Below are 72089 nucleotides of genomic sequence, written 5' to 3'. Positions count from 1 at the left end.
TGTCCTTACCGTAGCATTAGAATGGTACGATAGAGAATATAGCAGGTGACAGTACATTAGAACAGTGCCACAATGTAGCCTAACAAATGGTAAAGTATTGAAAGTATAACTAGTACTTGCGTTGAATTTCTTTGACATTGGCTACTACTACAAGAAATAGTACAGAAGGTGAAGGACACAGCAGCGTAATAATTTGCCAAGTCTAGGAGGAGGATGTTCTAATCTTGATGACCTATCAATTTGATGGCGCACATGAAAATCTGCTTTCCTTTGCCAATAGTGACTGAGTGTCAAGCTGAGTAAGAATAGAATATATCCTCGGATTCCTTCACCAGCCTGTTGCTATGACCTTATCCTCCCCAGCAAGTGTGTGGAATTTTTGCTTTCATTTAGTCACATATCAATCAAAACCACACAGCCCGGGGGAAGAGGGTTAGGGTTTTGAAAAGGGATGGGAATGAGGGATTTTGGGAAAGTTTTGTTGAGAGAAGAAAAAAAAAAAGCACAGCATGGACAAACAATAATTGAAGATAAAGAAATCTTTGGGTACAAAGCTAACCATAAATCTTTTAAGTGACATAAAGGAAGTGCATGCACTACTGCATGCATGATTACTGAAAAGTAAGTAGTACTTTCAACAACCGTGAAATCAGAATGCAACAGTACAGGGCTGCAGCGTTTTAACTTGCCTATCTCTGCACTCAGAGAAACACTTCTTACATTAAATTAGGTTTAAAAAATAGCAGAAGTAAAACCTATAGAATGGCTGTAGGGATGAATTTAAAAATAAAGATCCAAGAAATGCAGACTCACAGTCATAGAAGTTCACAGCAATAACATTACTTTAAAGATAATTAGAAAAGAAAGGATACTGTATCTGTATGTTGTTGTAGTTGTCCTGTAGAATTTGGTAAGTTGCATGCATCAAACCATTCCTCTTATTACCGGGACTCCTCCATTCCAGCTGACGCTCCGTCCATCAATGTTGGTAACCAGAAGACACCTTGGCCACTGCCTGCCTGGCGGATGCTAAATTGCGTCTCGCTAATGTGAAGCCTGACTTCATCCTTTTTTTCCCATTGCACAGACTGAAACCCAGCCTGTAATTATTGATGGAAAAACAGGAACTGAGATTAGAACACCACTGACAAATAAATATAAGGTATGTACGCTGTGTAGTGCAAAAAGTCACACTTTGAGTTTCCTAATAGACAGTACAATATTTTTGAAAGTGCGTACTCTGTCTGAGTCTCCTTTTGAAGCATAAATAAGTATGGGCAAATTAATTTAGCGGATCTTTCCTCTCAAGCTAGGTGTACTGTAAGATGTCTATTTAGTGGGGGATACCAACCTATTGTGGGCGCACTACCATAACTTCAGGGTACAAAATTATAATTATTAACAATAATCAAAAGGTGCTTCTAGAGGAGTGATGCGTATCCTACATCAATGGCTTCATATGAAGCGGCAATATGTACACCCACAGTTCACTCATACAATTCGAACGTATATATGGCAAGCAACTCCAATCCTCAGGAGTCGGATCAATGAATATAGTTTCCAAGGTCAATGCACAAAAGAGTCCACTTTCTGTATATGAAGTCCTTGTAATTTATTTCCAATGTTGATTACACCAGCCAACACGTGTTTCGTCGTGCATTAAATAATACCTCGACTTCTTCAGGGCTGTAATCAAGCAAAACATTTCCCATGATCAGTATAAATATTTTTCATATAACTAGATATAGATGTGGGATAGTACCAACCACCATCTAGTAAGATAAAAGCCTGCAGAGTGAAGAGTTTGAAATAAGAAAATAAATAGTCGAAAAAACCATTCCAGTCCGAATATCCACCCTGTGTGTGATAAAAAGAAGAAGAACCCTACCACCAAGATATATAAACAAGGTAGGGGTAAATTATCACCTCTGTATCTGTCAGTATTCTCTCATTCTAATATGGTCCTCACAGCGTAAACTACTAATCAATCTGAAAAAACAGAGGCATATCAGAATAATGTATACCTTGAGTGCTGTCACTAATATCAAAAAGTAACTGAATATCCCACAGTGGGATCCTAACAGAAATTATTTGCTAGCTAAAAGTTTAGCGTTCACCCCCTATGTTACTAATAGATTGGGTTTACCTTCGTATTCTCATCACAATTCATCCAGCAATTTGCCAACAATGTTTATCTCTCCATTCACCTATAATTTCCACTGGAGTCAAAATAAATATATTACAATCAGAATTTACTGCTGGTTAGAATTAATACAAAACGTGTATCCTATAACACTCACCCAGTAAATGTCGTCTGGTGTGTTCTAATAAATAATCTCTTTGACTTCACTTGTCCTCTGTATTCTAAACAACAAAATTAGCACATATCACTCCCCAATTTACGGTCCATGTACCATAACTAATATAGTTAACCATCGGGTGAGTATAAGAGTCTAACTCAGTACATACTCCTAATCAAAACTGGAAGTACAAATGAAAATATTTTACATAATTATATACATAAGGTTCCCCTTATCTTCTACACTGCTATTATAAAAATCGCCTCTATTGGTAAGCGGAAAATGTCCTCTTGTCTGTAAATAAGCAAAAAGTAGGAAGGCTAATCATATACGCACTCCCGAAGTTAATCCTGTGAGACTACATATACTCACCAACGGTAAGTATTCAGATATATTGTACACAGGGTCGTTGTCTTCTCTTGGTTCAGTATACGGCTATCTGTGTCAAAATAATGGAGAGGTTAACAATGATCAATGGCAGTTACTTTTTGATATTAGTAACAGCACTCAAGGTATACATTATTCTGATATGCCTCTGTTTTTTCAGATTGATTAGTAGTTTACGCTGTGAGGACCATATTAGAATGAGAGAATACTGACAGATACAGAGGTGATAATTTACCCCTACCTTGTTTATATATCTTGGTGGTAGGGTTCTTCTTCTTTTTATCACACACAGGGTGGATATTCGGACTGGAATGGTTTTTTCGACTATTTATTTTCTTATTCCAAACTCTTCACTCTGCAGGCTTTTATCTTACTAGATGGTGGTTGGTACTATCCCACATCTATATCTAGTTATATGAAAAATATTTATACTGATCATGGGAAATGTTTTGCTTGATTACAGCCCTGAAGAAGTCGAGGTATTATTTAATGCACGACGAAACACGTGTTGGCTGGTGTAATCAACATTGGAAATAAATTACAAGGACTTCATATACAGAAAATGGACTCTTTTGTGCATTGACCTTGGAAACTATATTCATTGATCCGACTCCTGAGGATTGGAGTTGCTTGCCATATATACGTTCGAATTGTATGAGTGAACTGTGGGTGTGCTCAGAGGTCATTGTACATGTATGTACTGTAAGATGTGTTTTAGAAAAAATTAGACCTTCCTAGCAGTGCTCCCACCCAGACCCTTACTAAAGCCAGTCGCAAAAATGTGGAAGACCCCCAATCAGATCTCAAAAAATGAGGCCTAGTAGAAAACTGGTGACAAAACGTACTATGAAAGTAAAAGTAGGCCCAAATCCCCTTACCCACCGTGGATTGTATTCAAACCACTTGCAAGCAAGCAAAAGTATCCATACCCAGCTTCGCTCCAAGACTCGCAAACCCCCCCCACAAACAGCCTCCCGCCCAAACACATGCAATACAAAAACTGCTAACCCTAACGAGCCCTAAGTTAAGAATAGTGGCAAACACTTTCTTTAACTATGCTAAATCCCCCCTTTCCCACCATGGATTTACTTCAAATCACTTGCAACCAAAATTACACTTTCCCACGAGTGATCTAAGACCCCAGAAATCAGTTGCAAAAATCTAGAACACCCTAAAACACATGCAATCCTGCTGCTAGTGCTAACCCTAACGAACCCAAAGTTACAAAAAGTGCCAAAAGGCTTTTCCGCATGGATTTTCTCAAAACCAGTTTTATCCAGTATTAGACCTTCCCAGCAATGCCCCAAGACCCGCCAACCCACCCGCAAAAAAGCACAACACCCCATTACAGCCAAAAAGCAAAAATGGAAAATCTCATACTTACAATATTTTTCGGCCTTCTTTCAATTCTGTCCAAACGCGCTGTGCAGCTAGGCCATAACTCCCGTTATCCACCATGGATTTCCTGAAAAGCAAATGCAATCAGAATTAGACTGTGCCAGCAGTGCTCCCAGACCCCAAAACCCACCCACAAACAACCGGAACCCCCCCAAAGAGCACCTCAAACACAAGCAAGTCAGCAAAAACGCAAAAAAAATGTTGCCTCTGATTTGGTCCAAACCAGTTTTATCCGGTATTAGACCTTCCCAGCAATGGCCACAGAGCCGTCAACCCAGGCAAAAACAAGTAGAAGATTCCCAAACAGCCAAAAAGCAAAAGTACAAAAATGGGGACTTAGTCATTTCCAGGGCAATTTCCAAAATCACTCCGCGCGCGCTCTGCAGCTAGGCCCTAACTCCCCTCTGCCACCATGGATTTGCTTCAAACCTCTTGCAATCAAAAGTATCCATACCCAGCAGTGCTCCCTGACCCTGAAACCCACCCACAAACACCAGGAATCCCCCAAAACAAGCCCCCGAAAAAATGATAGTGAGCAAAAAGGCAAAAACGTTTTCATGTCTGATTTTGTCTAAACCAGTTTTATCCGGTATTAGACCTTCCCAGCAATGCCCCAGACCCACCAACCCACCCGCAAAAAAGCACAACACCCCCAAACAGCCAAAAAGCAAAAATGGAAAAACTCATACTTAAAATATTTTTCGGCCTTCTGTCCAAACGCGCTGTGCAGCTAGGTGTTGCATTTTGTTAATTTCTTGGTCAATCGCCATATTAGTCTTAAATAAAAAGTCATCCAAGGTCCCACTAGGTCCACCAAGTCCCCTTGCGGTTTTACTTCATGTGGTTCGTGTGCACATGATGGTCAGTGGGGGGCTTGTCGTAGAATAAAGGAAACAGACTCACGTGCAATGGCTATTCGTGGGACCAAATAACGTGGCCCAGCCCAGGCCTCTCAGGCCTCGAACGGCCTAAAACGGTCCCGCCCTTGTCCCGGGCTTCTCCCGGCGCCCTCCCGCGCGCTCCCGCGCCGCGGGAGAACTGGCCTCCAGTTATGGTAATCACTGACTAGGGGGGGGAGGGGTCGGGGAGAGCAGCCCAGGTGGTCACAATCAGGCAGGCGGGTGCTCCTGGGAAACAGAGTCCCAGCACCCGCGCTCGCTGCCCCGCCTCGCTCAGTCCACTCCGCCTTGCACGTCCCTCAGCAGTGGCCCCCGGTGATGGTCAAACTCCCCTTGCGATGCGGGACCCGCGGAGCGGGTACCGCGAGGGGTGGAGGAGAAAGGTGATCCACAAGAAAGGTAATCAGCAAGGTCCCAAATGCAGCGTCCGTTCTGCAGTGCGTCCCGCTGGGCAGTCCAGGCACAAGAGTTTAAAAAGGCTCGAGGGCAGGGGGGAGGGGTCGGGGAGAGCAGCCCAGGTGGTCACAATCAGGCAGGCGGGTGCTCCTGGGAAACAGAGTCCCAGCACCCGCGCTCGCAGCCCCGCCTCGCTCAGTCCACTCCGCCTTGCACGTCCCTCAGCAGTGGCCCCCGGTGATGGTCAAACTCCCCTTGCGATGCGGGACCCGCGGAGCGGGTACCGCGAGGGGTGGAGGAGAAAGGTGATCCACAAGAAAGGTAATCAGCAAGGTCCCAAATGCAGCGTCCGTTCTGCAGTGCGTCCCAGCTAGGTCATAACTCCCGTTTTCCACCATGGATTTCCTGAAAAGCAAATGCAATCAAAATTAGACTGTGCCAGCAGTGCTCCCAGACCCCAAAACCCACCCACAAACACCCGGAACCCCCCCAAAGAGCACCTCAAAGACAAGCAAGTCAGCAAAAATACAAAAAAAATTTGCCTCCGATTTGGTCCAAACCAGTTTTATCCGGTATTAGACCTTCCCAGTAATGCCCCAAGACCCGCCAACCCACCCGCAAAAAAGCACAACACCCCCAAACAGCCAAAAAGCAAAAATGGAAAATCTCATACTTACAATATTTTTCGGCCTTCTGTCCAAACGCGCTGTGCAGCTAGGCATGACTCCACTTTTCCACCATGGATGTCCTAGAAAACAAATGCAATCAACATTAGACTGTGCCAGCAGTCCTCCCAGACCCCGAACCCCACCCACAAACACCAGGAAGCCCCCCAAATAGGCCCCAGAATACATGATAGTGAGCAAAAAGGCAAAAACTTTTTCAAGTCTGATTTTGTCCGAACCAGTTTTATCCGGTATTAGACCTTCCCAGCAATGCCCCAAGACCCGCCACTCACCCTCAAAGAAGTAGAACACCCCCACAAGTGCAGAGTCTTTCTTCATTGGGCTTAATCCAGCCCTCTGCTTTGAGGGAAATAGGAGTCTGGAGGAGGAGGATAGAGGAGCATGTTCTTGTGAACTTGTGAACCTGAGGAATGCAGACTGCGGCACCTTCAAATGGATAAGCAAATAAGTGAAGACAGTTCTGCTGATGGGCTTGTTTTTGTGATTAGGTGATTAAAGTTTAATTATATTAACTGTGCAAAACAAAGAAAGACAGACACACAGGAATAAAAGTGAATAAGGACGAAAAAGAAAGTTATTGATTCATTGGCTCATTTTCAGGGCTCGGTGTCAGGGAATAAGAGTTCGTCCTCATACTCTGCGAATTCAGTCGGGAGTAGGTCACCTAACAGAGAAGAAATTCCCTCATCTAAGTTGCTGTCCTCCTCGTCTTCTTCCGGCGTGTATTCTCGTACTTTGTAATCTGGTGGTATGAGGTGCTGATTCATCTTGATCATTGTTACCTCTCCACATTTTTGGGCGAGAGGCAGGTCCTTTTGCAAGTTACAATGCCACCAGCAGCACTGAAAACACGCTCATAAGACACGCTTGCGAGTGGGCAAGACAAGTAGTTTATAGCCAGGTTGGAGATCTCTGGCCACAATTCTTTTTTCCCATGCCAATATGCCAATGGGTCAGCATTAACATAGACCTCTGTTGCATCATTCAGATAGTCCTGCACCATCGACTGAAGGTTGTCCACGGTTCCTCCACTTTGCTTACTTTTTGCTGGGACCTTTTGAGAAGCAAACCCAAGCTTAGTTAGCCACTCCTCTTCTTCGCCCAATGTTACTGTTGTGTCTGGTGCAGATGATCCGGTTGCCGGTGTCTTTAATGGCTGAAAGGTCACTTCTGCCACAGCCACAGGTGCAGAAGTGGATTCTTTTGACTGGGGATGGCCTGCTGATGCTGATGTACTGCCTTTTTCTTCAATTTTCTGCCGTTCTCTTTCAAACCTCATGGCTGACACAGCTAGCCAATGTTTGTACTTTGTAACATCTGCGTCACCAAAAGCAAAGAATGCTCTGCCTGCCAGTGCCTTTTTGTAGCGTGGATCCAGAATAGTAGCACAAATGTAATGCTGTTCTGAGTGGATCATTTGAAGACGTTCATCACCAAGTAGGCGCTGTAATAATTTCTCTGCCAAAACAAAAGCTTCTTGCTTTTCTTCATCTTTTTGAAACATAGAAGACACTGCCTTCAGTTGGTGCTCCAGCATGTGCAACAATGGGATAGCTTTTCCCACATTACAGCCCTCCCTGCTGACTGCACACGTTAAGACCTTAAAAGGACGAAGCATGCCTGTCAGGCTTTTAACTAGCTCCCATTGCGCCGCATCTAGCCTCAGGTCCTTCCGAGCTGTACCCAGTGTTAAAAAATACTGATTGAGTACCGTAAACTGCTCATACAGACGCTCACGCATGTAGAAGGTTAAAAAAAAACAACCAAGACATCCGTGGCCAATAGGCCCATTGGATGCCCTCGAGTGGCGGTGCTTCAACACCAATTATATTTTTAGTTAAACATTAATGCTGAGCTTACTATTCTCCTTGGCACTGCTCCAAAAACTCATCCACCTCCTCAGTACTCCAAAATGTAAACATTTTATTCTGCCACATAACTTTCAGGAAAGCTGGAAACTTCAATTGAACTGTAGCCCCTAGTGCTCTGAGTGGTTCCATACATTTTCCCAGCTCCCATTGTCTGTTTGCTGTAGCAGGAGATAGGTCTGATCTGATATCTACAGAGATTCCATCTATTGTTATACTCTTCCTTTTTAGAGCCAATGCTAAGATCTTTTCCTTCAAGTTGTAGGTCAAAAAATTTACCAAGATCTTCCTAGGTTTGAAGCGGTTCGGGTTCAACCGGAAGGGATCTCGGTAAATCCTCTGTATGTCTTTAAGTAGAATTTCTTCTGACTCTTCCAGCTCTAACTCTGTTTTTAACAGGTGTACTATATATGTCTTGATATCCGTCCCCTCCTTTCCTTCGGGTAGTTTTAACATTTTCAGATTATTTCTCCTCTGCATATTTTCTAACCTTTCGACCCTTTCTTCTAACTCGCACTCTCTAGACTTAATTGCAACAATCTCCTTATGATTATCAAAGACCCTCTCCCGCATCACTTTCACTTCTGACTCCAGGACTTCTGTGCGGGCACTCAAAATATCAAACTTAGTCTCTAGCTGGCTGCAAGAGGCTCTAATACTTTCCTGATTTTTCTTTGAATCTTCAAAGCTTCTATTCGACGCCTCAAAGCCCTCATGAATATCCCTCTCCAGTTTCCTGAGAAGCGTCACTACCGAGAGATCCGAAGTATCAAGTTCAGGATCCACATGCCTCTTTTCTGAATCTGTGTGGATTAAGTCAACACCTCCTCCCGCTGCCTCACCTGTCTCGCCCCGTGAGCTTACTCCGACAGTTAATCCCACACTTAACTGCGGTGAGGTATCAATTCTATCCGCTGCTGAAACAACGCTTGACTGTATTGACTTATCCTGCTTGTCCGTGCCAGCTACTTGCACCAGCCCTCCTTCATCCGCCATAGTGAAGACCTGAAATCTATTGGGAGTTGTGTGTCCTGACCAATCTAGAGCTGCAATATTCTCTAAATTATTTACTAAACTAAAATCTTCTTCTGAATCTGGTTGGGATTTTAGTTGATTATTTTGAGTGTCTTGCGGTTTTAGGACCAACATTTTTGGAATAGGTTTAAAGAAGGTAGTGAGGGAAGGAGTTGTTACTAACTGATGATTAAGCCTCTTTTTCCAACTTCTTTTTTTAACTGGCTCCACCCAATTCTCCTCTCCCCTGTCAACCACCTTCTGCGAATTCTTCAGCTTATCCGAGGTAACCCCCAACTCTACTTTCTTAATGCTTCTTAACGGGTACCGGGAGGGCTCTACACTGCTTATTGCTTTATTCTTCCCTCTTCCTGCTTTCTGTTCCACCTCGAACTCCTTTTCAGCCGCCTCCGACTTGCCTACCAACTTCCCAGTGTCAACTAACTTAAGTGACAGTCCTTCCAAGGATTTCACACCTTTTCCTCTCCCACCAACTCCTCTCGGAGAAGACCTGGCCACGGCTCGGCGACCTCTATTCAGCTCTAATGCTGCTCTTCTCCAAGTAGCAGACCGTGTAGATATTACAGGGCGCTGCATGCTTTCATCTTCATCCAGCCCCTCCCAAAGATGTGCAGATCCCTCAGCCTCCGCCATGCGACACTGGGAAGAGAGTCCGAACCACTGAAGTACCGGTTCACAGTGGCGATAGCAAAAAATAATATAGGATATGCCAGATTGTCTAACATTCAGCTCCCTAAAACCATACCTCGTCCCAGTGCCTCCAATATCAAGCCACTACAGATAGCTTCTCCTCTCTTTCCAAGCCTCCATTATAGGGGCAACATTACAGAGGCTGTTTTACCAACCCACGGCCGCCATCCGCCAGTCACATCCAGCACACACAGCCTGCAGGGCGACGGACCGTGCCAAACAGTTCACGAGAGTTCACAGCTCCTCCTCCTCGAGACCTTCCGCGACGGCTACCGGTGCTCGGCAGCCAACAAATAACAAACAAGCACAATGACACGATAGCTGAGCTGAGCTGAGCAAAAACTTAACTCCCAATGAGAAAAAAAAACACTGCTGCCCAAACGCTTGACAGGCTATGAGCGACCCCGACTGTCAGCAAATGTCCGAGACAAATGTCCGAGACAGCTCACCGTTCCGCTCCTCTTACCCGCTGCCTCCTAGCGGGAGCAGTGTATGGCAGCCAAACGAGACAGAATATCGGAGCCGCAGCCACAGCCGCCGCAGCCGCCGCAGCCGCCGCCGCCGCCGCCGAGCCTCAGCAGATTCAGAAAAGGTCTGAATTAAGCAGACCACTCTTACCCAGTCCAAAGATCAGGGCTTGATCCATCACCGTTATTTATCTCACTGCACCATCCCAGCTCAGAACCTGGCTATATGCAAATCAGTCTGTCCCTGGCCCAGTGCATCATGGGATCAGGGCAGACTAAACTACCAAGCCAATTCTTCACCAGAAAGGAGACAAGCTACCGGGGCCTCAGCAGAGCCACGGACCCTCAAACAGGACCGAGAAGCCACTCTGTAGCACCAGGTATGAGCTTGAAACGCCCAGCACTCTCAGCGGCACCGCCACTCTCCCGACACCCGCGACCCGCTACCTAGCCGGCCGCCATGTTTTTCCCCTATTGGCCACGGATGTCTTGGTTGGGTTTTTCCAGGGGAGGGGTTAGGCTTTGGTTGAGAGAGATAGGGGGGGTTGGGGGTTGGGGTTGGGAGAGGGGGGAGAGGGTGGGGTGGGAGAAAAACAAAAAAAATCCTCAGGAGCACTCTGGCCACCAGTCTAAGGAAAAGATGGGATAGCAGGGATGAATGGGGTTAAGCCCGTGGAGCTAAGGTTCCTTACATGGAACGTTAATGGCTTGCGAGTGAAGTCTAGGAGGCAGCTGATTTTGAAATATCTTGAAGACTCCCCAGCACAGGTGATAATTTTACAGGAGACGCACCTATCTGCAAGTGAGAGAAAAGAGATCTTTTCTTCTCAGCGGTGGATTGTCAATGCTTTTTATACCCCTCAAGAGATAGTGACTAAAGGTGTTGCAATACTGGTTAGAAAGGGATTTAATATTTCTATGGAAGATAAAGCGGCGGATAAGAGTGGAAGATGGGCAATTGTGAAATTGAGGGTAGCCGGGGAACAGCTAGTAGTGGTTGGTTACTATGGGCCAAATGTAGATGATGAAACACCCCTGGATGAGTTAGCTGCAGAACTGCTGGATTTCTCTGGTAAAGTAATCATGGCGGGAGACTTCAATGTTGTGTTAGATCATAAACTAGACAGGTCAAATAATAGCAGGGCAGTAGTAAATAGCAAGATGGCAGCTAGGATAAAACTCCTTAATGCCCAGCAGGGTCTGTGTGATATCTGGAGAATAAAAGCAGGGCAGAAGGTAGGGTACGCTTTTCACAACAAGAAATATAACCATAAGTCTCGTATAGATTATTTCTTGGTTGATGTAAGATTGAAAGATGAGGTGGTGGAAGTGGAGCACCTGGGGGCGCATCTTTCTGACCATTCGGCTGTGGCCTTGAAGTTAATACTGGGAGCAGAGGGTTCGACTTCAACTTGGAGGATGGATCGTACAGTCCTCTTAGATATGGAATATGTAGGTATCTTGAGGAGTGAGATTCAAGCGTTTTTTGAGGTTAATGAGGGTTCGGCTAAAGAGGAAGTCGTTTGGGACACCTGTAAGGCTTTTTTGAGAGGGAGGTTGGGAGCACAGGGCGCCAAGAAAAGAAGATTATATCGGAGGAAAGTTTTAGATTTGGAGATGGAAATCCGCACATGGGAGGAGGCAGGTGTAGGTTCGGGGGGGGGGACACTGGGTGAGGAGGAGGTAAAGAACAAGCTGTTTGAGTTAAAATTAGAACTAACAACTATATTGTCACAAAGAGATAAGGAAAAATGGGAGGCAAGTCAGCTAGCACATTTCTCTTATGGTGAAGGGTGCAGCAAATTGCTAGCCTGGAAAGCCAAAAAGGATTTGCTCCGGAATCAAATTAAGGGGGTTAAGACTTCAGTCACGGGGTCTCTGATAACTGAGAGTAAAGGGATAGCAGAAGCCTTCCACACCTTTTTTGAGGATATATATAGGGAGGATTTACACCCGGGGCTAGAAGAGATAGAGGGTTGGCTGCTGGAGATGGAGCCCCTCGCTGAGGATTTGAAGGTGGTGCTAATTAATGACATAACGGTGGAAGAGGTGGTCAAAGTTATTAAGGAGAGTAAAAGGGGGAAGGCATCAGGACCAGAGGGCCTCCCTTCTGAAGTCTATAAGATCTTAGTAGAAGAATTGGCTCCGGTATTGTGCAACTTATTTAATCAAATTTTTATGGGTGGAGCAGCTATACCGTGTACATGGAATGAGGCTATTATTACTTTGCTACTTAAACCTGGTAAATCCCCTAGATCACTAGATTCGTATAGACCTATATCACTGCTTAATTGTGATTATAAGTTTTTTACAAAGATTCTGGCAGATAGGTTAAGTCTAGTAATTCCTAAGTTGATAGACCAAGATCAAAAAGGCTTTATTAGGGGTCGTTATTTATAAGAACTAACTTTTGCTCTTATTGGCAGTATAAACGATCTTTCCTTGGCGGTAATCGCTTTAGATGCCACCAAGGCCTTTGATCGAGTTAATTTTGTTTTCTTAAAAACTCTTTTACAACATCTTAACTTAGGAAAGAGGTTTACTGACTCTATCTTTTCGCTCTATGATTGCCCGACATCCAAGGTTTTGGTTAATGGATTATTAACTCCACCCGTGCAAATTACGCGCGGTATGAGACAAGGGTGTCCTTTGTCACCATTATTGTTCAACTTATATATAGAACCACTGGCTTGCAGAATAAGGAGCTCAAACAGGATTCTACCTTTTGGGGTGGCAAATTGGTAAAAAAAATAGGCCTCTATGGAGATGACATTGTTATTTTCTTTGCAAATTTGCATGGCTCTTTGGATGCACTGATAGATATTACTAAGGATTTTGGAACTGTCTCTGGTTATAAGATCAACCAGGAAAAAACTGAGATCATGGCTTGGAACTTACCCACAAAGGGGTTGGACATTAAGGCGGATATGAGATACCTGGGGGTAAGGGTTACTCATAACATTGCGGATTTGGCTAAAACAAATTTCTTTAGTGTCAAACAAGAAGTCTCAGCCATGCTTAAAGGATGGATGAATCTACCTTTGTCGTTATATGGCAGAACAAATTTAGTGAAGATGATGATCCTGCCAAAGGTAACTTTTTTGTTTGAGGTTATTCCGCTTGGATTTCGAAAGGAGTGGTTAGCCAAGCTCCAGAGTGAGATAGCTTCTTTTATTTGGGCATCAAAGGGGTCACGACTTTCGTGGAAAAAAATAAGAAGGAGGCTTTGTAAAGGAGGATTGGCTGCCCCGGACTTGCAAATTTATGCATGGGCTTTTGGGTTGAAAAACTGTAGGATGCTATTGGGTACCCGCTTTCAGTCACCAATAGGGGATTTATTTGGCGTGATATTAAAGATTGGTGGTTATACAGATTTTGTTTTTTTGTATAAGTTCTCAGATCCTAAGTTTTTTAAAAAGATTAGGCTGAAAGTTATATATGATTTGGCGGAGATGTGGTATAAGATTAGGAAATTCCTAAAGATACCTTATTTGAGTTGCATGGCTCCAATATGGGACTCTCCAGGTTCTCCGCCTTGGACAAAGGACTTATTGGCAATTTCATTGAAGAGAGAGGGTTCAGTTCGGAGATGGAATGACTTGTTTCAGGAGGGCAACTTGTTGGCATGGAGTGAATGCCTACAAAGGTGGGGGTAAGTTCTCTCAAGGTATAAATACCTACAGATTCAGAGCTGGGCGAAGGGCTCTGACATTCGAATTGGGATACAGAATGACTTTGAGGCAAAATTGGCGATGGAGGGGTCTTTTAAGAAGGAGGTGGCCTTGTGGTATTGGTCAATGTTGGAGATGGAAGATGGCCTCTTCTCACTTCCGGAGGTCCTGTGGAAGCAAAGCTTGCCAAAGATTGCAACAGAAAACCAATGGCAAGTATCTATGACTATATTATACAGAGTGGTTAAACCCGGGAATTTAAGAAGAAACCTTCTGTTCACAATCCACAGGGCCTACTGGACTCCGCGTAGATTGACGAAACTCAAATCAAGTGGAGTGGTGGAGTGCGCAAAATGTAAGACCCCCAATGCCGATGACCTCCATATGTTTGTCTTTTGCTCGGAAATAAGAAGCTTTTGGCAAGATGTGAGTAACTGTCTATCTCAAGCTCTGAACCTACAAATAGAGGTAAGCCCCGAACTTATAATTACCGGGAGGAATGACCTAGAGGAAAATAGAATCAATGACAATGTGAAATTGATTTTTTATGCTATACTACTGGCACGCAGAGAACTTTGTAAGTTGTGGATCTCTCCCCTCTCTCCAAATGTTTTCGACTGGATAAAGTCAATGAGATATACAGCTAAATTAGATATGTTGAATCACACCAGCAAAAAAAACCTAACATTTTGGGTACCGTTTCTTATACATTTTGGGTGATTGGCATACGGGGAAATTTTAAATTGTTATGAATAGTTTATCGAACAAAACAACATCAATCCCATGATTAAGCCCCACGCCTATCTCGCTAGTATTTGGGTTGACACTCAGGTTCCAGGAACGAGGATTAGATGGGCATACCGGACAGGTCAAATGGCTATAAGTGCTTGGATAATACGCTGGCCGGACTCGGTAGAGGTGAGCCTGCTATCTCTTCCTCGATATACTAGCGTATGAGATACAAAAAACCCAGCAGGTGGAACAGTTAGTGAACTGGGTGGCAAGTCGGCAAATGAGGATTAAAAGAAAAAAAAAAAAGCATGTAGAAGGTTGAGTTCCAACGTGTTGGCACCTCCTGGATGAGTGCTTTCACTGGCATTCGACGTTCATGTAGCAGGCCCCTCAGATGCTTCCGGGCCTTAAAAGAATGGCTGAAATGGTTGCACATTCTTCGGCAGGTGGTCACTAACTCGCACACTGGACTTTCTTCACTCAAGAATTTTTTAACAACCAGCTTTATACAGTGCGCCAAACACGGCACTCTGAAATATTTACCCAGCTCCATGGCCTTAACTACATTGGCGCCATTATCCATGGAAACATAACCAATCGTGCGTTTTTTGGGGGACAGCCATTGAAAGACCTTTGTGTTAAACTCCTTCAAAATGTTTTCTCCTGTATGACTTTTCTCCATGCCAAACATGGCTAGTGTTGCATGTTTCCGAGCAGCTTTAAAAACGTTGTCTTTGTCAACATCTGCGTTTAGCTTTGCTTTAACCACTGAAAAAGAGACCCAGTGTGCAGAGATGCACATGTAATCAGTGCCTGCGCCGCTGGTCCACATGTCTGTTGTCAGATGTATAGTGTGAACAGCACTCTTCTGCAAAGATGCCCCAATCACCTCCAGCACATCTTCATGCAGTGCTGGAACCGCAACTCTGGCTAAATAGAACCGGCTAGGAACCTTCCATTTAGGGCTGAGCGTTGACACTAATTCTAGAAAACCAACCCCTTCCACAAAAGAAAAAGGGAGAAGATCCAGAGCTAGCATTTTAGCCAGCTTAGTGTTATACAGACGCGTCAGTGGGTGGTTGCGATCAAATGGCGCTTCTGAAAACAACATGGTTCTAATGGTGGGCTGGACCATTTTACGGGATGATGAGGACTTCTTTGACCCAGTTACGCTTGATGATGAACTTTTCCGCATTGGTGTCTCACTCTCTCCCACACTCTTAGTGTGGCTCACAGGGGGTGTGCTGACAGGGGTAACTGGGTGTAAGTGAAGTGTTTGACGCTTCTTCCTCCTCGTCATCATCAGATGAAACATCAACGTATACAGTTTGTTGACTTCCAATTCGGGCTTCCTTGATCTCCTTTAGGTGCGCAAACCATTGGACAGTGTGCTGTCTCTCAAGATGACCTCTCTAGCCTCCGGTACCATAGTTGGTACCAAACTTACCACGACTAATTGCAAGCTTACAAATGCTACAAATGCCTATGTTTTCCATTTTTGGGCAAACACTAAAGAAGTCCCAAACTACGGACTTGAAATGTCTGTGGGGGCCGGAGGTGGCGATACTGGTGGTGGTCATGCTGCTAATGCCAGATGAAGTGGAGGATGTGTGTTGCCGAACTTTACTACTTTGTCACTTGCACCACCACTAATTGAGGTCGAGGTGGATGGAGGTCCCTTCTGGCGAGAAAGAAATATGGAAGCGGTAGGTGGTGTACTAATTAACTCCAATGATGGTGGTGTTCCCATTGCCTCCTCGACGACAACATCATCACGCTCAGCAGATTTTCGGGCTAGGGTCAAAATGTCTGTTTGCTGCATGCCCTTTGAGGCTGGAGTGACGTGTATGATGGCTGCGTTGTTGTCGTGAGAGTCGTCATCAGCAGGAGTATACGCCACATCTTGTTGAGCGTCATCACACTCCATAACTATGAGACATTCGGGGACCTTCCTTTTACACTTAGCTAACTTTGTCAGATCATGGTGTGCCTCATTCTCAGACGGCAGTGGTGATTCCCAAGTTTGATCCGTATCATCAGAAGGAGGTGGGCTTGAAGAAGATGTAGCCACCATCCTTGATCTTTTCCTTGCTAGGGATGTGGAAGACAATGAATGATCAGGAGTGGCTTCCTCAAATGATACCTCGGCTTGAATGTCGATTTCCTGATTTGCCCCTACTTCGGGAGGAACAACTATTGTGGGCACTTGTGCCCCTCCATGCACCTCTGCTTGCGCATCTCCTTGCGCTGCCTCTCCTTCTACATGTACTTGGCTTGTACTTGCACATGTGGTTGTTGTTGCGGCTGTGGTTGTTCAACACTCGTCAGATGAGTTACAACAACCTGTGTTGATTGAGGGACATTGCTGCTACTTTCTTGCGATGAGCCAACATCACTGGTCGATGGTGATTGAAGAAGTAGACTGGCTGCCTCTGCAGCACTCAAGGGCTTGGACTTAAGTTGGCGTGGTGGTGGCACTGAGCCCAATGGAGCGGAGGTGCTGCTCCCAGCTTGGTCCCCAGCAGATCCCGCTGCTCTTGCAGGCGTACTTTTTTTTTTATTCCCAAAAAATGTGGCGGGCGGCACACCAGTCTCCTTGGTAACTTGCTTCTTCTGCTCCTTACTGGCAACTTTCTTGCTAGAGGAGCTACGGGGAACTTTTTTTTGGGCCATCTTCTTCAGAGGTCAGAACAGCAGGCCGCAGTTGCATGAGTTGCAGAGTTGTCTGTGGCCAGACGTGACGTCGCGTGACATTATGCTGCACACACACACCGCTGCAGGACTTCTTCCTGGCACTGGTGGTTCGCTTGAGTCTTGTGCACCTAAAAGCAATGGAAGACAGAGGAACATCAGTTCAGTTATACACCCCAAAAAGTCGGAAAACACATAAAAATCAGCACAATCCCATGCCATCCATGCCCTCAATGATGTTTAAATTCAAGACACACCACAGAAAGACTAGGCCCATGCACCACTCACTAGCCCTGGGCAAAAGGCCCCAACAGCAGCCAAAGAAATCAAAAAACACAGAAAAATCAGCACAATCCCATGCCATCCATGCCCTCCATGATGTTTACATTAAAGAGACCCCTCAGAAAGACTCAGTCCATGCACCACTCACTAGCCCTGGGCAAAAGGCCCCAACAGCAGCCAAAAAAATCGAAAAACACACATAAATCAGAACAATCCCATGCCATCCAAGCCCTCCATGATGTTTACATTAAAGAGACCCCACAGAAAGACTCAGTCCATGCACCACTCACTAGCCCTGGGCAAAAGGACCCAGGAGCAGCCCCAAAAACCACAGAAAAATCAGCACAATCCCATGCCATCCATGCCCTCAATGATGTTTAAATGCAAGACACCCCACAGAAAGACTAGGCCCATGCACCACTCACTACCCCTGGGCATAATGGATGAAAGCTAGGCAAAATGGGTGCAGGCCTGAGAACACTGCCTGCATTCAAAATGGCCCCTTGCCTCCCAGCACATGGCCAGGGCCTGCCTTTACCAGCACTCAAAATGGCCCCCACCCACATGGCCAGTCCCCAATAATTCCCCAAAAAATCGAAAAACACACAAAAATCACCACAATCGAATGCCATCCATACTCTCCATGATGTTTACATTAAAGAGACCCCACAGAAAGACTCAGTCCATGCACCACTCACTAGCCCTGTACAAAAGGCCCCAACAGCAGCCCAAAAAATAAAAAAACACAGAAAAATCAGCACAATCCCATGCCATCCATGCCCTCAATGATGTTTAAATTCAAGACACCCCACAGAAAGACTAGGCCCATGCACCACTCACTACCCCTGGGCATAATGGATGAAAGCTAGGCAAAATGGGTGCAGGCATGAGAACACTGCCTGCATTCAAAATGGCCCCTTGCCTCCCAGCAAATGGCCAGGGCCTGCCTGTACCAGCCCTCAAAATGGCCCCCACCCACATGGCCAGTCCAAATGAACACCCCAAAAAAATCAAAAAACACACAAAAATCACCACAATCCAATGCCATCCATGCCCTCCATGATGTTTACATGAATGAGACCCCACAGAAACACTCAGCCCATGCACCACTCACTAGCCCTGGGTAAAAAGCCCCAACAGCAGCCCAAAAAAATCGAAAAGCACACAAAAATCACTACAATCCCATGCCATCCATGCCCTCAATGATGTTTAAATTCAAGACACCCCACAGAAAGACTAGGCCCATGCACCACTCACTACCCCTGGGCATAATGGATAAAAGCTAGGCAAAATGGGTGCAGACATGAGAACACTGCCTGCATTCAAAATGGCCCCTTGCCTCCCAGCACATGGCCAGGGCCTTCCTGTACCAGCCCTCAAAATGGCCCCCACCCACATGGCCAGTCCCAATGAACACCCCAAAAAATCAAAAAACACACAAAAATCACCACAATCCAATGCCATCCATGCCCTCCATGATGTTTACATTATTGAGACCCCACAGAAACACTCAGCCCATGCACCACTCACTAGCACTGGGTAAAAGGCCCCAACAGCAGCCCAAAAAAAATCGAAAAACACACAAAAATCACTACAATCCCATGCCATCCATGCCCTCAATGATGTTTAAATTCAAGACACCCCACAGAAAGACTAGGCCCATGCACCACTCACTACCCCTGGGCATAATGGATGAAATCTAGGCAAAATGGGTGCAGGCATGAGAACACTGCCTGCATTCAAAATGGCCCCTTGCCTCCCAGCACATGGCCAGGGCCTGCCTGTACCAGCACTCAAAATGGCCCCCACCCACGTGGCCAGTCCCCATGAACACCCCAGAAAATCGAAAAACACACAAAAATCACCACAATCCAATGCCATCCATGCCCTCCATGATGTTTACATTAAAGAGACCCCACAGAAAGACTCAGTCCATGCACCACTACTAGCCCTGGGAAAAAGGCCCCAACAGCAGCCCAAAAAATCGAAAACCACAGAAAAATCAGCACAATCCCATGCCATCCATGCCCTCAATGATGTTTAAATTCAAGACACCCGACAGAAAGACTAAGCCCATGCACCACTGACTACCCCTGGGCATAATGGATGAAAGCTAGGCAAAATGGGTGCAGGCCTGAAAACATTGCCTGCATTCAAAATTGCCCCTTTCCTCCCAGCACATGGCCAGAGCCTGCCTTTACCAGCACTCAAAATGGCCCCCACCCACATGGCCAGTCCCCATGAACACCCCAAAAAATCGAAAAACACACAAAAATCACCACAATCCAATGCCATCCATGCCCTCCATGATGTTTACATTAAAGAGACCCCACAGAAAGACTCAGTCCATGCACCACTCACTACCCTTGGGCAAATGGCCCCAACAGCAGCCAAACAAACCAAAAAACACACAAAAATCAGCACAATCCCATGCCATCCATGCCCTCCATGATGTTTACATTAAAGAGACCCCACAGAAAGACTCAGTCCATGCACCACTCACTACCCCTGGGCAAAAGGCCCCAACAACAGCCCAAAAATCGAAAATTCCAAAATTGTAGTTGCAGCAACTGTACTGCCCCAAAGAAAGTGATCCAAAAAAAGTCAAAAAGGCCTCAAATCCAAATATCCAGCAGCATCCACAAAAAGTAATCCTTCCAGGTCAAGATCCGAATGAAAGTGACCAGCACATGAAGAAAGCACAGGGAGGAGCCTGCTGGACAGGAACAGGAAGTTGGAGACTGCGGGGTACTTTCTTCCTCCCCCCCCCCCAAATGGGCTCCTTGCAAAAAAAAAGTGCAGGAAAATGTCAACCTGAGGAGTTATTCTGATAAAAAAACATCATTTTCAGAAGGTTTATGCTGCTTGCTGGTGGATTTCTTGTGCAGAATTGCAAATTTTGTAATTTCGCGAGTGCAAGATTGTTGCTGCCCGCCGCATCTACGTGTTCGCAATTTCGAACTCCCGCGATAGGTGATCACGGCGTACTCGCGTTTACAAACTCTCGCTGTGCAAGGTGGCAAGCCACGATGACGTAATCGCGGTCGCCAAACCCCCGCAGGATCCCGGAGCAAGATCCAAAATGGCGCAGCACTCACAAACTATAGAGAAAAACAACTCGGCAAACGCTGAATAACAGTAAGTGAACGCCGCGCACAGCAATATTGTATCACCAAGCAAAAAAATCTGCTGCGTGCGAATTTGCGGATTTTCGGCAAATTCGCGAGAGTTCGCGGATTGCGAATTTACCAAAAATCTGCAAAATCCGCAAGCGGAACGGATATTACGCCCATGCTTACTATCTGCGGCATTCGTGCAGTGCATTTTTGCAAAGACTTATATGGATAGAGGTTAATACATCTGGCAAAATATTTTAAAACTCTTTTTCCTTAACCAGTTTCTTTAGAGAGGCAGGACTCACAATGCCAGGCCTAAGCAGAAATGAAAGGCCAACTCCTGTCATGCCACTCTTCTGAGTGTCAGCTTCTTTCTAGAGACCTCATAGAGTGTGGCAGTGCCTTTTTAGGGACAAGATGACACATGTAAAGATCCCTAAAGGTAATAGACTACCTCTGTTTCACACTGCATGGTCTCTAAATGTGTGTGGAAGTAACTGCATGGGTCACTTTCTGCTCATTTTGCAGGGCAGCTGGGTATGAAGCTGGGTGTTTAAGTGCTTCCATGAGGTCTCCCTAGCTAGGAGATCTATGCTTCTGGGACTGAATGCTGAAGTATCTCTTTTGTATTCAATTTCTATATCAATGAGGAGTTTGAAACGTTTATTTAAGAAATAGGGACCGTAAGAGCAAATGTGTGTTGTGACATATTCCTTTGGATAGGACTTAAATGATACCTCATCAAAGTTGGACTACACAAATCAGCTGTTCTGTGGCTTGGCACAGCATGAGATTTGAATTCTAATCCAATCACATCTTGAGGTGTTTTAATGTATTACAAAACCCGTGCAATAGTTACACCTGCTTTCATAAGCTGTTACCAGCTTGGCATGCAAAAAAAATGCAAGAGACCTTTTACTCCAAACAGCACATTTGAACACTGTGGTTTTAAAAGGTATATAATATCTGTACCTATCATCAAAGGTCCCAAAAGGCACCAACGTTAAAAAATAGACCTTTTCATCAGCTTCAAAAATGCAAAGAACGTTTTTAAGTCTAGCATTAGCCAATACTTTTTTTAACTAAAATAATATGCATAATCTACTCACTTGTAGGGGTTTCTAGCTGGCCCTCATCAGTCACTGGTATGTTGATGTATTATTTACATTTTCTTCTGCCTAGTACAGCATCCAGCAAAGAGAAATCTGCTCGTTTACAAAGAGGGATTTTTTCTTTTTAGAAAGGGAGGCTGACCCATCCCCCGGGGCCAAGCCTTATTTTCTTATATATATATTTTTTAAAGGGAGGTGGGCTGCACTGCCCCCTTCCTCACCCAACGCACTCAATAGGTGGTAAAGAGCAGAGGGCTGCGGAGCACTGTGTCGGGAGGTTCGTTGACCCATTCGGGGTTCTGGAAAGTTGAAGTGCTGGCGAAGCACTTTGCTGGTGAAAGCTGTAACCCAATCGGGGTTTTGGCTGCTTCCTTGCAGAGAGGGAGTAGCGCAGGCGCTGCAACCAAAACTGCTAGTGCTGGTCTTAACCTTTGGTGGTCCGGTCCTGATCCAAATCTGGGGTTACCTGTCCTGATTTTCTGATCTGCACCGGCTGGCCTACTGGAACTGAAATCTTTGGGGTTCTTCTGTCCTTTTGAGCTGACCCGTGGCCAGGGTTGGTTTTCACACCATTCTAGGTAAATATAAATCTGTGCGGATAATCGTCAATATAAATGGTGTCTTTTTCTCTACCCTCCCTAAATTGCTGAAGCTTTATTTGCATATGTTCCTTTTCTTACCCTTCCCTTAGTAAATGATAAATTCATGTTTTCCTGTTTATTAGCGTGTTCCATTACCCTTCCCTTAGTAAATGATAAATTCATGTTTACCTGTTTATTAGCGTGTTCCATTTTCTTACCCACCTTTAGTTAAAAGCTAAATGGTTTTCATGATTTGCATAATTGTTCCTTTTTCTTTACCCTCCCTTTAAGGAGTTCAGCTTCATTATCTGAATTTTACCTTCCCTATAGTTATGTGCTAAAATTGAGTTTCGATATTGCATATTGTGTTCTCTTTTTCCAAATTGTTGATAATTGCGAAAGGTGTTGGTTTAGTATGTTCCTTTTCTTTTCCCTCCTTTAGTCAAGTGGTGAAAGTTTGTTTTAAAAAAAATAGCATGTTCCTTGTTTTCCTCCCCTATATTTTAAAATTGCTAAATGGTTGGCATAATATATCTTTTGCAAAGTTATACACTGTTTCTAATCTTGATTATTGTTAGTCTAATTACTTTCAATCTGTGGCTCATGACTTTTGAAGATGATTAGATAAAGAGTTTAAAACTTCCCCGAGTCTGTGGTTATTATATGAGTGCAAATGTTATTGTATTTTGACTGCCTTCTTTACAACTAACTCCCTGATCCATGTGGTCATAGGTACCAGTGACAAGGATTGGTACGTCAATGGTATAGGAATTAGTGGAAATAAAATAAACTAGTAGTAAAGTGTGGGTTACCTGATTGAGTAAATGTGAAATTGAATTGTGAGCCCAGGTGAGTATTGGTAAAATTATAGTCGGGTGACCTGCGCGCTCTATCACCTGGTTGAAAATGTACCTTTCACAGTTAACATTCGCCAATGACTGAACTTGGCTTCAAATGTTTCATTGATTTGACGGTACGATACTTCATCAGGTTGTGATATTTTCTCTATCATTTCTTCTACTCTATCAACTGCAAGGTTCTTTAACTATTTGATGATTGTTTTGTCATCTACTTCTTATAAAGTATCTACAAGGTCACCAAACATTTCAATCCATGCAGTCCATCTGCCACCAATATTCTGCTGTTTGGTGGTGTTAAATGTCGGAGGTGATTTCAGAAACACAGCAGCAGCATCATTACTTGTGTTGGCATTTACTGATGTTGAGAGTATATTCTGTATCAACAATGGTCTCTACTCACTTTGACCTACACCTCAGTAAGCATGAGCTGTGTACTTACATCTGGGTCACCAAACCCAGCCTGTTGTCATATGGCACCATCTTCTTACTTGACGGTGAGTAACTGTTTGTCATCTGTGCATGTTCAACACTGGTCTCAACTTTTTGCAACATACCTGGTTGTTATTGCCTTTAGCGTTTCTTTGAGGCCCTTGTACGAGCTAGAGTGGCGCTTTGACTGCACATACGCTAACCGTAGCCTACTTCTTGGGGCGCACGAGGCGCTCACGAGCAGTTTGCTGCACATTGTCAAGCTCTCAGGGAGAGCACCGTTGGTTCTTAGGTGCACATATCCTTGTATCCTCTCCACTTCGTCAGTTGTAGCATCCACTCAGCTCTGGAGCGCGCCAATGACCACGCCACATTCGCAGCTCTGTAATACACATTTTTCTTCATTGGCATTCAACCGTTAACTGAAGGCACTGAATCATAGACTTTATTGACCACATCCAGACACACCTAAAAACCTCCCAAATGATTATCAAACTTTGTAAGGAGTCTGCCTAGGACAACAAGGGTCCTCCTGCACATGAACACACTACAGCCTGCAAACTGCTTCTGAGGAAAATCTTGGACTTTAGCAAACTAAGCACTGTCTGTAGGGAACTCGTTTTTATTTTTTTAAACATATATTTTTTATATATTTGAATACCATGTGTTCAAGAAAAATTGCAAGGCGGAAAGTGAAAAAAATGTAATATAATTTTATATTACATGACAGGATTTTGACAAGATAACAAGTAGGTAATAATCGGAGCTCACCCTAGAGCAACTAATTACCTTCTCTGGAGCAATTAAATGCTTTCATTTCTTTATTTTTAACATGTGACTGTCTTCAGTTTGATAGATCGGTAAGTGTACACCAAAAAAGATGTAGCAAGTCTGAGACTTATCAAGTGCATTATTTCAATTGAAGCCAACAAAGACTACAGCTCCTAAAATGCACAGATGTATTTTAATAATCCCAGACCTCAAAAATATGTTGCCCAATTTAAATGGAACATGATAACAAATGTGTTAATTTATGTTTATTTTTTTAAATTAAAACAAATAACTGGAGTGTGTAGCAAATCTGCCTTGTCCACTTGGTTACCCTAGATGTTTTACCTTTTCCTGTACCCTTATTGTGCTGTGTTTTGACCTCTGTGCACATTGAACCTGTTGGACAGGAATAAGAGGCCCGTGTCCCCTTTAAATTAGTGAAAATTGGCTTACCTCTAATTGGCTAATTTAACTTTCATATAAGGCCATAGTATATGGTGAATAAATACACTGAAGGCATGGAATGTTAATTGTCCCTTGTGGATGGCACCACTTATTGTGCCTTCCACTACAGTGACAGAGAACACATGGCTTCAGGCCTACCCTTTGTAGGCTGACTACAGTAGCCTAAACCTGCAGTACAGACCTGTCAAAATAACTCTTTTTGATAGGCAGGAAAGCCTGTTTAGAAATATTTGTAAGTTACCCCTAATTACACCTCCTTGCTCAAAAGGTAGCATGCCTGGCATTTGAAAGTGGAACATGTGCAGAATAAAATAGGCATGTTCCTCTAGTGACTGGACCCCAAAATAATTTTCAGTGGCAAGGCTGTAACTGAATTTTAGAAAAGGTCAAAGTATGGAAAGGGGCGACCACTCGGTCCCCCCGAACGTATGGTGGAGTACCCCGATCCCCCCGGGAGGCCATCTTGGGCGGGAGGCGAGTCTCGGCTGGTATGCCCGAAGCGGCGTAGCCGGGGCGCGCTTTTTCCCGCCCTGGAGTGGGTTGTCCTAGATACTGAAGCCGCCGGCCACGCCCCCGGAGGCGGGCGGAGGCGGGTTTACGCCCGCCCGAAGACGGATAAAAGGAGCAACAAGCCAAGAAAGCATCCTCTTGTTCCTGTGCTCTGAAGCTGCACCTCCCCGCTGCACGTGAGCTCGAGACGGAACGAAGAGCCAATTTTGAGCGTTGTAATTTTGTTCTTATTCTTTCAGATATCTTCGTTTGAGAATGCCGGGCAAGAAGGTCGGAAAGCGGGTCGGTACCGATCAGATGCTCCGCATGCTTGTAAAGGACATGGCCGAGATGAAAAAGCAGATGGCGGCAATGAACGGGGTTGGAGGCCCGAAGCGAGTCGTCGGACCAGAATTGCCAGGAGTAGTCCCCAGCGGGAGAGGCAAGAGGTCCAAGAGGGGGGCACCTGGGGGGGAGGCCCCGGTTCCCGATACACCGATAGAGGAGCCAATCCCGGTTCCGAAGGAGGGGCAACCGATCCCCGTTGTAGTCACCCCCGTGAACGGGGAAGATATGCCTCCCGAGTTGTCTGCACAACTGGCAGCATGGTTGGGAAAAGGTAGTGAGGGCACCACGGCGGACGACGCCAGGGCAGTAATGAGGCAATTGCGAGAATCTAGGGAAGCTGCGAAGGCACCATCTTCTGTTCCCCCACAGGTTCCGGTGGGTGAGACCGCAGCAGGCACGAGTTCGGCAGCAATTACAGCTCCTAGTGCAGGTAAGCGGCTACTGCCGATTGCGGGGGAGGGGTCTGTACCCTCGCGAAGGGAGAAAGTGGCCCAACATGTTCCACTCGAAGGTAAGGAAAAGATTTGGGCTGATAAGTATGTAAACATGTTTTCTTTGCTTACCGACCATTATGAGATCGAACATGTGAAGGGGCAGAAAGAGCTCCTGCATCCGAGTGTTTGGCGCGCCAAAATGGCCGCCTTTAAGGTTGACGAGAACATAGGTACTTGGGGCAGAGCGTTTGGCATTTTCACCTCAATTATGGGGGAACGAAGGCCTGAATTGTTGTCCGAGTTGCCCATATATCAGACACGTATCATGGAGTATTCTCAATCATACGAGGGCAATCAGTGGTTTTGCTATGACAATATTTTTAGGAAGGCCAAGGAGCACGACCCAGCTCTAACCTGGGATTGTTATGACTCCATTTCTTGGCAGAAAATGGAGAATTCAGGCATGTTAAAAGTACCATTGTCGGGGGGTAACGGGGGTGAGTCTTCCCGCCAATCCTCTGGGACACCCTTTCGGACGGGTGCAGGTAACGAGCATCACTCGAAGTCGAGTGGCAACGCAGGTAAAAAGGGGATTTGTTGGAATTTTAACAGGGGAAAATGTACGAGGCCCCAGGGGTCATGCAAGTTTAGACACGAATGTGGGGGGTGTGGACAGTCCTCCCATCCTGAGACCATGTGCAGAGCCAAAACGGGTGATAACGGTGGTAGGGGAAGCGCCAAACAGGTCTGAAATAGTCCGAGGGGCGCCTTTACCTACCCCGATTGATACCATGGCAATTATTCCTTGGCTCAACGAATACCCGGATCATGTCTCCGCTGGGGGGTTGCGAGACGGGTTTTCGTATGGTTTCCGCATTCCAGTGGGGGATTTTCAGGGTAAAACAAGTTGTAAGAACCAACTGTCGGTCCTGCAGCATACGGCGGTGGTACAGGTAAAGATTGGGAAAGAGGTGACTCGAGGGCGTGTTGCCGGTCCATTCGATTTACCACCGGTTGCAAACTTTGTTTGTTCCCCCTTAGGGGTGGTCCCCAAGAAGGACCCGGGTGAGTTTAGGCTAATACATAATTTGTCAGCCCCACGAGGTCTTTCCGTGAATGATGCAATAGACCCGGAAGTGTGTTCGGTGCGGTACGCATCTTTCGATGAGGCCGTCGCCATGTTGAATCGCCTGGGGCCCGGGGCGCTGATGGCAAAATCAGACATCGAGTCAGCATTCCGGTTGCTCCCGGTACACCCAGACGATCAGCGTCTCCTTGGTTTCATGTTTCAGGGTCGCTATTACATGGATAGATGTATGCCAATGGGATGCTCTATATCTTGTGCTTATTTTGAAAAGTTCAGTTGTTTTCTGCAATGGGTATTCACAAGAAAGACGGGTTTTCAGCATGTGATGCATTATCTCGATGACTTTCTGTTCCTGGGGGCAGCCGGGGATCCGGAATGTGGACAGGCTTTAAAAGATTTTTGTGTCTTAATGAATCATTTTGGTGTGCCATTGGCACCAGGTAAGACTGTGGGTCCCTCGACTTCACTCGAGTTTCTGGGGATCGAGCTCGACTCGGAGGAAGGTTGTTTTCGGTTACCCAAAGAAAAGGTGTTAAAATTCAGGGCATCCCTTGAAACATGTATTCGAGAGACTAAGGTAAACCGCATCAATTGGAACAAACAGTGGGCCAGTTGAATTTTGCCCTTAGAGTAATGCCAATGGCCCGCCCCTTTTCCCGCTCGATTGCACAAGCCATGGTCGGCCTTAAGGAGGGACACCACCGCACGAGGCTCTCGGCAGAGATTCGCCAGGACATGCGCATTTGGTTGGCATTCCTGGCGGATTTCAATGGTCGAATTGTCTGGAACAAGCCGGCGGTGTCCTCCGAGGAGCTGGGGCTGTGGACAGATTCGGCGGGGAGTATAGGTTTTGGCGCCATATTCGGTACGCAATGGTTGGCTCAAAAATGGCCGTCATGGTGGCACGAGTGCGGGCTGACGAGTAATATTGCTTTTCTCGAACTCTTCCCTATTTTGGTGGCCCTGAAAACATGGCCTGAGGGGTTCCGGGATCACTCTGTGGTGTTCTGGTCTGATAACATGACCGTGGTTGAGTGTATCAATAGTCAGGCAGCACGTTGCAAATGGATTCTGAGACTGCTCAAAGAAATTGTGTTATTGTGTATTCAGTTGAATGTGCTCTTTAGGGCGCGACATGTCCCGGGGGTGCTGAACCAAGCGGCTGATGCGCTTTCTCGTTTCCGTATGCAGGCCTTCTGGGGTTTTCTGCCCACAGCGGACCCGGTGGCGGCACCCTTTCCCGAAGCTCTCTGGTCTCTCGGTGCCCCGAACTACAAAACCTCGTGGGAGAGAGTTTAGCACCCAGGACAAGGAAGGCATATGAAGGGGCGTTTCGTTCCTATTGGTCCTTTTTGGGTTCTGCTAGGGGGGAGCTTTGGGGCCAGGAAGAGCTTGTCGTAAAATTGTTGCTGTCTTTACATCAGGCAGGCAAATCAGTAGCTACGGCCCAGAGGCATCGGGCCGCCATTTCCTTTATGGCAAGGGCTCATGGGATCCAGGACCCGACAGCGTCTTTCGTGGTGCAGAAAGCGCTACGTGGGTGGCAACGCCTTGAGGGTCGCAGAGTAGATGAGAGGCACCCGATAGGTCTGAATAGGTTGGCCCTGTTATTTTCCGTACTCCCTGCGACATGTTCATCCCAGTATGAAACAGTGTTATTCCGAGCCGCTTTTGCGTTAGCATTCCATGGGGCGATGCGGGTAAGCGAACTGGTGGCAAAGAACAAGCAGGATACGGTGGGGGGACTGTGCCGAGAGCACATTCAGGTTAAGGTGGAGACGATGACTGTCTCGTTTGTCAGGTCCAAGGCCGATCAGGGTGCGATTGGGGATTGCGTAGTCATACATAGGATTCCCGGATCTCCCATGTGCCCTGTTGTTTGCGTAGAGGAATATTTAGCGCAGAGGGTGGCATCATGGGGGGGGACCTTGTTGAGACACGCTGACGCCACCCCACTGATGAGGTTTCAGTTCCAGCGGGTGCTTACAATGGCAATTTCGGCCGCGGGCTTGAACCCCGGCGAGTTTGGGACCCATTCCTTTCGGATAGGGGCTGCTACTGAGGCTACAGCAAGGGGTCTGAGTGTATAAAAAGTGAAACTTTTGGGGCGTTGGTCCTCGAATTGTTACAAAAGGTATGTGCGGTTGCACATGTTGTGAAGCTGCTATCTGTACTCACGCTTCTTGTTTTTGTTTGGTTTACAGTTTCGCAAGCTTACGAGGCGGGGCGGACTGTGCAGTCGACCCGACACCTGGGAACCAGCGGTCAAACATCACTGGCTGCGGAAAAAGTGGTGTGGGTCGTGGGCCACTCATACGTGAGGCGTGCCGCGGACGTATTCAAAGCAGGTGACATGATTTACATGGCTGGGGAATACGGGTATAGGGTGACCTTCTACGGAAGGGGCGGGCTCTGTATTGACCAGTTTCAATCCTTTTTCGAGGGTTTGTTAGGGCGGACAAGGTCACCGCCATCTATAATCATAGTCCATCTTGGGGGCAACGATTTGGTGACCACTGGTAGACGACTTCTTCTCGAGGCAATGCTTTCCACAGTAAGTTGGTTGGCGAGAAGAGTTCCAGGGTGCACAATTGCATGGTCCCATATGATTCCACGTAAAGTGTGGCGGGGGGCGAATTCGGTTTCTGCTATAAATCATTCAGTGAAGAAAGTAAATAACAAATTGGGTAGATTGTTTCGTTCAAGTGCACTGCATTCTATTCCTCATGGTTGTATCAAGGGGGACAGTATGTATTTGGGGGATGGAGTCCATTTGTCCCGGGTGGGGAATGAGTTACTCATAGGAGACCTCATAGCTTGGCTAAAGAGTTTAAAACATGACCTTTAGGCAGGAGTTTTTGTGGGGGGTCCGGATAGCCGGTCAACTATCCGGCCTGTGGCGGTAAGGTCATGATCGGTGAGCAGTAATTGGAAGATCCCTATGGGGGGGCGTCACCCATTACGGATGGGAGCGCCCGGGGGAGGTGGCCATTGGCCCCTCAACGGGGAGGCGGTCCCTTCTAAGGATGGGCCGCCGAAAGGAAAGGGAAGGCGGTCAAGGCCCCTTCCTGGATAGGAGGGGCTACGGGCCCCTTCTGGGAATTTCCCGGTGCCAGGACACCTGCGACGGCAGATGTGGTAAGTTGTGTGGGGTGGGGAGGGGGTTTACGCTACTTTTTTTTTTTTTTTTTTTTTTTGTGAAAACCTTTATTGAAGCAGTTATCAGGTACACAGCTGTAAACGCCTACATCCTGCGGGCGCAGGCCGGCAGCTATCCCAGAGTCTAGCATGCAGTGTAGATGAAGAGGATAACTTCTGACACAGCAAGCCGCCTACAACCCCTCAGGGCCGGCCGCGTTGAAAAAACTAGAAGGGGCCGTGTGTGGCAGCATTCAAGCAAAAACGAAGGTGTAAGCAGATAGAAGACAGTGAATGCCTGAGGCTTTCTTTTTTCATTGGTTTTTCTCCCCCCCCCCCTCCCCCAAACAACAACAGTCAACAATAGCGCAATTGTGTGGTTCTGCGGTCTGGTGTGGCCGATGAATCTAGGCTTAGCCCCCGTCTCCCGCCGCCCCCATCCCGCCAAGAATCGTCGCAAAGATGCCAAGAGGTGAACATCCAGCCCCCACGGACCGCCTGTACAGTGCCAATGATCCCCTTAATGCGCCAGCCAGGGACCAAGGAGGGGGGGGTGAAGGACACCAGGGGGGGGCGGAGGGGCAGGGAGCACTAGAGGCGAGAGGAGTAACAAGTGGAGCAGGGTCATGACGTTCCAATCAGGCCAACATAAGGAGAGCGAGGGAGTGGGTGGCGGAGCGTGCAACCTCAACCCCCCTAGGAACCCAAGGGGCAGTGTGGCAGTGAAAAATTAGGAGTGAGGCCCAAGACGGGGCGATCTAGAAGCTTCCCCTCTGTCTGGTGTGTCCGAGTCCCCGGACGCAAGAGCCTGGCGTCGCAGAAGATACGCAGTAAGTGGGCCCCATATGTCTTTAGGCCTTGACTTGAGGGGTAGGAGTTCGGCATAATTATGCTGTTGGTCTTGCCAGGTAGACATTGTCGCGAGCCAGTCTTTGAATTTGGGCGCGCGACCACGTCCCCAGCGGCACGCCACATGTCGTTTCGCTATGAGGAAACTCAGAGCAAAGAATTTACGATGGGCTTGCATAGGAAGGTCAGTCTGTCCCAACAGTGCTATCTTAGGGCAGGGAGACACCGATACGCCAATCATGTCCGATACGGCCGCGAATACCTCCTCCCAGTAGGCAGTCACCCTGTAGCATGCCCATGCGAGATGGAAAAAGTCTGCACCCTCTGCCCCGCATCGAGCACACTTGTCATCCTCTCGGAGCCTATAACGACATAGTTTGGCTGGGGTATAGTAAAGTCTATGTAAAAATTTGAAGTGTATAAGGCGGAGGCGAGCATTGCCCGTTACAGCTACAGCATGGGCGCAGCTCTCCGTCCATTGTTCATCAGTCATTTGGGTCTGTAGATCAGCGTCCCAGTCATGTCTAGCTCGTAACGCAGGCGGGGAACCGGCTGCCTGAGTGTGTTTATATAATAGCGAGACAACGTGCTTAGGAGAGTCGGTTTGGAGGAGGGTGTGGAGGGGCCGTACCGTCTCTGGTTCGTCCGGGAAGTTCGGGGTGACAGCCTTCACGTTCTGACGTAAGCGGACATACAGAAAGGTGTCCATAACTGATGGGGAATGATCCCCAAAGAACTGTGCAGACGTTCTGAAGGTTCCCTGAAGGTACAGGTCTCCCCATGTACGCAGTGCCAAACGCGTGAGCATCTGGCGTCCTATTTCCTCGCAGGCGATACGAAGTCTGGGGTCATGAGAGAGTGGCATCAGGGGCGAGTATAGAAAGGGTGTGCCTAATGCTTCAGCCAGGCGTCTCCAGGCAAGGACAGTGCAGTCCACCGTACTGGGGTCACGCTCCGAGATTTTGGTGTCCGTGTACAGATAGCACGACGGCGGAATCGGCCTCATGTAGCCGTCTTCGACTGCCAAATGAGCCATAAAGGGAGGGGGGTGGAGCCAGTAAGCTACAAAGTGAGCCTGTGCGCAGTCGTAATATCTACGAAAATTCGGTACATCGAAGCCCCCCTGGTGGTAAGGAAGCATGAGCGTGCGCATGCTAATGCGAGGCTGCTTACCTCCCCAGATCAGCCTGGACATTAGGGAAGTGAGGGAGCGAAAGAAGTGGATGCCGGGGTTATATGGGATGTTGGTGAACAAGTATAGTAATTTGGGCAGCACAACCATTTTGATCAGCGAGATGCGGCCAGCCATTGACAGCGGAAGGTGAATCCACCTGGTGACCTTATCAGTCAACGCGTCCAGCGCCGTGCCATAGTTGGCTCTGATAGCAGTGTCGCGACACCTCGTCACGGTTATACCCAAGTATTTGATTTCATCCACTTCCCAGATTATAGGGTAATCCAGGGGGAATTGTGCTGTTATGGCAGTTAGTGGAAAGAGAGCGGACTTCGACCAATTAATTTGAATGCCCGAGAAGCCGCCGAATTTAGTGATTTCACGGAGAAGGGGATTGAGATTTTCTTTGGGTTTGTGGACATAGAGGGTCAGGTCATCAGCATAGAGGGCAATGAGCAACTGCCTGTCCGGGTATATAAGGGAGCGGTGATTGTGGTGCTGACGCAGTTTGGCCGCCAAGGGCTCTATAGCGAGCGCAAACAGTACCGGGGACAAGGGGCATCCCTGTCGCGTGCCACGTTGGATCTCGAAGGGATCAGACCGAGATCTGTTCAGCAGCACCGAGGCCATCGGGCGGCGGTAAAGCAGTCGTATCCAATCAAGGAAGCTAAAAGGGAACCCCATTCTCTCCAGCAGAGCCAATAGATAGTCCCATTCCAAGGAATCAAATGCCTTGGTGGCGTCCAAGAACACGACTGCAGCCTCACACTTGGGAGTGATGTCTTGGATGACAGCCTGGAGGGTACGCAGGTTGTGGGAAGTGGCGCGGTTGGGGACAAAGCCTGCTTGGTCAGGAAGAACCAGCCGCTCCATCAACAAGTAGAGACGGGATGCAAGCACTTTCGCTAGTATTTTCACGTCCGAATTCAGGAGGGATAGGGGTCTATACGAGTCACAGGACTCAGGCGGCTTGCCCGGTTTTAACAAGGACGCTATAAGAGCTTCTCTCATAGTAGTCGGCAGGATACCCTCCTCCAGCGCTGCATAGTAAACCTGTTGCAGGATTGGAGCAAGAATATGCATGAAAGCTTTATAGAAATCAATCGGCAAACCGTCCGAACCTGGCGATTTCCCGGATTTCATAGACATGAGCGCATCAGTGATCTCTTCAAGTTCGAGGATGTGATGAAGGAATTTTTGTTGGGATGGACCTAGCCACGCAAGTGCAGTGTCGTCCAGGTAAGTGTTCAGGGGAGAGGGGTTGGACCGCTGGGAAGTGTAGAGTGTGGAATAGTGGTGGGAAAGGACGCGAAGCTGTTCCGGAAGTGATCGCTGAGGCACACCGTGTTCGTCCAGCAGGGTCGTGATACAGTTCTGGTATCTGGGGGGGTTTACCGCGAAGGCCAGCGCCCTGCCAGGCCTGTCGCCTTCGCCAAAGACGCGCGCCACATACGGCTTACCCAGGAATTTGCACTCCTTGTCAGCCAGCTCCGCGTAGTCATTCAGTTTTTCCCGTTGTGCCGCTCTAGCTGTGGAATTGGTTGGGTCTCCCCCCACCTCCCGCTCCAGTTGCTTCAGTTCACGTTCGAGTTTACGCAATTCGTCCCTAAGGGACCGAAGGACCCCCCCACCTTTAGCAATACACCATCCCCTGACCGTGACCTTAAAAGCTTCCCAGACCGTGGTGATGCTAGAAACTGAGTGAATGTTACGGTCAAAGAAGTCCTGGATATCTTGCTCGAGCTCTGCCTTAAAGGCGGAGTCGGTGAGGTGCGCCGGGTTAAAACGCCAATTCAAATAGGGAGACGCATCGTGCGGGACATGCAGTGAAACATAAACCGGGGCATGATCAGAGAGAGTGCGAGCAAGGTGGGATGCTGAGACTATCCAAGGTGAGAGCCCTGCAGAGCAAAAGATGTAGTCCAGGCGCGCCCAGGTGGAGTGTACAGCAGAGTAATGTGTGCCTTGCAGCTGTGTTGGGTGCAAGTGCCTCCAGATGTCAAGTAGGCGGCACTCCTCGACTATATTCAACAGGGCGCGCTGGGAATGCGTGTAATGTAGGGACTGAGGATGGGATCTGTCTACGTTGGGATGAAGCGCAGTATTAAAATCACCACCCAGGATTACGTGCGGAATCCCCATAGCTTGGATCTTTCCCCACAGCGTGAGGAGGGAGGACGGGTCATCTACATTGGGGCCGTAATAACAGGCGAAGAGGACCTTGTGTGAGTATAGTCTACCCCATGCCATGCAGAATCTGCCCGATGAGTCAGCTTCTGAACCCTCCAGAACAAATCGCACACCACGTTTCACCAAAATTGTCACCCCTCTAGCATAGTTGGAGTAGGAGGAAAATACTCTGTTAGAGGCCCATCGGGCCGCAAAGAGGGGAGACGTGCCTGACATTAAGTGTGTTTCCTGCAGCATTGCGACTGAGACATCATGCCTTGCCAGATAACCCAACACCAACCTTTTCTTTCGAGGGTCATTAAGCCCCCGAATATTCCATGACATCATTTTAACTCGCTGGGTGGGGTATGACCCCTCTATCTCACCCATAACAAGAGAAAAAAATAGGCATGCTCACAGTGCGGAGGCACAGCCCCTGTGTGGAACGCCACGCCATGTGAACAGATAGGACGCAGCGGCCCCACATAGACCAACCAAACTAGAATTTGTATCGAATAACAATGAGTATGACTGTAAAAGATCAAATCCCCAACCCTCCCACCTCGGCCACCCCAACCCGCCGGGCATATAACACCTCCCACCCCACCCAACATCCCAAAGAAACAGAGCATGATATGCCAACAGTCCAAAGTCACATTTCCCCTGAAAGGGAGTAGGTAAGTTCGGGGATCACCCATTGGGGAAGCTTGCCAGGGGCACCAGACCAGCCCCCTACCTCACGAGTCACACCCAAAAAGGCGCCAGCCGAGAGCCGGAACGCCCATCATGGGACAGAGGTAGGTTGTTGAACCAAGTCTAGTAGTCAAACCGGCCTTAAGAAAGTAAGTAAAGAGCACCTCACCGGGAATGAAGGACCTGGAGCCGCACTCTGGGCGTGGATGCAGTCTGCAGATGGGTGGTTATCTCAGGACATAGTCAGTCTTGCTGCTCCAGCGGTGAGCGCGAGCGCGATCTGCTTCCCTCTGCGTGTCGCCCAGCTCTGTCGCGGTTCTGCTGCTTCAGGAATTCCTCGGCCTGTTGCGGAGTTGTAAAGACATGTTGCCTGCCTTGGTAGGAGATCTTCAGTTTAGCAGGGTAGAGCATGGCGTAGGAGATGTCCTGAGATTGCAGTTTCTTTTTTATCGGCGCAAATTTCCGCCGGGCCTCCTGCACTGCCGGGGTAAAGTCCGGAAAGAAGGACAGCGTGGCGTTGCCATAGGCCACAGTGCCGATTTCCCGGGCGCGGCGGAGTACTGCATCACGGTCCCTGTAATTAAGGAATCGGGCAATGATGGGCCGGGGGGTAGCACCCGGGGGTGGTTTGGCCGCCAGGGACCTGTGCGCCCGCTCCACGATTAGATGTGGGGAAAAGGAGTCCTTCCCGAAGAGTTCCACCACTAAGGCCTCCACAAAGGGCTCCATCTTCCCAGTGTTGGTGGATTCCGCCAGGCCTAGGATGCGGACGTTGTTTCTTCGGGACCTGGCTTCCAAATCCTCATTCTTTTCTGCTATAACTTTGAGGAGCCTGTCCATCTGGGAAACCTGGCGGCGCGTGGCGGCAGCTCCGTCTTCCAGTCCAGAGACTCTGTCCTCCGCCTCCTTAAGACGCGCATCGTGTTGATCTAGTTTCATCACAACGCCGTCAATGCGAGAGTTCATGCCATCGATTTTGGCATCGATACTAGTTAGGCTGTGCCTCATGCCCAGGACAGGGACTTCCAGTCCTCGTCTGGCGGAGTGGGAGTAGGGCTGTCGCCCGGCCCGGGCGTGTTCTTAGTCGCCTTCCGAGTTTCGAATGGGATCTTCGACTGTTTGGCGTCGCCGCGACCCATGGCGCGCCTCTGAGACTCTGGTGCCGCTATCGCAAGAACGTGGGAGGGTATGGCTACCAGCGGCGTCCGGTCAGCGGGGAGAGGGCAGCGGGTAGTGCAGAGGCAGGGTGCACGATGGAGCACGAACCCAGGCCCACCAAATTGGCGGCTAATGGGCAAGGGAGCGTAGCCCCCACTCAGTTTCCACCAGCAGAGGCTCCAACGGCGGTAGTGCGGCCAGGGAGGGGGCCCCAAAGCGTCCCAGGAGTCAATGTGGGTCCCCCCAGGAGTCTAGATGACCAGCCGTGTAACCAAGTATATTCGCAGAGGGAGTAGTGGTCAGGGCGCGCTTCGCGCCAAAAGGGTAATGAAGTAGGCAGTAGAGATCTCTCCCGTTGCCTGCCGTGATCGTAATAAATGCAGGTGCGCCACTCGGCTCCGTCAGGCAGCAATGGACAGGCCCCGTAGGCGGAACGGCCGGGCTCGATAAGAGCTGGAGAAAGCTGCGGCCGCAGGCGGGAAGGCGCGCCCGGCCCTGCCACTGAGCAGGGGGATGGGGCCGATGCGGGAGCGGCGCGCAGGCAGGTCTCACCGCTGGGGGGGGTGGGGGGCGGAGAGAGTGTCCACTCACCGCCGTACGGACCCGCACAGTCGAGCCCCCAGGGCCGCCCGCCCCAGACCGCCGATGGCAAACAGGCCGCCGAGTCCCCTGTGCAGCGCAGTCCTCCGCCGCAGGGGAGCAGGCACGTCAATGAGCGCGAGGAGCCGCTCCGTCGTCCCGCATCAGCTAACTCCCGCTGCAGAGGTCTTCCAGCGAGGATCTTGGCGTCGGAGCGTTCAGCATAGGATGAAGAAGACGCTCCCGGTGCTTGAAGAACGTTCAGAGCCGGTTAGGATGGACTGTAGGAGTATAGTCGGCTCAACCAGGCGAGAGCCCCACTACAGCGCGGCCATCTTGGTCAAGCGCCACCTAGCGCCCCCGGGGTTTACGCTACCTTCTAGACACCTCACACGAGTCCTCGGACGACCATTAAATGGCGTCGAGTTCATTGGGGCCCCCGTCAAGTCAAGGGAAATTGGTAGATGCACATGAGGTACAGCCTCTGTGCGGTCGCCCCTCCCAAGTGGGGGGGGGGGGGGGGTAATTCTGGTTTAGGGATCTGACACCGGTTAAGACCTTGCCGTTGGCCCTTAACGTTAGGATGTACAATTTCAAGTTAAAATGTTTTGTAGGATGTTAGTTCGGCTAGGAGAACCTTTGTATTAGAAATATGTTAAGGTTAGCCAAACATCGTAATGTGGAAATGAAATTGTACATAATATGAAACTGTTATTTTAATGTTTTGATTTTGTTTCATATTTTTAATAAATACGGCCGGGAGGGTCACTCCCTCCCGCCTTCCAAAAGTTCAGAACCGTTTCCGGTTTCCCATCCTTGGGGATTGTGTCGAGAGGGGGTGGCGGGTATCTCAGCCATATGGAAAGGGGCGACCACTCGGTCCCCCCGAACGTATGGTGGAGTACCCCGATCCCCCCGGGAGGCCATCTTGGGCGGGAGGCGAGTCTCGGCTGGTATGCCCGAAGCGGCGTAGCTGGGGCGCGCTTTTTCCCGCCCTGGAGTGGGTTGTCCTAGACACTGAAGCCGCCGGCCACGCCCCCGGAGGCGGGCGGAGGCGGGTTTACGCCTGCCCGAAGACAGATAAAAGGAGCAACAAGCCAAGAAAGCATCCTCTTGTTCCTGTGCTCTGAAGCTGCACCTCCCCGCTGCACGTGAGCTCGAGACGGAACGAAGAGCCAATTTTGACCCACCCACTAGCCCCTGAAGACAGCAAGTGGTTTTGAAATAAAGTTTTTGATGTGGTAACTCTATTTCTTACAGGTTGTGATGATCAAAGTGTTATTTGAGTATGCAATAAAGCGAATGATTCTTTACAGTATGTTTTTTCGAATAAAGTATTTTGCACTAGTATTGATCAGTAATCATACGTGAAACAGTTATGGTTGTTTTTTAATTTAGTAATTTTAGTTAATTGTCGTATTTATTTTGGTCGGGCGGTAAGGTCATGATCGGTGAGCAGTAATTGGAAGATCCCTATGGGGGGGCGTCACCCATTACGGATGGGAGCGCCCGGGGGAGGTGGCCATTGGCCCCTCAATGGGGAGGCGGTCCCTTCTAAGGATGGGCCGCCGAAAGGAAAGGGAAGGCGGTCAAGGCCCCTTCCTGGATAGGAGGGGCTACGGGCCCCTCCTGGGAATTTCCCGGGGCCAGGACACCTGCGACGGCAGATGTGGTAAGTTGTGTGGGGTGGGGAGGGGGTTTACGCTACCTTCTAGACACCTCACACGAGTCCTCGGACGACCATTAAATGGCGTCGAGTTCATTGGGGCCCCCGTCAAGTCAAGGGAAATTGGTAGATGCACATGAGGTACAGCCTCTGTGCGGTCGCCCCTCCCAAGTGGGGGGGGTAATTCTGGTTTAGGGATCTGACACCGGTTACGACCTTGCCGTTGGCCCTTAACGTTAGGATGTACAATTTCAAGTTAAAATGTTTTGTAGGATGTTAGTTCGGCTAGGAGAACCTTTGTATTAGAAATATGTTAAGGTTAGCCAAACATCGTAATGTGGAAATGAAATTGTACATAATATGAAACTGTTATTTTAATGTTTTGATTTTGTTTCATATTTTTAATAAATACGGCCGGGAGGGTCACTCCCTCCCGCCTTCCAAAAGTTCAGAACCGTTTCCGGTTTCCCATCCTTGGGGATTGTGTCGAGAGGGGGTGGCGGGTATCTCAGCCATATAGATTATAAACTTTAATCTGCAACTTTTAACAGGTAAATAGCTACAAAAGTAATTTGAATATTCTTTAATTATTTAGTAAAAATCTATTTTAATGGTAACTTCGGATCATTTTGTGTAAATATTTAGGTAAAGTAACTTTTAGAAAGTTGCTTGCTACCTGCCTGAACCTCCGGAAGATGAAGTAGCTTTAGCCTACTGACAGCTGGTGTGCAAATGCTTGATCTTAATAAGGTGGGAAAACTGCTATGAGACCCAAACAGTGGCCTGAGTGTGGCGAGATGGTATACTTCTCCTTAAAGGGGAGATCAGTTAGACCAAGTAAATACACAATGAGACCTGAAGAAGGCTAATGGGTTTGGTGCCAGTAGGAGGGGAGCATCCTCAGAACACGTATTGTGGAACTACAGAGGAGAGAACTAGTTGTTTTCCTGATGAAACCTCTAGCTGTGCACACAGGTTCTACATAAAAATTACAACATTTAAATCTCAGGTACCCGTTATTAAATGTTTGGCATTTTGGTGTAATTTTGTTCATTACATATTACTCAGTTTTTCTAATTTAATTTGGAATTTTTATTGTTTAAAATGTTGACTTTGGTACTGTTTTGGCACTCCCAAAAATCCATTCTCTTATGAAATGTATTCTAAGACTTCGCAGAAACACGGAAAGCTCAAATTATCTACTGCCCAAACATGCATCTGGTGCTTACAATGTCTCATTTATGTATTCCTGATTCATAAATAATTAAATGAGTTGTACCTGTGCTTGTCTATTATGGTGCATTTAATCTTTCTTGCTGACAATTGATCTGAAGCAATAAATCGTTGTGAAATAGTGCAACTAGGAGACAGAGTCCTGCCATGAAAAGAATTTGCAACCAGTGGACACTGATGTAAGTCACCAGAGCTACCAAAACGGTTTGCTTACACAAAGTACTCTCTTTACAAATGACACTTTGGGTCTCATGTATGGCATTTTGGCACAGGGAAATCTAGGAAGGCACCTTGCTGCGCTGCCCTACACCAAGGTGAAATGGTAGGAATGTATTTAAGCAATAGGGTGCATTCCTGTCCTTTCTGCCTGTGCTGGTAGTGTTTTGGCAGCCTAGCGCAAACGTAGGCACCTTTGCACCATGGTGCAAGGGTGACCCCCATTGCAGACAGGAAAACAATCCTATGAGGCATTTTCCTCTTTATATGTGTGCTGCAAAATGGAAAGAGGAAACACCTCACCACGGGAGGCGTATGAATTTCACTCTTGCAAATCTGGGGCAGCATCAAATTCCATGGCTGTTGAATGGGAAAACCCACATAGTGAAAGGGCAGAAATGCACCATATTACAAATATGTTGCATTCCAGCCCTTTCTGCCTGATCTGGTGCCATTTTTGCAGCCTAGCACCAGCTTATGTACACTTGAACCAAGGTGCAAAGGTGACTCAGTTGCAGGCAGGATTGTTTTTGTACAGGAAGGGTCACCTTCCTGCACAAAAACAACCCTACAATATGTTTTCTCTTTCTATGTGAGGTGCAAAATGCAGCACACATGGAAAGAGGAAGTAGGAAGGAGGAATTAACATATATGTCCTCATTACTCCTCACCTCTGAAGGTGTACAGATCTAACGCTTCCCCAGGTTTACATCACTTGGTAAATCTGGGGCAGTATCAAATTCCATGGGTTTTGCGGTATGAAACCCTGCCGTAATTCCCATGGAATGCCTTCCATGCACAGAGTGGGATCCTCGGGGGGCGAACGCGAAGTGTTTCCCCCCCCGGGGATTTTCGCCCGGATGGTCCAGACCAATCAACGTGATTGGTCAATGGCAAGGAGCAGAGCGCGAGACAGGCAGGGCGATAATTAAGAAGGCGCGAGCGCATTGTTGCGCAGTTTGACGGGAGTCAGAGAGGGTCTTTTGCGAGGAGGGATACCCGAAGCTTTTCCCGAGGAACAGGGAAAATGATGTCGCACGAGGGGCTTAGAGAGGCGCTTCGAGTGCTAGCGGAAACTGGTAGAAATGACCTCTTGGTGGCAGGAACTGTGGATGCAGTCGCCCCCCCCCCCTCCAACCAGGCCGCCGAGAAGGAATGGGGCGAAAGGAGTACTGCGAGCAGTGGTCGCATGCAGGGTGCCGCCGGCGGAGAGCAGAGGGCCTCTGAGGGCGCGTGCAGTGAGAGGAAGGAAGGCGCCGACAGTGAGAGGCAACCAGCTGACTGCGTTGGGGAGCCGGAGTGCGCGTTTGCTTTCCTCAGGTTATCTGAGGGGGCCTGGCTGGTCCACCAGGCTGCCGGGTGAGTTTCAGGGCTGTCTCTGGGAGGGGCGGGTTGCCTGCGACAGTGGCCTGTACAGGAGTACAGCCAAACTGTTTTGCAGGCACAGATAGGCGGGTATTTATTATTTATTTCATTTATGCGATTTTATGTGGCCTGAACTTTACCGAAGGTGTCAGAGCGCTTTACATAGGGACCAGTTGAAAAACATAAGGATTTAGGATTACATGCGTTACATAAAGGATACAAACAGAAAAACATTGCAAATGTACAAGATGTAAAGTCACACAAGGAGATACAAATGGATATACTCCAAGAGCCACACAGGAATGGCAGACAGCACATAGGTCCACTGCATATACTAGTGACTAGAGCCTTCTCCATATACATAGGGGAGGGATACAAATGGATATACTCTAAGAGTCACATAGGAATGGTAGAGAGCACAACAGTCTACTGCATATACTAGTGATTAGAGTTATCTCTATATACATAGGGAAGGGATATGACTGATGGCCCAGGCCAGTGGCATTTTCAGTCTTCCCCAGTTTACGAGCACAGTGCACCCTCCGGAGGCTGTTAAGCAGGTGGAGGTTAGAATGGAGGCTGGCACAGAGGTGCCGCAGGCGTTGCCATTAGTTGATTATTCCAGTGAGAGTGGACAAATGGTGGATTGAGCACGCCCGGGTGCAGGACAAACATCGTGGCAACAGCAACAAGGGGGGCATGGATAGCAGAGAGGGGGTAGTGGGGAGTTGGGAAGGGAGTGCCCTGCACAGGCTTACTGATCCCAGGAAGAAGAAGAAGAAGGTTGGTATTGCAGGAGCAGATAGCGGAGCAGCGGACAATAACAGGGCTGCTGCTCCACACAGTGGCTAAAATGTGGAATTTTCAGCGGATTCCTCTCAGGCGGACAGGTTTTTAGAGCGAAGGCCTGTTTTTAAATTTGGAGAGCATATGATGGGGGTCGGGGGGGATGGCGAGTGTATAGGAGGAAGCCAACAAGTTATTTACCCTCAGAGTGCGTGGAACAGAGACAATGAAGTTGAAGTGAATGTGGGGAAGGGGAAAGTGCGGAAGGTGCTTGGGGATCTGGTCACATGTAAGGAAGGGGGTGGGGGAGTGGGTCAACGAAATCTGCTAAATCTTTTCAGGTCGATCTGCATGAAGCGGCACCCCCGGATCAGCAAGAGAATCAAGAGCGGATATCTCAAGCGGATCTCCGGAGGAGAGCAGAGCAATTACAAAGGGTAAGCTGCAGTGGTGAGGGGTTTGGGGTGTGGGGAAGAATACAGTGGGGGGTGCACACCTGGGGGACCAGGAACGAGAGATGGAGCGGCCACTCAACGAAGCTACAGGTTCGCATGGCATGAATTCAATAAGTTAATGGCATATCTTTCCAGCACATGCACAATGATCCAAGGTTTACCCCCTTTTCTTTTAGGCTTCATATTGGAGTTAGTTAATAAAGGGTTTTTACATACGTCGATAGCAGGGAACTTAGCAGGGTCCCCTTTTATGGGCAACTTTTGGGGTTTTGACCCAGTCAACAGTGTCATAGCAAAAATAAAATAAAAAAATAAAGTAAATATATATATATATATATATATATATATATATATATATATATATATATATATATATATATATATATATATATATATATATATATATATATATTCACTGAAAAAACCATAGGTTTCACACCAGTTATAGTTAGGAATTAGCATTTAAAAAACCTATGAAATTCACTGAAAAAACCATGGGTTTCACACCGGTTATAGTTAGGAATTAGCATTTAAAAAACCTATTAAATTCACTGAAAAAACCATAGGTTTCACACCAGTTATAGTTAGCTGGAAATTTTACTGATATAAAACCATTGAAATTCCCACGTTATAGTTAGTCGGACTCACTATAACTTGCGCGTGCAATGCACTGCTGATGACATCACATATTACATCACTCTACATGGTCAGTGACATCACTCATGACATCACTGATGACACCATCCTTGTGACACAGTGACAGACCTCCTCTCAGTGTAAAGTAACCCTTGAGACACATATTCAAAAATAGAAACTGAAATTTTTAAAAAATGGACATACCTATATCAGTCACAACAAGCACTTCCACTATCTATATACACATCCACTCATTCACCAACAGTTCTATATAGTCACTCATGCATATACTCACTCATCATATGAAGAGATACACCTATACATCCTGTTACACACCGACATTCATCCAAAAGTTACTCACACACATATTCACACGTGCAAATAAACTATTGAACAACCATTTATTTGAATATAGAGTTATACACACACTTCCACCTTACTTCTATTGAAAATTACACATATTTATTCTCTTAAACAATCACTTATATAAACACATACTTATTTAAACAGGAAATCTTACAATCTCTTACTCTCACATATACTCACTTATATACATCAATATTCATATATTCTAGATTAAAACATATGTAGTTACTGATAAAGACACTAGTGAGACAGTCATTCACTCACTAACAAACACATATAGACACTCATCCACCCATACAGTCCTGTACATATGCTGTCTTCAAAACACATACAAACAAAGAGTCAGTCACTCATGCATCTATGCGCTAAGTAATACCTCCATCAAACCATATAGACACTCATACTGATACTAATAAAAATATCAAATAACCCATATACATACGCATGTAGCTACTTATCAACACATGTAGCCACTTATACACAAAGTGAAACACTAATATATGTATTTAAATATTTAAAAATAACTCACTAATATTTATTTTTCAGAAAGACACATATTCACTGGATGGTGTCATCAGTGATGTCATGAGTGATGTCACTGACCATGTCATGAGTGATGTAATATGTGATGTCATCAGCAGTGCATTGCACGCGCAAGTTATAGTGAGTCCGACTAACTATAACGTGGGAATTTCAATGGTTTTATATCAGTAAAATTTCCAGCTAACTATAACTGGTGTGAAACCTATGGTTTTTTCAGTGAATTTAATAGGTTTTTTAAATGCTTATTCCTAACTATAACCGGTGTGAAACCCATGGTTTTTTCAGTGAATTTCATAGGTTTTTTAAATGCTAATTCCTAACTATAACTGGTGTGAAACCTATGGTTTTTTCAGTGAATTTCAAAGGTTTTTTTAATGCTAATTCCTAACTATAAGTTTCACTTTATAAATAAGACTGTTAGCACTCTAGTTGTTCTTTTTAACACTCTGGTACATTCTGTCATTGGGCTACAGTTGGGCTACATCTAGTTGAATTTTGGGCTACATTTACAATTTTTGATCTCTGGTGGCCATCTTTGGGCTACATTGGGCTACTTTGGGCTACATTTGGGCTACATTTTGGCTCTAACATATATTAAGCCCAATGTAGCACAATACATATTTTTCTAAAGTTAATGTTTTTTACAAACCACTTCAGAATAGGGCTACCTGTCCCTACAATTATCCCATTTTTTTGTAAAAATTTTTTTGGAGAGCGCTCCCGGAGCGCGCCCCGGGGAGCGCCCCGAAAAGCGTATTTTTAAAAAGCGCCCCGGGGCGCGCTCCGGGGAGCGTCCCGTGAGCGCCAATATCGCAAACGAAAACATGATCGTGACGTATCGCGTAGCCGCGACCGCGTGATACGCACGGCGTAAGCGCACCCGGAAGTACTCGAGCGAATACGATCGCACAACGTAAACTTCCGGCGCGCTTACGCTGCGCGACCCGGGGCGCGCCCCCGGGCGCACCCCGGGCGCGTAGCGTAAGCGCGTCGGGTCATGTGAGCAGGAAATAACACTTTTCATTGGTTCATAACAGTTTTAGTTTCATAATGATGAAGCCCCTGGTCTTGTGACCTGAAAATAACACTTCTCATTGGTTCAGGACAGTTTTTTTTTCTAAATGATGAAAGACCCCACCTTTTTTCCTTATTCTGACTTTGTCCTTTGACTGAGGAAGGCCTGTTTGTTGCTCTCTCTACTTTTTTGCTCCAAATAATGGCTTCAGTAGTAGCATCAGCTGGTGCATCTGCCCCACCACCACCACCACCACCACCAAGAGGACCAGCTCCAAATTATATTGGTGGTCAAGAACAGGAGGAGGAGGAAGAGGAAGAGGAGGAGGGGAGAAGAAGATGGCTGCCAGAAGAAAATACACCTTACAAACCCAAACCACACATTGTTTGGCAGTTTTTTTCAATTCCAGAGGGGAAAAAAAAGGTGAATGCGCCCAAGGTGACTTGCCTCATCTGCAATGATGAACTTTCACGGGGCAACCCAAACAAGAAATATTCTTTTGGTAACTATACCATGATTCGGCACATGACAAGAAAGCATCCAAACAACTACTCTCGTGCAGAGTTCCGGGAACTGGCCAGTAACCTCCCCCAGTCATCAAGGACCCCCTCCCAAAGAAACCAACCCACTTCCTCGGAACCAGAAACATCCGAGGTGATGCCTTGCATTCAGCCGAGATTTGCTGATTTTAAAATTACTTGTACTGCTTGTGGCAAGCTTATCTCCTATGGGGAACAAAGTGTTAAGCTCATCGTCCTTGCAGGTGATAATCACAAGTGCCCCAAAAAGAAGTAATTTTTTGGGTTTTTTGTTTTTTTGCTCCAGTTGAGCCAGTTTCAATTCCCTTTTTTTGTTTCTCCCCCTAAAAAAATACAAAAAAAATATAAAACTGTTTTGAAAAGCCAAAAAAAGTTCAAAAAGTTCAAAAAACACAAAAAAATATAAAACAACAAAAAGAAGAAAAAAAAAAGTTCTTTTTAGAACTACCTCCAATTTCTAAATCAAAACTTCATTTTTTTAAAACTCTGTCACCTTTTTTCCTCATAGTACGCTCCCAGGGCCGCTCCCCGGTGCGCGCACCGGGCGCTTCCCCCGCGCAAAACGAAAAAAAAAAAAATATTTTAAATGCCCCGCGGGGCCCTTTTATAGCCCCCACATCAAACCTAGGGGGTCAAGGGGGGGTCTACCCTGCTCCCTTATGGTCATTTCCCTCTTTGTTTTGCCCACCTCTCGTGTCTCGATCCTACCGAGACACAAGATGGCGGCCGCTCCGGACTGTTTAGAATGTTTACAGACAACTGAGAGTCAATCAGCTTTCTGCGCGCAAGTCGCGTGGCGCGCCTGGAGCGCTCTCCGGTGCGCGCACCGGAGAGCGCCTATAGATATATATATTTTTTTTAACCTAAATTACTCAAAATCCACTGCAGCACATATCTTGAGACATAGCAAAGGCACATCGGGCTACCAGTCCCTACAATTTTGCCAAGTTTGGTGCAAATCCATTCAGCCGTTCGGGCTAAAAGTGAAATCGACCGCCCTATGGAAATTAACATGGGGAAAACGCGTTTTGGGAACCTCCTTTTATCTTGGCCCCCGCTTGACGAATCCCCCCCAAACTTTCAGGGAAGGACCGGGGCGCCGCGAGGCCATTTTCAGGAAATTTTCAGGCAGATTCGTCAACCGGTGCCAAAGTTATTCCAAATAGAATTTTGAGATTTAACATTGAAAAAAATCCTAACTATAACTACCTACTGGCGACCGCCAGTAGGTAATATATATATATATATATATATACTTAAACGTTTGCAGAGAGGAGGTTCCAAACAGATTAATGTAAGAGCTCCCATATCGTCTGAGTTGTTGCAGCACGTGCTGCTTCAATTACCGGGCTCTTGTTATGACTCCCACGTAGTCAGATTGTTCAGATTATGCAGGATATGGTTAATTTTTGGAGCATTCCGGGTTTCTGAATTGTTAGGTTTAAGGGGGGGGGCCTGTTTTAGAGAGCTCTGACGTTTTTCTGGGAAGGGCAGGTTTTTAAAATCTGTTTGAAGAAGTGAAAAACAGAATAGCTAGGGCGGGTTACGCGGATACGTTTGCATACTAGCCACACAGAAGGGTGCTGTCATGTGGGTGAGTGGAGGGTTTTTAAGCCTGCGCAAGTTTTTTGTGGATGGACTGATTTTTGTGCACAAGGCAAGGGACAAGATTTCTAGCCATCAGCTGCTGTAAGTACTACGAAGAGCTCTGTTACTCCTAGGTAGGGACCCATCCGAATTGGCTACTCACTCATTCAGGATTTGTGCAGCTTCGAAAGCGGCGAGATTGATTTTGGGTTGGGGAGCATTTAAAAAGATAGGCAGATGGCGTTCAGCGTGCTGTACGAGATATGTCCGGAAATAAAAAAATAAATAAATAAAAATAAAAAAAAAGTGGTTTAATTAAAGGTTCAAGTGTTAACACTCATTTTCTTTCATTTAGGTGACGTAAGGGGCTTGAGTACGAGTAAACAAAGAATATGGATTATAGGCCTTTCATTTATCAAGTAGGCCGCGATTTTTGCTGCACACCAGATTTGCGAGCGAAATCTGGGCACGAACTTTACTGGTGCGGTAAAGTTGGAATGAGGTTGGAACATTTATTCCCTTTGCTTGGAAAAAATCAGATATGACGGAGGCGACCTACATCTGTTTGCTCCTACATTTGGGAGAAAATGACTTAGTAGCATTGTCTGGTTTAGCATTAATAAAGAAGATGCAGCTGGATCTAGCGGTGCTAAACAACAACTGGCGGGGTACTAGAATTGTATAGTCTGAATTTGCGTTCAGAAAACACTGTAGGAATGTGAGAAACCAAGCGGCAATGGAGAAAGCCAGGAAAACACTGAATAGGGACATGAAATTTTTTTTGGGTGGCCATGGGTATTCAGACCATTTTGCATGACAACATCACGGGTGGCGAAGGCCATTTACTTAGGGATGATGGCGTGCATCTGACTCAATTGGGAATGGCTTATTATATTCTTGAAATATGAGACATGTTATCTAAGGAGTTGAAGGTGGATTTATGGGTCTCTGCGTGAGGGGTGGGCAGAATAAAAAAAAAAAAAAAAACAGGATAAGTGCAAGTTGGGGTGGGGTCAGGAAAAATCCTTGGTTTTTCCTGAGTGGCGGAATAGGGGGGGTCAATGTCTAGAGCGGACTTGACCGTCCTTCATGAGAGAGGGTGGGGGGAGGATCAGGATGGGGGAAAAAGGAAGGAAAAACAAGGAAATGGAAATATGTTCAAATATGGGGTGAATTCAGAAAATGACGCTTATGTTTTGGTTTTGGAAAATAACAGTTACAAGGAATAAAGATTAAAAGAAATGTATGGTTTTGGCTTAAAGTGCAAAATTGTATGGTTTCGATATTATATATATAAAATATAGAGTTAATAAGTTGATATTAGAAAATTGCCTGATCTTATGAATAAAGTGGCCTTTTATGCTACAGGTGATGTTGTCTGTTTCAGTTGGGGTCTGGGCTGTTCTGGGCGATGGGATCCTCGGGGGGCGAACGCGAAGTGTTTCCCCCCCCGGGGATTTTCGCCCGGATGGTCCAGACCAATCAACGTGATTGGTCAAGGGCAAGGAGCAGAGCGCGAGACAGGCAGGGCGATAATTAAGAAGGCGCGAGCGCATTGTTGCGCAGTTTGACGGGAGTCAGAGAGGGTCTTTTGCGAGGCCCACCCACCCAACCCCTTTTAAAAAACAATAAACAGACCAGGAGTCTATAAAAGTCTATCTGCCACTAATAGGACAGGCAATTTACTTTGTTATAGTGCATAGGCGGAATAGGGGGGGTCAATGTCTAGAGCGGACTTGACCGTCCTTCATGAGAGAGGGTGGGGGGAGGATCAGGATGGGGGAAAAAGGAAGGAAAAACAAGGAAATGGAAATATGTTCAAATATGGGGTGAATTCAGAAAATGACGCTTATGTTTTGGTTTTGGAAAATAACAGTTACAAGGAATAAAGATTAAAAGAAATGTATGGTTTTGGCTTAAAGTGCAAAATTGTATGGTTTCGATATTATATTTATAAAATATAGAGTTAATAAGTTGATATTAGAAAATTGCCTGATCTTATGAATAAAGTGGCCTTTTATGCTACAGGTGATGTTGTCTGTTTCAGTTGGGGTCTGGGCTGTTCTGGGCGAAAAGGTGATGCAGCGATTTGTGCCGGTGTCGCCTTACTCCTGATATATGAGACCGTTCAAAGTCACCTTTGCTTGGCTGAATAAATCTTTATGAGAGCCCTGCGTCACTCATGTACCACTTTGTGTGGCGTAAAAGTGATGCAGGGTTCTCATAAATAAACCCCTTTGTATTTTATTAGAATGCGAGAAAGATATATTCCATTCCTGAGATATAAAACTTAAAATCCATTCAGCCATTTCCAAAGCGAACCACACTAGTGTCATATCCATCATGTGGAAAAAAGGCCTTGTAGAGTTCAAACTTTGCTACTGTCAAATCTGAAAAAAGAGTGCCAGCCTTGCTGCAATCATGTGTTTTTGAACTAACAAATGCTGAAGGAATTTCAGATATTGTGTGTGCATTAAAAAATACATATTGCTGCTACCAGACTGTTCATTATGAATTAGACAGAAAAGCCCTGTGTAAACTGAAGCTGGTGAGGACCTCAGATTTCTGTTGTATTTGGTTCCATGGTCCCCACAGCACCAGGGTATACATGCTGTTTGACTGAGTGTGTGTAAGATGTATGAGAATATTTAGTTGAAACGCACTGTAAAAGTCTTTGGTTTAACAGATGCAAATATTACGCTACAAACAAATACGTTAGAACAATAGACTTTCCATTAGCGAGTCCTGCAGTCGCTGCTCAGGCACTGACATCATTATGTTTGCAGTAGAAAAAAACTGCACATCATTCATACAGATAATACATTAGCAACTATTTAGCCTTGGTGTGTAATTTCAATTATATTTGTGCTTTGAATTTTGACAAACAAGCAATATCCAATGTGATGCTTATCTTGTGTACAATTTAAAGAAATAAATACATTTTTTCAAGACCGAGGTTGATACTGTTCTTGGCTAAATTTTTTCACAGTCAGTCAGTGAATAGGGGAGCTGGGTGTTTGGGTCTGGAAGTCAGTGTTAAAGACCAGGCACTACTCCCAGAGCTGTCACACAAGACTGAAAACCAAGTGTAGATGGTTTGGTGGCTATTGGAGCTGGACAGAGGGTGTGGCAGATGCCCCTCCCAAGTCTCACTGTACAAAAACAGTATGTCTGCAACAAATTCTGTGGAGACCGCAGTGTGCAGGGCCAAACCAAATGCCAGGACTTGACTCAAGAGCAAATGGCCACATAATGCAAGAAAAAGCCACACTCAGTGACCAGACCCTACTGTACACAGTTGGCCTCTGCGGAAATGGTGGTCCAAGGCCAGGACCTAAACTCTGAGCAGAGGTGAAGGCTGCATGCAGTAAAACTAATGTGAAGGTAGTTGCGACTGGAAGGTCACTGTAAGTCACACTCTGTAACCACAGCCAGCTTTCCACTGCTGGAATCATTTGACTGTTTTACTTGATGAGATGTATTGTATGCCGTTACAAATTCCAAATTAAATCCAGCAAGGATGAATCAGAATAACTAGTTCTGATATTTGTGGCTCTGGAGATTCACCAGTTACATTTTGGTGGATTTCCCCACTCAGAGAAGTTAACTGCAACATTCTAGGATACAAGAACTACAAAAACTGGTATCCATATTGTGCATTCTTGTTCAGCTATAGCTTTCAGTCAGATTAAAACTTCTAAAAGGAACAAACAAGTAACCCTTGCCTGATTTGATTTCATCTCCAGTAAGCCACAAAAAGTACATAGGCCTGCTCCTTCATGATGTTTGGATCGGAAAAGGGAACAGCATACATGCAACCACACTGCACTGTGTCTGATCTATTCTCTTGAAATTTCTTCAGCTGGAATGGAAATTTTCAGTATTATTACTGAATGTGAGAGGTGTCAGAGTCATCTACAAGCTGACATTGTATAGTTCTGTGATTACAAATTCAAAAGTAACAAAGGACTAGAGCTTTAGCACAGTCCTGTGCTTCCAACTAGAGCATTGTAGTTTGGTTTTGGTAACACATGAGTGAGACCCAACCTGTTCCTTAAACCTGTTAAGGAGGATAAAATATGAAAACCACTTATAAAGGAAGTGTGTCTCTGCAATAACATAATCAATACCAATAAAATGTCAAGGTGGTGACAAACCTGTTTGCAGTGTCTTCCCACGTTTTACCCCCAGTCTGACCACTAGATGCTGGTTTTCTTACTCGGACTGTGCCCTGAGATCAGTTAACCAGACCTAGGACCTGTGCTGTGTGTAGAAAATACATGGTAATTTGATATAATTACAACCGGCAATAACAGTTCCCTATAAGTCCCTAGTATATAATAGGGCAGGGAGATTTAGAGGGTCAGTTGATTTCCTGCCCTGTAGTGTGCACTACTGTGGTGCCTGATATCTTTTTAAAAGCCAGCCATGCCTTGCAGGTTGGTTTCAAATTGAAATTATAAACAAATGTGATTGTGGATTTAAAGGTACTTCCAAAATATTAATCTACCTTATTTTTACATACATGCCGCCTCTAAGGTCTCTCCTAGGTTCCCCAGGGCTAGCGTGCCTTGTAACTATAAGCAGGGACATTATAAAAGATAAGCCCTGGGAGGAAAAAATGCACATTTTGATTTCCCCATTGTGGTGAATGCCTCAATAGGGTAACATGCTAATATCTTATTTAAATATAAAAAAATTGTAGTAGCCAGGTAGTAAAAATATTCTTCAAGGTATCAAATTAATAGTTAAAGATGAAACCAATAACTTGCCACTGTTAGATTTATAATAACTATGACAGAAAAAAATTATTAAATGTTCTTTCCTGTGAGAAAAAAATCCAGCCTTTCAGCTGTTCTCTCCTGATTGGCCTGCCTCTGCCGAGGTGGGCCAGGCTGCTCTAATGAGGTGTGAAAAGCAGTGCTAGAGAGAAAGGGTTTCCTGTGGCTGGAGATGTACAAGCTGCTAAGCAGATGGTGTGAAGGGGGTAAGGAGTAGCCAAACTAGTCTTCAAAGTGAGAATTATACTTGGACAGCACTGGCTGACACCCACATCCTGCCACCCCAGCCACACAGGATCCCCTGTAATTAGATTAGGGAGAGGATTGGAAAGGGAGTGTTTAGGAAAATTAGCGACACCGGTAGGTTGGGTTAGGCTAATCCAGCTCCTCTGGAGAGAATTTCTCCATTTTGTATTTTGAGAGAATAGTGCTTTCTAGGACAAGAATATGCCACACTTTGGAGGAAGTGGCCATACAGCTGTGTGACACCCTTCATCACTTTAGTCAGGGGTGCCAACTTGCTTTATGCTCAGGAGAACTGGCTAAATATGGAAGAGCTGCATAGCTCCTCGGATCTGCTGCCTGAAACTATCAGGAGAAAAAGGACTGCCCTGCTGAAATCATTTAACGTGTCATGGCAGTAACAATGAATTTAAGCGTGGTGCAATGAGCCGGAGATGTGACCCTCATACGCCCCCAGAAAAGTGGAGAAGGAACTTTCCCCACACAAATTTAGACATAAATGGCTCTGCTCTCAACTAAGCAAATATACATTTTATAAGTGGATATTAGTGTCCATATTCCATCACGCATAAGGATAAAGTGGTATCTCCCAAATAATACAGGTTGTTAGGCAACTTCGCGGGAAAAATAAGTTATTTTTATTCTTTTCTTCAATGAAAGTTCCTTAAAATCACAGCACACATTTGACAGCCGACTCATTTTGTCCATCTTGGGACTTCTTCAGGGCTTAACAAGTAGGAAACATATTCCACACATTCTTGACATTTGTCTTTAAATGAGTGGAAAGAGTTGTACGCTGAGTGAATGGGATAAGTGTCTCCAAAAAAGTGTGGTTGTGGTGTCCGGTTTCAAATGAAAATAGCTCTTTTCAGTTTGAATCGGACACCACTACCAAACTTTTGGGAGACACATATCCCATTCACTGGAAGTGAAAGTTTTACTCCATAGTGATTTAGAACTTTCAATAGGAATCCTGCTGTCTGTTGGAATCACAAAATGATTTTCCCCTGATGAAGGGTTCTAACCAAAATGCATTGAGTTTGATGGACGATTGGGCTTGAACCTTATTTCTTCGAAAGGACCTATTGGAAGTTCCAAATCACTGTGGGATAAAACTTTCACTTCCATGTGGATCTGTTACTCATTTATTGTATGGGAGTGGACTAACCTCCTAGTTGGAGACCGGCTGTGCCATCGGGGTATGTTACCCAAAAGGGCAAAGCTTTGCATTCAATTTACAATCTGCCTCGTCATAAGCTAGGATTTTATATTACGATTCCAGAGACACCACTCTTTCTAGTTGAAGATTATTCTTATAAAATGTAATAAGGTAATCCCAATGTTATACTATGGGAGAGATACGCCTCGCAGTAGTGAAACCAAACTTTAGGAGTTTTTCACTACCAGGACATATAAAGCTTAAATGTACAGGTGGTGATGAATATACTCACTCACAGAATTCCAGAATAGGCTAAGGCTTACAGCTTGATATTCACATTAAGTTCTAATGTGAGGTAAACAAGACAGCCTGATGCACTTCCATGAGGTTGGTGCTTAGACTGTACCTTATAGAAACAGTCATACAGGCAAGCTTATTTCTGCCCTTGGCCCAGTTTAGGATATCCCCAGCATCATCCGTACCTACGTTTACCTTAATTTGGCCCTAGGACTTGCTAAAGGGCATATTCAGTATAACATGGTTAGTTGTGAAACTGAGCACCTTATGACTCTTCAATTATGTTATTCAAAAAGACAAAAGTAAAGAGCAATGACAATTTGAACAGACATGAACGATAAAGAAAAATAAATATCCAGACATTGATTTTGCAAATGTTATCATTGCAAAAGGAGAAGGATTTAGATGCATAAAATATATATTGTGTGAGGAATTAAATTTCAAAATGAATTGCAGCCTGTACAGTCATAATGATAAAGGTTGAGACCAGTGCTTTGCAACTTCTTTGTCATATAGTTGGATGAATAAACTTTATATTTTGTAGAAAGTAAACAGGACCCAACCCTTGATGCATACAAGGAAGTGAGCCTAATAGGACTAATGCATTCTGTAATTAATAGCGGTTGTAAGAAATTGAATAATTGGTTGAGGAAATTGAAGTCCCACTTAGGCAAAAATCTCAATCCCTGTCAGGGTTAACCACAATTGTCACTAAACTAGTATTTATGAAGCAACCTAATAGTAATAAAGTGAAAGCATAACACAAGAAAAACAGAAAAATCACAAACCAATTTAGAAAAATAGAGTGAATTTCAATAAATAAAATTATACTAGCTGGACAAACATGCAATCAGTAAAACCGGAGATAATAATTTTGTAACTTTTAAGTAGAAATGACACTGAGAACCCCAGAACACCAAATGTGGTGGCACCAAACCAATACAAAGTCACAAGTTCAGTTCGACTACAGGCATGATACAGAGACCAGGCTAGTCCTGCTGAGGCTGTGATGTGCTATGATGCAAAGTCTTGTGTCAGGTTGCATTGCTCTGCATCGGATTATGGGAACCCACAGTTAGGCAGGGAAGAGTACATTCTGACATTAGCCAAGAGACCAGAATCTGGGGTGGTACCCCTTGAACAAGCAGCAGGGCACAGGCAGATCCAGGCAGGTCCAGTTGCAGCAGGTCAGGTGGGCTGTTCACGGAGGCCTCTGCAGCTTGTTATGCTCCCGTACCTCGCAGAGGTGGTCAGTCAACTGACACAAGGAGTCACCTTGTTTTGCCTGGGATGACGGTAAGCCACTTCCTTCTCAGACAGCAAGACCGTAGTCAAGCAGTAGGGCAGTCCTTCTTCTCTAACATTCACAGGTCTAGAAGTGTTATGAAGAATGGCTCTAGAGGTCCAATATTCCTACCTGGTGCCAGCTCTTGTGTGGAGGGATGCGCTTGCCAACTCCAACATCTGGTCCTGTAAAGTTTTTCACCTTCCCATTTCAAGGCTCCAAACCGTCTGGGGTGACAAAAGACAGGGCAAGCCTGGTGTCAGATTCATTTATGTGTGCAGGAGGCAAAGACCTTTGAAATATAAGTGGGGCTTGGAACAGTCCCTCCCAATCATCCTGTTAAGGAAGGCTCATCCAGTCCAAACCTAAGCCCCCTGTCTGACAGCAATATAAAAACCCCAACAGCAGAGCCCCTCATAAGCATCTGAACTAGGACACTAGCAGAAGGCACAAATGTCTAGGGTAGGACAATGTTAACTCATTAAAATAGGCATTTTCAGAATTGTGACTTCAAATTTAACTTTACCATTTTATAGGATTTTAAATTACAATTCAGTTGAGTGTAATCAGTATGGGACAGGTTCACAAAGGTGAACTTACACTGTTGAGGACTGTCCAATCTTTTAATGTGTGGAGACTCTGCACTAGAAAAGATACTACTCATAAATGCATTTGTTAATAGCAAACAATTGTAAACTTACACAAAGTGTAAGTTTACCTTTGCGAATTAGCCCTATGGATCTATCTGCTCCCATTCTAAAGTTATTACTTATTAAAGGTAAATATTAAGGTAGGCCAGTGTTACTCATTGGGGAGATATGCCTTACAGCAGTCAGAAAAGACTTCAGGAGTTTTTCACAATCAGGACATGTAGGACTTAAACACATATATCCAACTTTTTAAATACAGTGCACCCTACACCCAAGGTAGACCCTACCTTGGGGGTGACCTATATATGCTAAAAAGGACGGTTTAGGCCTGGCAAATAGTTTATTTGGCAGGTGTCAATGGCAGATTAAAATGGCACTATAGACTGTAGTGGCAGACCTGAAATTTTTTTATGAAAGGCTTCATTAGTGGGTGGCACAGTGACTGCTGCAAACCCACTAATAGTATTTTTTTACAGGTCCTAGGTACAGGTAGTACCATATACTATGGACGTACACGTACATTAAATGTACCAAATATGTGTAGTCTAATTTTATCACGTTTAAAGAAGTGGTGAAGTGCACGGAGTCCTATGACAACAAAAACAAATTCATCTAAACAGAAGAGTAATGCCAAAAGGTTTGGGGGAAGAACACACCATGGATACCATATCTAAAAGTGAAGCTCACATTTCATGTCAATTTGTTTTTTGTACTGATCATCACAATGTGACACACTGACCATACACCAAGAGTGCTGTCTGAAGAATTATGTGATTGCTGTCAAATGGAAAGTTGCTGTATCGTGGATGTCACCCCATTTCTTCTGCTACCAACGACACCCGTGTTGGAGGGAGGCTTAAAGATTATTCGTATTCGGTTACAAATCTCGCACAGTTTCCTTATTTACACTCTCCATCCAAGCACTTGCTTTTCACCAGTGAGGTTTGTAGGGTCCTGAATAATCCCTAACGCATCACCATGTTTTGCAGAAAACTTGCATCGAAGCAAACTAAAAATAATATGATCAATTATCTTTTTCTTTCAATTTTGAATAGGTAATTGAAGTAATGCGGACGTAGGCGGAAAGAGGTTCAAGAGATGAAGTTTATTCAGTACGAAGTAAACACCACGCCCGGGAGCGTCCGACATCTCAGAGCTCCGTCGAAACCGAATACCGTGGTTGCCGAGAGACCCGCAGTTCCCGTTCCACTACCCGAGCGTTTACCATGATTGAAAATTACAACAAGAACGTTTACTTCAGTATTAACGGTCTCAAGGAGATGCACCTCCCTCGCGAAGAGCAAGGCAACTAATTATATCACAGTCATGTTCACCTGAAAGCATTATAAAAATAATGCAATTTAGGCAGGACTGGCATGTCGGTGACGAATGTAAAGTTAGTGTAGTGTAGTTCCTAGTTTCCCACTAGGCCCTGCGCATTGGAATAACATAAACAGTAGTATCGACGTGGAACTGCTTATATTCCAGGCCTCCACTGACTATGCTAAACTTAATTGGGTTGTGTTACCAACTAGCTCAGAGGTCACTGGAAACTTTCTTCTCTGCATAGGAAGTGATCAGCTTCCCTGGCACAGACAAGAAGGGATTCAGTTTTCCAACAACCGTGCAACATGACAACTTTGCTCCTCAGATCAAGAGTCGATCTCTAGGGTCGTGTGAAACAATAGACATAGATTTCACTCAGTCAGTCTAGTGCAGTTTACTTTCACGGTATGTAGAGAATAGAGAGACGGGCGTGTATCAATAAAGGTTAACATTTATTGAACAGTCTTTCTTCTCGTACAAGAGAAATGTATTGCCACAATTGCAATAATTGTTATTATAAAAAGTACGTACAGTAAGGTAAGTATTGCGAAATAGAACTGTAAAAGCATTGATATGGTTTCTTAGCCATACAATGGTTTAAAAGTAATAAAACATATATACAGTCATATATACATTAGGCTAACATACTCAACTGGTGCTTCTAACTAAGCCTACCCCAGTGTGCCTGACCTAAGCCTAACACGGGAAAAGGGGAGTAAGTAAGTAGCTTTAAGTTAAGTTGGTTTTGCCAAGGTTTGTTTCAAAAATTCTCGTCTAAGGGTTTAGTCAACACCATACCTCTGAATAGAATGATGGAGGATTGGTATCTCCTTCAGGGGTCTCTCTCGATATCCCAGTCACCTGCGAGGGTAAACTGGAAGCGCCGTGACTGGATTTCTCTGCACGAGAAAGGCAGCGGTTGCTCTTCAGCGCGTCGAGGAAGGAGGGGGGACAGCGTCCGCGGGCAGCTGGAATCTGCTGGATGTCTTCGCAGAGGACGGCTGTTCAGCTCCTTAAGCGTACTGCACCATAGTTCGCGCTGTAGCGGCGATAATGGTAATCAGCAGCTTCACCACCACAGGATAGCAGGCTGCAGCGACAGAGTGCTAGATTTACCAACACAGGGTCATGCAGGCAGCTGGCATCAGCAACAGGCAACGAACTCGCATTGCTTAAGGCAACGTTGGTAATATTTATACCTGACAGGTGCCGGGTTTGACGCAAGTTTGCTGGACATAAGACGTCAATTAAAGATGTCACTAGGAAGTGACAGTTATCAGTTGCTCATTAGAGTTCCATTACTAATCAAAACATAGCAAGCGGGGATTTCCAGGTTTGCTAAGTTTTTATCTTGTTGAAGAACTCGGAGTGTTATCTAGGAATATCAGATAGTGACTACTGCTCTGTCATTGCACTAATTGGTCGCAAAGGAAGTAGCAGAGAGTCATGCTGGAATGTGGCTCTGTTCGTGTGAGGCCAGAGATGACTTTTCAGAAAATCGCACTTGAACGGTTATGCCAATATAGGGAATAAATGGATTTATAGCCGAATAGGGGCATAAGGTCACAGTATCGATCAGGAACCTAGATAAGCACGCAACACCCACTCCACGTTTTCATGTCCATCAAAATTACTAAAACTAAGCAATAAGATGCATGTGTAACATTGCCCACCCCAAAATACATAAATGCATTCAAAATAGGCGTACTTGTAATACATGGAATTTAGGTACTGTACATTTTTTAAAGCATAGTAATCATTCAAAAAATTATTGCATATGAAATCAATGAACGATTATGCAAAAGGAATTACACATGAAGTATCTCTGACAGAAGAAAAACGAGATAAATCATCACATAAAAATGCATTGTAATAACATGTGTGCTAGAGGCTGGTGTTATGTTGTTATGTCTCTAGATGTGTTTTTAGAAATAGAAGTGTGAAGCTTCTGTTCTCTAAGAATAGTTTTTACGTTAAGCAAAGAATTGTTTGTGCCAAAAAAAGGTCAATATTAAAAAAATTGTCCAATTCAAAGAAAATAGATTTCCAAAGCTCCTGGCACTTTTTGTTGATCAAAACTGAAGGCCGAATTCAGAGTTCATGGGAACGCTGTGTGTCGGAAAGCTTCTAAAAGTTATTGTTTCTCTGTGGGTGAGAACATCGTATCAGACAGGCTCGCAAAGAATTGGTCTACAAAATCAGGTGATAGTTCAACCAAATTAGATAGCGCTGTAACTTGGCAGGTGTGAGAATGATTGCTGTCATGGAAGGCAGGACCAGCAATGCTCACAGAACGTTGTACCTGGATGATGTTGCTTTTGTCACTCGCTCCACTGTTGCCACTTGGCTGTAGTACAGGAGTCTCCACGAATGCCGTCATCAGGATTGGTAGCCGCTAGGGACAACACAATGCGTGAGCCGTTATTGGACTGAGCAAAGTATCGACGTCCATTGGTACTGCTGATGGAAGTGAAAGACAGATGTCCAACACGCATTCATCGCCGCAAAGCATACACCGTAGCACAGGTAAAATGCAATTTTGCCATATCGGTCTTAATGAAAGGAACCAGGTCATGTTTAGATCTCTCAGCCTGGCCAATCCAAGGACGTTAGTTATCCTGTCCCGGTAGCGCATTGCTAGGATTGTCTCTTCCATTCCCATGGGAGCTATGTCTGAGCCGAGGCTTGCCATAACGTAGCAGGAGGGTCAAAAATAGAATCCCTGCAACGAGTCCCAAAAATAATGGTATGCCGCCAAAAATGGAGTGCACAAAATTAGGAAAGATTCCCAAAATTGCCTGGAAGGGTGTTAGCAGTCCCGTAAAGACTGTCTTAAATATGCCTGGGATGCTTGTTGCACTAGACATGTTAAGGAGTTGGCTGAACATTTCTACGAAATGCACGGGGCAATTTGTTGATAAAAGGTCATGGACTTCAGTAGCCGTCCTTGCGACTAGAAGATCATACGTCTCTTTAGATGACGTTATAGGCACTGTTGTCTGTAAAAGTACAGATTTCATTTTGCTTAATGTATCAATTCGTATAGAATAAAGATTCAGACAAGGCCAGAGGGGAGTCACAATGTCTGGAGGCCCGCTCGGGAACAATGCTTGCATACAACATTTGACCATGGACGTTACTTGTACTAGATAACTTTTCCCTGGCGCGAGGCCACAACACCTGTGATCCGTTCTAAGAATGTAACTCCAGTTTGCGAGTTGCATAAAGAAGGGCTCTATCTGAGTTGCAGGTGTGACTAGCTGGTGGCATGAAAGGTTGTTTGAATTTCCATCACAAGATCCGTGTAAATTAATACCCTGACACAAAAGTATACCGCTTAGTGAATGTTTACAATTTTCACCACTAAGAAATACATTTTTGTCGCTGTCACTATAGCAAGAATGAGTGTATGGTAATTTCCATATAGATTTTACATATCCTTTACCCAATTGTTCATACTGGCCAGCAGGTATGTATTCAAGGCACTTTTTAAATCGGAAAGTTGTTATCGGAATTGTGATACTTCCGTGTATTATCCATTCAATGACAGGACTCTCTGACATTGTCAATGGTAATCTCTCGAGTTTTTCGATGCTCAGGATTGTATAGTCTGCTCCTTTCTGTGCCAAACTGATCTGTTTATCAGTAAGATTAAAACTGGAAAATAATGACGTTGTGTTGATTAAACGCCAAGGCACATAGCCTGAACAAAGATTTTGCAGCGTCCAGCCTAATTCTATAATAGAGCGTAATTGAGACTGGCCATGTTGTAACATTAGCAAATCTCTGTCTATCACATCAAAGGCAGAGGATACAATATTGTCCAACGAATATATTCTGGAAGACAGAGTCATTAACCCATTGTCTACCACAGAAAGTGATTTCTCTAAATTAATATGATCAATTTCTCGTATTTTCTCAGCAGTTTCAATTTGCTTTACTTTCCAAGCCTCGTTGTAAGCAGCATAGATACTGGTCGCTATGAAACGCTTTTGACGCTGTTTGCGTGGTCCAAGAATGAAATCGCGCAAATCAGCACCATCTTTTAATAAAGACAAGTGTTGCTTAATTTCAGCCAGTGTGGATGTAGTTAGCCATTCTAGGCAGAGTTTCCCTACACTTTATGTTGTTATAATTCCTGGATGTTGTCTCTGGGAATATCTTGAGTCTAATCTGGTCATTTTTAAACCCTGTGTTTTATTCAGGAATCTATCTTGACAGCTATTTGTGTCTGTAGGCCAGATTAACCATTTTTTCCAATCAGGATGTGTTCTGTTGAAATGTAAAATTTGTGAAACCTCTAATTCAATATCTGTGGTTGCATTCTCAGGTATTGGCTTTGGTATAGACGGTGTTTTAAGGTCCTTGTTCTTAGCTAGGCCAAGACAAGATGTTTGGTGTATTGTGTCATTTAAAAATAACATTTGTTCTGGTATCATGCAGGTTCTAAATAGTGCTTCAATGCCTTGCACCTGCCAATCTTTTGTACCCCAAATTGTTTTCGTTTCAATATTATTTTTCCAATAATCAAAACCTAATGTCATCATTTTGTCATAAAATGCTTCTGAATATATCAATTTAGAATTTGTCAGCATTGTTTTCATTCCTGTTTTATCTAACAGTTTATAATAAAACGTTTCTGCATCACTGGTGTTAAACCCTGAGAAGTATTTGAATTTCTCAAAAAATGCTTTAGAACTGCTTTTAGGTTGTGTAGAACAATGTTCCCATTGATTATACATAAAAACATTTCTAGGCTGTGCAGATTTATGCAAGTAATGATCCCCATAATGGGACATCATGTCATTAATACTGTTATAGTCCCAATCATCAGAGAATGTACTAGGTGTAACAAAGTCACTTAAGGAAACCTTTAGTTGATGAGGATACTTCAGGATTTCGACCGGACCATAGATCTCATAGTCTGTTTTCTCCCATACTACCCCACCAGGTATTGGAATTGCTGTGACATTTACTGTTGACAGTTCTCTTTTCTTCACGTGGGATGATCTGTGTGGTTTCAGGACTAGGTTGATGTTCTGACTTGCTGTGTCCATTGTAATATATTTTCCTTCAATGAATTTTCCCAAACATAGTACCATGATGAGCCAAAGCAGGAGGAAAAATACACCTAGACCGAACCAGAACTCTAGCCAAGGGGAAATGAGGTAGATTTCCTTTAGTTGATGAAAGAGTTCCGTTGCTTTTTCTTTAAAAGACTTTTTTGTTTCTGGCATCACTTCGGGGTCATTTAAATCTTCAGAGAAGTTGTCGAAGTTGATGAAATAACCAGAGGCAGTTCTGTCAATTGATGGGATTGTTCTTTCAATCTGTCTCTCGGTAGCACTTTCTGATGCCACATCATTGTAGACTGGTGATGTTTCCTGACGAACTGTTTCAATTTGTGTTTCAAGAGGCACGAGTTCCATGGCATTATTGCATAGTCCTTCATTGTGCACTGCAGGCTGATCGAATGTGATGAGTCTTTCAGTTTGAACCTCTTGGATTGTTGCAAGTTTGGGTATTCTGTTGTTTCTTGGGAGTCCACTGGGCCTACTGTTGATTATAGGCCACATGCTTGTGGTTTTACCAGATCGATGGACACGACTCTGTTCTCCTTTTTACCAGCAAGGGGCGGTAGCACAACTGATCTTGTTCCGGTGACTGCCAAGACAGGTACTGCTTTTCTGTAAGAAGGCCCAAATTCCTTCTTCACCGCGATCTTTTCTCTGACTAGATCCCCAATCTTTGGAATCCAGACAGGCCTTGCTGGGGCTGTTGCGGGTGGTGCCTCGTCAGTGGTACTTGGCTGTTGCTTTAATTTTATGTTGCTTAATGATTTTCTTGTTTCATTCAGTTCCTGTAAAACAGCCAAACGGTCTTTTACATCAAACTGCGTTGTTTCTTCTTGTACCACTGACATCTGACTATCGAGGTCCTGAACGCGCATTCTAATTCCGAACAATAGTTCGTATGGGCTAAAACCTTTTAGAGAATTTCTTGGCATGTTATTAAGACTAGTCTGGACACTTATTAAATGTTTGACCCACCCAGCGCCTGAACCTAATACCTTCGCTGTTATAGATTGCTTTCTGCCACGGTTTTTTCTTTCTATCACACTATTTCCTTCCGGGGTATGACGGACAAGAATACCACAACCCAATTCCCATGCTAGCCATGGCCTCCTTATAAGCTCGAGAGCTGAAAGCAGGACCCTGGTCAGAATGGAATGTGGTAATTGCGTATATGCCGATATGGACTCGCAAATCTTTTATAACCGTTCTAGCGTCAGCCGAGCGCTGGTGGCCTCATTTTTTAAGTGCTTTTCGTCTTAATGGTGTACACTGGGACGCGCTTCTCTTCTTTGATTGCGCAGATAGACCGCCTTATGCTGTCTAGAAGGGATCCTGAAACTACACTGGCCTGTTCATTACTGCGATCTCTGTTGCGGTCTTCACAATTTTGAGCAAAACATTGAATATCTATACTCATTCCTGGCCACCAGTACTCTGATTGCAATTCTTTCAGAGAGGCTTTGATTGTTTGGTGTTTCAGACCCAACCCCATGTGTGCATCCAGTAATAGGAAGCCCCTCCTGCTCCTGTTTGGAATTACTCTGTCCCCAACTCCAGGGATTCGAGCAAAAGGAACGGAGTTTGCATCGATTATGTATGCATAATTGAGTGGATAGTTTACGGGTAGTGCTGCACAGTCGCCTTTTACGGTCGTTTTTACTGCCAGCATGGTTTCCCCGTCTATGTACTTATCTGTACGCTTTTTTGTGGCTACGGAAGCCGGTTTAGTTGCTTCCGCAGTGGCTGTATTAGCCAATGAATTCCCTGCAACGTGAACGCCATCACGTTGAAGACTCTGTGCGTGAATCACGTGAGTCTTTTGTAGTTCTTTGTGTAAAAGAGCTACCTCGTTCCAGAGCTTTTTATGTTTTATTGTGGCACCTGTGTCATCTTTGTAGTCGTTTTCGATCCAACTCTGCAGTTGGTTATTGTAAGAATTGACGCAAAAATGAGAATCGCACACTATAAGTGTGGGGAATTCGCGTTCTGCATTTTCGAGCGCCATCTTTAAAGATCTGATTTCAGTTCTCTGAACCGAACAGTTTCTTACAGATTCAGTTTTTGTTACTTTCGGTCTGAATTTACCGCACAGCCAACGACCTTTAATAATCGCACATGCTGCATTGTAGGATTTACTCTCTACATTAAAATGCTGTACAAAGCTATCTGTGTAGATTATACAGGCGTATTGTGGGAGAGGCAGAATTTCGATTGGCAGAGGATATTCTTCTTCATATTCTAAGTCATTCAGTTCTTCGTATTGCGGGGCGAAATAGTATTTCACGTCTTCCGCTCCTAGAGAATCTATACACTGTATCCATTTCGGATCCAGTGACACTGTTGGCAGGTTTACTGGGCTGAATAGCGCCTCGAAGGCGGATTCCGCTGTAAGGATATTAATCCGTTTGCCGTGTGCTAGTTCTCGTTCATTTGCTAATGCGATTTGCACTGCGTTCACAGTTCTTTCTGTGTGACTGAATGTTTTTTCTACTTGTGTGTACAAGTGAGATTTAAATGAAATTGGTACCTTTTCTCCCTCATTAGAGGTTAGGTACGTGAATCCGCATCTTCCTGGGATGACTCGGATTACAAGATCACGTGTGTTGTCACGTGTATCTAATTTTGTTTTTGCTAACATGTCTGTTTGCAGTGATCTCAAAATTTCTGTGTGTTTTTGAGTCCAATTGATTTGTTTTAAATCAGGTTTAATTAGTTCGTAGAGAGGTTTAACCCTCTCTGCGTAATTTAGAATGTAAGTTCTTCCGAAATTCAGAAAACCTAGAATGGATTGTAAATTCTTCCACGTTTTTGGAGCTTGGAGTACAGCGCACTTCTCTAAGAAGTTGTCCGCTAGGCTTTTCCCTTCACTTGATAATTCGTACCCTAAAAATAGTACTGTCAGATGGGCAATTCGGGACTTTTTAAAGTTGAATTTGTAACCCTCTGCTGCGAATCCAAGTATAATGGTGTTCACTCTTTTCAAGTGAGTATCCAAGTCGTCGTCTGTGAGATAAATATCATCTACGTAAGATAATGCTTCATCATCATAGATTTGTAGTAACTCTGTTACCCTAGCTGAGAATAGTCCTGGGCTGTTCTTGAACCCCTGTGGGAGTCGACAGAATTTTTTCTGCGACCCAAATGCGGAGAAAGCGGTCAAATATCTGCTTTCTGGTGCAATGTTTTGACAAAAGAAACCATTAGAAATGTCTAATGTCGTTTTATATTTTTTCCTAACTATATTATTCATTAGGGCTGCACTATGCGAGTTTTGTACTGCAAAAGTTTTGCAACATGTATTAAGATGTCTGTAGTCCAAAACTAGACGATATGAATTGTCTGGCTTGGAGACAGGAAACAAAGGATTGTTCATTTGAGAGGTGCATGTTTCAATCACCCCCTGGTATTCAAGTTGATCTAAGATCTCCCTGACTTGTTTTTTAGCTTCTTGCTTTATGGGATACTGCCGTTGGGCAGTTGGTTCGCTTTTTAGCTGGATTTTGTGAGGAGGTGAATCCTCATCCCATCCTACATGATTTTTATATAATGCAGGTGCCTGGGCTACAGCCCATTTCCTTGCATATGTGTATTTTTTATGAATCGGAATGTGATTCGAGAAGGCAGGCATAATCACTTCTTCGCCACGAGGGCACTCCCTGACAAACTCCGGGGGCCAATCTTTTTCAGCTAACAAAATATCATAGCCTTTTGAGAGCTTATCCCAAAATAGACCCTTAATTTTCCTAGTCTTATCACCCTCTATACGCAATGTTATTTCGTATATTTTATGGGGCTCGCTAAGTCTGGTGTCGGCAGTTTCAACCTGAATGTATTCATTCGTGTCCACTGTCTCCAGATGACTCATCAAGATCTTCCGCGCTATACTGATTTCTGCTGCACTGTCCAACATTGTCAATGCCCACTCTCCGTTCTTCAACTGTGTCCTCAGTATTCTCGGCATGGTTGATTACTCTAATACTGGCTACCTTCTTTTTCTGAAATTGAGATTTCTTATTTTGAGCAGGTTCCTTGTCTTTGGACTTGGTTTGCTCTCCTGGGTCTGACCGTCCTCTTCTTTCCGAATTCTGTGGAAGAGATCGAGAGGGACGTGTATCAATACTTTGATATCTATCAGGTTTTTTTAGATTATCCCTATTTCTAAGGTTATATCTTTTCTCAGAGGGCTCCCTCTGGGGAGACTGTCGTTCTCGAGTCGGAGTTCTTTCCCTCCGTCGAGGAGACCTTCCTCTGGACTGGAAAACGTTTTCCTTGGGAGTGGACTGTTTATTTCCATCCCAGCTCTTTTTAGGAGTGTTTAAATTATTTTTAATAAATAATTTTTCAGGATTTTCGAGCAGTTGGGGCTTAACTGGTTTTCCACCCAAGCTGTCTCTACCTAATTCTTCATAGCACTTTTCTATGATTTTTGCAAGTTCCACAGGATCTTTAATATCTGTTTCCTTCAACTTCTGGCGGATCGCCACAGATGCTGCTTCTCCTCTAATGTTGGCTAATAATATAGCCGAGACCTGCTTGAAGTCTTTCAGTAATTTCATACCTAGATTTAAAGCGGGCTCTGGACCGAATTCATTTTGAATCTGTTTTAGCACTTCTGGTATTACCGCCATAGACGGAACACCGTGTGTTTTTGTGTAAATGGAAGCAAAGACTGTACCCCAAGTGTCACAGTCCTCCACGTGTGGTGCGATTCCCATAGGAAGGCAGATGGTCAAGATTCTGTGTTTCTCAATAGGGGTAGTATCAGGAAATACTGCCTCTATTTGTGTGATTTTCTGTGCTAACCAGAAAGGAATTTGTTCCCGTTTTACGGGTGTTTTACCAAGACATGACTGTATGTTCTGTGGTGTGATTTTATTTGTGTTCCCCTGATGAGGGGTCAGCTGTGGTGTATTAACAGCTGGCTGGACTGTTGCAGTCCGCATTACATATTGGACTAATTGCCTATGTATTTTTATTAATGTTTTTAGCTGTGCTAACAGCTCTTCCTTAGACATTTTTGCAATGTTAGGATGTGGTGTGTAGCTGGCTAGAACCGGCCACATGGCTCCTGGTCTACCTAGTGGACCGAGCCTAGTTATGTGATCATTGTGTTTTAGGGCGCCATTAAACCAGAGCAGGTGCTCTTGAAATTTAAGTGGAATTTCAACCTCCTCGAAAGGAGCGTACTCTTCCGGAGGTTTCTCTATTTTGTAATAGTGAAACTCTTTTGTTCTAGCGTTTACCGCTGGAAAGTTTATCCATGAATAGAATACCTCTGTCTGCCGATACTCGTGAGCCTCTATCACGAAAATTACTGTACCACCTTGAGGTGTCAGTCCGTTCTCTATAAGTTTTAACGTTATAGATCTTCTTAACTGGACCGGGATGATAATAGCATCCGGGTCTGTGTCTAGGAGACTCGTGTCTTCCTCTATTAGTTGGGCTGCCAGTCTAACTGCTTCCCTTTCTTCTTCACTGTCTGACATTTTTAAAAAAATGCAGGCTTTGCAGAGTAGGTCTCCAAGGAGACAAAGATTAGGTGCACAATATTTTGGAACACTGTATCCTTCAACGTTGAATAAACCAGAGCTTTACATAGGAATCTCTTCCTACTAAGGTCGGGCGGATTTTAACCTTTCACCCACTCCAGACATCTATTGGAGTATTTACGGGAGAAAAGGGGTCTGTGAAATATGCACGACTGAGTTACTCTACAAGTCTTGCGTTAGTTTATCGCCTTACCAAACGTTTGGGCGCCATGTAGTGTAGTTCCTAGTTTCCCACTAGGCCCTGCGCATTGGAATAACATAAACAGTAGTATCGACGTGGAACTGCTTATATTCCAGGCCTCCACTGACTATGCTAAACTTAATTGGGTTGTGTTACCAACTAGCTCAGAGGTCACTGGAAACTTTCTTCTCTGCATAGGAAGTGATCAGCTTCCCTGGCACAGACAAGAAGGGATTCAGTTTTCCAACAACCGTGCAACATGACAACTTTGCTCCTCAGATCAAGAGTCGATCTTTAGGGTCGTGTGAAACAATAGACATAGATTTCACTCAGTCAGTCTAGTGCAGTTTACTTTCACGGTATGTAGAGAATAGAGAGACGGGCGTGTATCAATAAAGGTTAACATTTATTGAACAGTCTTTCTTCTCGTACAAGAGAAATGTATTGCCACAATTGCAATAATTGTTATTATAAAAAGTACGTACAGTAAGATAAGTATTGCGAAATAGAACTGTAAAAGCATTGATATGGTTTCTTAGCCATACAATGGTTTAAAAGTAATAAAACATATATACAGTCATATATACATTAGGCTAACATACTCAACTGGTGCTTCTAACTAAGCCTACCCCAGTGTGCCTGACCTAAGCCTAACACGTGAAAAGGGGAGTAAGTAAGTAGCTTTAAGTTAAGTTGGTTTTGCCAAGGTTTGTTTCAAGAATTCTCGTCTAAGGGTTTAGTCAACACCATACCTCTGAATAGAATGATGGAGGATTGGTATCTCCTTCAGGGGTCTCTCTCGATATCCCAGTCACCTGCAAGGGTAAACTGGAAGCGCCGTGACTGGATTTCTCTGCACGAGAAAGGCAACGGTTGCTCTTCAGCGCGTCGAGGAAGGAGGGGGGACAGCGTCCGCGGGCAGCTGGAATCTGCTGGATGTCTTCGCAGAGGACGGCTGTTCAGCTCCTTAAGCGTACTGCACCATAGTTCGCGCTGTAGCGGCGATAATGGTAATCAGCAGCTTCACCACCACAGGATAGCAGGCTGCAGCGACAGAGTGCTAGATTTACCAACACAGGGTCATGCAGGCAGCTGGCATCAGCAACAGGCAACGAACTCGCATTGCTTAAGGCAACGTTGGTAATATTTATACCTGACAGGTGCCGGGTTTGACGCAAGTTTGCTGGACATAAGACGCCAATTAAAGATGTCACTAGGAAGTGACAGTTATCAGTTGCTCATTAGAGTTCCATTACTAATCAAAACATAGCAAGCGGGGATTTCCAGGTTTGCTAAGTTTTTTTCTTGTTCAAGAACTCGGAGTGTTATCTAGGAATATCAGATAGTGACTACTGCTCTGTCATTGCACTAATTGGTCGCAAAGGAAGTAGCAGAGAGTCATGCTGGAATGTGGCTCTGTTCGTGTGAGGCCAGAGATGACTTTTTAGAAAATCGCACTTGAACGGTTATGCCAATATAGGGAATAAATGGATTTATAGCCGAATAGGGGCACAAGGTCACAGTATCGATCAGGAACCTAGATAAGCACGCAACATTAGGAGATAACTGAAACGTACCTTCGATGTTATTTTCCTATTATGGCTTTGGTATTGCAAATAAGGAAGGAAGAAAAGGCTTGTAAACCCGACCAGAGTGTAACAGATGAAAGATAACTAACATTCAAGTTTGGTAAGCGACAGTTCGGCAAGGTCACACAAAGACAAGGCCAGCTTTTAATGCTTCTTGTGAGCTATTATTTCCACTTTCACAACCGGTGTTTTTTTAAGGAATGGTAAGTGGCAAAAATTCTCAAAATCTCAATTAGTTAATTTTTGGTGAGATAAAATATAATATGGATTTTCTTATTCCAGCAGGGACCCCGATGCACAGCAGCATTTTGTATTTGCAAAGACTGTAATTTGCAAAATCACAGGGTTTGCAACTGTGAAATATCTTTTTACTTTTTACAAAAAACATTGTATGAGTCTGAAAAGTATTTTCACATTTAATAAGGGCTTTTCTGTCCATGTCCTAATGTCAAATAAGCGGGGACATGAAAGGGATGTCCCCCTCCCATCTGGGATTCGGAGAAAAATGTTTTAAGGGTTTTTGATTTTAGCTGTGGTCACGAACCATTGATCAATAGCTGAAAGTTCAAATGGGGTGGTACCTGATTTGTAAAGAGTAAGCTCTCCTCGTGGGACATCTTTCCCTTTGGGAATTATGACAGAACCTCTGGGAGAGGAAGCAGTGGTCCAGAGGACAAACCCATGCTCCCCTAAATGCCGTCATAAATAGAATTTTCAAAAAAAAGAAAAAAAGCAGCACCCATGTCCTCCTTTAAATATATTTATGATTTGGAATATAAATGCACTAATGGAGATTAGCTGACCCTTGCAGGCCTCCGTCCCTGCATTAACTGCCAATCAGAAGGGGTTGCAACTTGCAACCTGCCAAGTTATTATTCATTAGCCGGGTTGTTTTACAGGCCCCTGAGAAATATTCTTTCTATGATGCAATCTATTAGTACAAAGGCTGCCTTGCAAATTGTATTACTATTCTCAAACCATTGGGGGTGCAAATTACACATCCTTGGTTGGTGAATTGGAATAGCACATCAGGCCCAAGGGTTCTACTCCTGAGCAGTGGCACATATCAGCCCACCACCCAGCCTTGCTTTACGTGAAAGCGACAACAGAAATTATGACAAGAAGTGAATAAACAAACGTTTCAGAGAGAAAAGCCTGTTGTATTTATAAGGCAAACTTATCATGCAACATATCATACATGATGCACTAAATTGGAAAATGTAAAACAACACAACATCATTGTTGGATGCAACATCCTTGGCGTGTTATTACCCCAAACTGTTTGCCTTCACTCCTCCCCGTTTTTCTGAATTCACTGTTATTGGCATTAGGACACTGCACACTTTACCACTGCTAAGCAGTACTAACATGCTTGTGCTCTCTCTTGCAAACATGGCAAAATTACCCTACAACCAATCAGCACATTTAATTTTCATAGATGGTTCTACATGTATCCAGGACATGTATAATAAATGCTATTGGTGGACCTGAAGCATTCATTGTGCTACCCACTAAGGTAGCCTTCAAAGCAACACAAACCTTTTGCCAGGCAGAAAACACCCTTTTTGATACTTATAAGGCACCCCCAAAATAGACCCTAAAAGCCCATAGGATAGGGTGCATTGCATTTAAAAAGTAGGACATGTGAGTTTACCTTTTACATGTCCTGGTAGTCAAACACTCCAAAAGTAATTTACACTACTGTGAGGCCCTTGTGTGCTAGTGGTTAAAACTGTGTTACCTTATTAGATTTAATAAGTGATTACTTTGACTGGGACCAGATAACAATATGATGTTTACACTCAAATGAATCATAATTTGAAATCCTCTTTAATCGTAACGTTGGATTTTAAGTCACATTTTTTAAACTGGCCCTTTTAGAAAGTTGACTACAAGGGATTCTATTTTGAATCTGACTCAATTCTTTTATCTGTTTAATAGTTCATTCGTTTGAACCCAATGTATCCTCAGGATTACTTATCAAATTAATCAAACAGTTTCTTATTTAGAGAAAGATATAATCACTTTTTTTATAAAAAGTAGGAAGCGCACAGCAGAAAAGGGCTCTGTTTAAAAAAATATATTTATATTGATGTAAATCACAAGAATAAATCAATGGGGATAAAAAATGAGCAAAACTATACAAAAGCAATCATGAATAGCAACATATACATATTTGATTGACAGTTCATAACAGCAGAATCAACTCCTTTAAATAAATGAGGAAACCAGAGTTTTCAATGTATCATGATATCCTGTAGTATAAATAGCTGAGGAGATGATGCTTATGTCAACGTTTCGGTCTCTTGGGTTGTCATCAACAAGACTATCATCAGGACTAAACTTTTCAAAATGTAACCCCTTGGATCAACACAGTTTATAAAGTGGATCTTGAAATTCGTGCGATCATTCAATCTGAGGTAGTTCGAGATGTAATCTGAGTTCAAAGTAATATACAGCCAAAGTTAGTTTCTTCAAAATGGATCCGTAACCAGATGGTTCAGAATAATTATGCAGTAGAAAAGGTCACCTGCATTAGTTGTAATTTGCCAAAGGATTTAGGTGAATAATCATCCTAATTTTTAATCAGTCT

Source organism: Lissotriton vulgaris, chromosome 3_1, assembly GCF_964263255.1.
Source record: "Lissotriton vulgaris chromosome 3_1, aLisVul1.2, whole genome shotgun sequence".
In the NCBI taxonomy this organism is placed as follows: domain Eukaryota; kingdom Metazoa; phylum Chordata; class Amphibia; order Caudata; family Salamandridae; genus Lissotriton; species Lissotriton vulgaris.
This window is presented reverse-complemented; position numbering follows the sequence as displayed.